The sequence below is a fragment of the Drosophila santomea genome, chromosome 2R (assembly GCF_016746245.2).
Source record: "Drosophila santomea strain STO CAGO 1482 chromosome 2R, Prin_Dsan_1.1, whole genome shotgun sequence".
Taxonomy (NCBI): Eukaryota; Metazoa; Arthropoda; class Insecta; order Diptera; family Drosophilidae; genus Drosophila; species Drosophila santomea.
The window spans coordinates 4,662,504-4,713,625 of record NC_053017.2 but is presented as its reverse complement, the minus strand read 5'-3'; the positions used below and the strand labels follow the sequence as shown (position 1 = coordinate 4,713,625).

The window sequence follows — 51,122 nt, the reverse complement described above, 5'->3', positions numbered from 1 at the left end:
AACCAACGAATATTTTTTAGCAAAATTTTGATTTTGCTCCGCGACTTAGAATTTTGTCTTTCGTTCGCGTTTATTCGCTGGTCCCTGTTCGGGCGCCAGTTAATAATTACAGTTATCGATTTGATTTTGAAGATCGCAAGCGACCGTTTATTGCAATTTATCATTTGAAACTAAATCTAGCGTACAAAATGTTTCCCTAAGTCCCTAGCAATCAAGTGAAGTCGTCGGCAGCGGCGCAGCAGGCGTCGGCCGCGGCGCAGCGCAGAAGTGTCGATGTCGCGCTTAACCGTTCGTTGGCGTTGATGGCAGCGGAGACTATGTGGAACCACAAGATGTTAGAGAATCAATTGCAGGGCAATAACTTATATTTGCGGCAAATTGACGGTTTCATTCTCGGGCAAGAGAGAAAACTTTCTGGCCAGGCACTCAAAATGGCTCGAAAGTCTCGACAACAATTCGCTGCGAGATGGGAGGTGGTAGATGGGAGAATGTGGTTTGCGGGGCGAGGATGAAAACACTTTATAGGAAGCACTCGTAACCTCAAAGCGCAGACGGCATAAAACAATTGAACGTGAATCGTTTGACGCTAAGTCGGGCTGGAGTATCATAAAAAATTAAGTGACACTCAAACAGAGACACTGGGCGGCAGTGATTAATTGGCCCTCAGCCGGCGAATTCAGCGGCATCATTAAAACTTGGCCCCGCAACCAACATGCTGTCAATGTTGTCATCTTCATTTGGCATTATGATAATAATTGGGCCACGAACCGGGCCATCAGGCCATCGGGCCATCGGGACAGCAGGTCCTGTCAAGTGTTCAGGTCGGGACCAAGAAATGCCAAAAGTTAGGCCCTCGTCTGTCACGCGGGGAATATTTTCGAGCTGCTGGGACTTTTCGCAAATTGATGGCGTTAGTTGGCGCTCATGAATACGTCAGAAAACAAATACGCATAAAATGCCCACTTGTTATTGGGGTTCCTCGAAAAGTTTAATGAAATTTATATACAAAGCGGGCAGCATGATGAATGAAGTTGTCTTTAAGGATGAAAAGGTACGGCTGCTTGAGTCCTTGCCCAAATTTGAAACACGTGCCGACGAAGAGGGTTAAGTAAACGTCTAAGCCGGATTGCGGGTTAAGAGGAGATAGTATTTGTGAAGAGGGTTTGAGAAATATATATAAAAACTTATTTGTCACTTACTTATTAAATATTAAATTAAATTATTTTAGTTCTCAATGGAGGGGGGATCTTGCCAATAAAAAGTTGTTCCAAGGATTATAAAATATATAGCTACGTAGTTAATTAATATTAGCTTTTACTGCATACATTAATAAAGAGATTAATGTTACTCACATTTAGAATCTTTGAAGTCAAAGGGTCATTGGCCAACTGAAATTAAAAAAATATTTTAAGCGTTAAAATTTGTTTATACCGTTTCTGCAACTGAGTTCAAAGTCAGTGAAAAATATATATATTTCAATTAATATTTCAGTTCTATATGAGAGACGCCTTACTTCTTGTTTTGACTTTCTGAAATTCAATCATTATTTAGCCATTTTTTATAAATCATACAATTTGCATAGGGCATCATTATTCAGCCACCCACTCGCTGTAATGAATACACGTCAAGAATCGAATAATAAATCACAGGGCGCCAGAATCCTACTTATTGCATAATTTATTTTCTAAGCTCGATGCTCTTTTGTTTTTCCCTTCCTATTAACATAATTTCATTCCCTATTCTCTTTTTCCTGAGCATATTGCGCAAATTTGAAGCTTATCATAAGTTGGCCACTTTTTTCGTCGAATGTTTCGATTTGCTTGTGCGCTTGATTAAATTTGCCCTCAAATTTTCAAAGCTTCATTAATCATTTGTTTGAGGGGGGATTTAGGGGGGTGTTAAATGGCTGATAGGGCGGGGAAAAAAACTAAAACTTTGGCCGGAAACTTTGTTGTAGTTGGTGGAGCCCGTGCAGTTGGCATTGCCAATAATAAAATTTACGCTGCCTTCACAGCAGGTCAGGAAAAAAATTATGAGTTTTCTCAGCGATTTGCCATTTTGCAGGTCAGCGGAAATATATCAATGGGAAGTGAAGAACCTGGATTCGATGAAAATTAAATTAAGAAGGAAATAAGGGAGAAGGATAAAAAGAGCACAGCTTCTGAAAACCTTTCACCAAATCAAGTGAATGAATACTAAACGTGAACTAGGCATTAATATTTTATTTATTAACTGGCGTACTAAGATTAAAGTACTGCTGGAGACGTTTATTATTACATTCAACTGGAGAAGTGCATGTCGAGTAAATGAAAGTGGTAAATTCTGCTTGGCCACGTCCAAAAACACAAAGGCCTTCATTTATTCATCATCAAAATGGCGGTCGCGATGGCTAAGACAAAAGCCTCTGTAGCGCCGCCCCCTTCAGTTATTCTTCCCCGAATTTTCCAATCCTTTTTCTCTCTTTATCTCAGAGTTATTTGTTTCGCTAAGTCGAAGAAGGGATTCGAGGAGGATACACTTGAAAAATCATAGCTTGGATTCCAAGTATATTTGCATGGGATGTCCAGAAGTATGCAGCAATACATTTAGAGACCTTGGAAAAGTCCGACGAATGACTGATTTAAAACTGATTAGCGTTATGTGAAACGATGTTTACTTTTCGAGATTCAAGAGATACAAATTTCGTGTTTGGTTAAGCAAAGCGATTTCTCGCAGTAGCGCCATAAAATATTACAGCAAGAACCACAGTGACCAGGAACCGCAATGCTCCGAGTGCCTCGAAGCTGTATGAAAGTGTAATCCGGGTGGGGAAATTGAGAGAAAGCGGAGAACGAGTTTCCCTTGTTCATTTAGCAGTCAAACGGAGTTTGCCAGTGTGGAGACATGCCTGTCTCCGCTGGGTTTCCGTTTCCTGTGCCATCTGCAAATTTCATGGCAATATATTTTTGCTGGTTGTGCGAAGAAAATATCCAGCGAGCGAGTGAGGGAGAAGGAGCGCCAACTTTACCATCATCAGTCATTTGGTCTAAAAGAATATATTGCAATTAAAAGCAGAAAATATGCTTTTACACTGGCCAACAGAGCTATAAGTTTGCCGCTCATCCAGCACCACATCCTCTGGCCGGGAATCTCCCCCCTTTTTATTTATGAAGCGCAACACTTTGGGATCCACCCACTGCATTTTGGACTGCAAAAACTTTGAGTGGGAGGCTCCGAGAGCCCCTTTCTTTCCGGTTTTCTTCTCCATCTTGTTGCCACTGCTGATGTTTTACTATCCAGCCAAGAGCAGCAAATTAAAATTGCTTCATTCTGGCCCTTCAAGTACGCTGTAAGTCACGCCTTGTTATGGCCGCAGCCGGACCTTCAATGGGTAAATGGACGGATTTGTTACTCGGTTTGTCGGTTGGATGGTCGGATACTGGGTTCCTAGATGGAATCTGCTGCTGAAGCTGCTCGGTGGGCAGTTTTCAGCTCGACACTTTATAAATTATGCGGATGGCGGTGGCGTGAACTTTAATGAAATTTCCATCTCTTAACTAGAACAAAATTAATTTTGAACTGAATCGGGCATACGATTTTAAAGAGGAGCCAATGTTTTAATGTAAATACATTTTATGTATATACTGATGAACATTTTCAGCAGTAGGACTAGTAATACAGCCAATTTACAGTGCCTTATTTGTATATTAAGCAATGTTCATAACCATAAAGAAAGTTGGAAAAGTCGAAACAACAAACTGCCGGAACTCAAATTAAATAAGTTGCAACAATTCTGTTCAGTAGTTCAAGTTTATTAGCTCTCCCGTACACCTTTATGGCAAAGCGTCACCTTCACGATTCTGAACTTGTTAGAGTTCAGTAAAAACTTGTCTCAACCTTTTCACGAGTCTGCAAACTAGTAACAAGAATTTGATTACTTTTCATTTCGCAATTCGAGGTGCAGTTTGTGCAGCTTAAGCCATCCGCATCCAATTTCGGGGAGTTATTCTGGAATGCTCCATTTCCAATTCCATCTCGCTGTTATATGGTCACTCCTCGGCTGGAAGCTGCATTTTCATAAGCAAAAACTTTAACTGAGCAGCTGAATTTTTCATTAGAAAACTTTTTTATGCACTGAGAGGCACTGGGGACACCTGGCAGGAGAAACGGAGCAAAATCCGGAGGAAATGACAGCTTGAAAGTCATTTGCCGCTCCAGCAAAATGTGTGTAGCAAATACTTAAAAAGCATTTCGGGGAATGCGGAACAAAAGACCGCGACTTTAGCATGTGTGGGTGCTCTGGCAATTTTATAAAAGCCAAAATTTTCAGGCCTCATCCACCCATTCTTCGCTTGTGTCATTTGCCACACTTTTTACTCAAGACAATGAGTGTCATCACGGAGGCATCAAGTTTTCATAAGACCACGCATCCTGAATTCCTGATGAGTTTTTTTCACCCACCAGCAACCCTTCTTCAGAAACGCTCCCTTCTCATAAAAATTGTATTTGTATGCTGGAGCTTTATGAAGAGTGCCAAATTTGGTCAGACAAGATGAAATCTTAATACGAAAATGTGCTGCTCAAAAAGCAAAGGCTTTAGCTTGTGTGTTCACCGAAAAATATAGTATAGTACAGTACCGGAAGATATCATAGTTTTATTAAAGATAGAACATCGGAAAGAATGTTTACGTACTAAATGTTTAGAGTCTAATATCCTAACATCATCCTCACACGTTAAAATGTCTATAGGCTAGAATAACCCAGGAATATTTATATATTGATATTGATATATTGATATATTGATATATTTAATGTAATGTTCCAATCACCGTGCTACTAAACAATTGTTGATGTGAAAATATCAATCAAGCCCAGCTGCTCGCTTAAAAGGAAAAAACAATTTGGACCAACAAGGAAAATTACTTTTAAAGCCCCGACTCAGAGACACATGTAGCACTTACTTTCGCATAATCCTCCAAACTGAAAGTCGGAGAGGGGAACTCTCAACGAGACTTTAAAGACAACCTGACATATGGGACTGCTGAGCTAAACAAATCACATCAGAACAAATAAAATCCAGCACAAAGGCAACCGCCAGCAAATAGACAGACGCAGACAATGTCTGCGCTCTGACATGGCCGTTAAGTAATTCCATATTTTATTTGCCGAAATAGAAAGGATTCAAAAAGGGGAAGGGGGAAGGATTCCGAGGAAGCACACAACTTCGAGTGTTTGCCGGAAAAGTCTTACACATTTGTTTGCCGCATTCGCACGTGAAAGAAAAAGGAAAGGATTTCGAAAAACTTGTTTAAAGGGATTGCAATAAAGTGCCTGGCATATTGGGATTTGTCCCTTTTCCGTCGTCTATTTTTTACCTGCAAATATTTGGCATCTCCCAAATGAAAAGATTTTTTCGCCACATGCCAATGATGGCCTTAACCCTTTTCCGTCCCCCTGTCATCCGTCAGTCGTTTTATGTGCAATTCCCTCAAGTGCTTTATTTGGCAACGAAAAATGCTCGGAGTCCGCTGTTACCACTGCTTACAAAGTTAACTCTTTTGCCTTTTTTTAAACTGTTGCATATAATTTATTGTAACTAAAAGTTGTGCCCTTTTTTGGCCTACCGAAAATAAGTAAGGGATTGTATTTCTTTGGGCCTTTGAATTTAGCTGGTCTCTTGTGGGCAATTTTATAGAGCCTATGTGTATGTTTATTTTTCAGGGAGCTTAAGATTTCGACCTGGCAAACATTTCACTGTCAGCAGTGACTGGTTGGGATTAAAACCGACATTAAGCTGTGATTAGTAGCTGACTTTGCTTTGAAGTTTTTATTTGCCATCCTCTCTCGACTTTGTTCGTTTTGTCTATCGAATTGACACTAGAAAAATCTACGATTATGGAGATATCAAATCCGTTGGTCTGCTGTCTCTGAATTAAATGTCATTTAAATGGTTTAAGTTTGTTGAATAAAATATGATGAGCTAACAAACAACGAAACACCTGATTTCAGGAAAAAACACCAGATTCACAATTCGTTTCATTCACAATAAATGATGTGAAAAGTATACATCTATTTGATAATATGTGTGATTGTTTTTATAATGTATCTGTAGCACATACATATATTTTTGAATCATTACATTGCATAAGTCGTTGGAGAAGAATTAAAAACTGGCTTTCGCAGCAAAAAAAACAAATTCTTTAATGAGCAAGAGCCCCTGAGAAGACTGTCAACGACTTACGCATAATTAAAATATCTAATTAGAAATAATTACATTAAAGCGCCAGACAGTAAAAAAATTTTGAAGCTGATGGTAGGAGAAAGTAAATTCTGAGGACATCATAATGAGAGCGTCGACTCGCCACAATGGCAAAATTGTTGACATTAATTAAAATGTCATTTAAATGAAATATATAACAGTGCGGAATTTCACTCTATTAAGGCGGTACTACAGCCTTCTTCATTCTTGCCCTTTCCCCTCCAACGAAATGGAACAAAAAGGACACGATGTTGGGGCAACGAACCGAAGGAGGACAAGATTTCGAGAAAAGGAGTCCTTGGCAAAGCAAAAAGGTCCAAAGGGATACCGAATGTGAAAGAAAAGGAATATTAAGAAGGAGAATGCATGGGAAAAACTCTCCATTAGGGTAATGAACAAGTTAACAGGCGCATTTTTCTCATTGCTATCTGTTTTTTTATTGCCGCCATGGGATGGGAAAAGCACAGAAGCAATTTTCATGTCCCCGTGCCTGAGTTTAAATTTTTAATTTGACTTGTGTTTTTAGGCCGGACGGTCAGACTGCCAGACGGCCGAACAAAAGACCGGTCAGAGTCAATATGAAAATGTCGGCAAATAATTATAAGTAAATTAATGAAAATTGAACAAGCCAACGAGGAAGGCCAAAGTCAATGGAGTGTGCAAAATTATTGGCAATTTGTTGTCGAGCAAATAGCTTCATGGTCATTATGCTGGCGACTCATTTGCAAATGGCCAAGACTCATACTGCCGCTGAACTCTGCCCAATGACTTGGCATCAAAATGGTTGCTTTGTTTATTCAGCCCGCTCGACTCGTCTCGCCAAAAGAGGCCAAAGCTCTTTGAGCTGATTCAGCGCAAAAAGATTAATGATTTGACTACGGATCCGCTGCTGGATGGTAAACATTCTCCACTTCCTTCCCGACGGCGGTACTTTCCCTCATCGTCTGTCTCTGCCTCTGTCTGAGACTTTCGACGCCTTTGACTTTTATCCAATAAAATGAAATTAAATAAATTTTTGAGCCAAATCTTATTTGCGTATTGTCAGCTTTGTCATCATCAATGGACCTGCGTCCTTCTTGCTGTTCGATACTTTATTTATGTGTCCCGAGTGACTTTTATTTATGGCAATTGTTGGTGAACATTTTCTAAGCCATTTACCCTTGGACTTTATTCTCGTTTCCATATTATCGAGTGGATGATTGGATAGTCCTCCACTTTTTGTCAGATTTAAGAGCAGACTTCAAAAATAGTTAAATAGGGCTTGTTAAATTTAGCATCTGATCAAATTATTTTGGAAAATAGGTTGAAGTTTTAGTATTTCCACAGTTACCACAGAATGTAGTTTTAGGACCGCGAAATTCGAAGCTCACTTTACATGCCATTACATGTTTAACAAATATTATATATTTATATTTAATATAAGAGTGCGTAAAAATGTTGAATACGGCTTTATATAGCAAGCTGAATGAAAAGCCTCAAACCAAATAATAAATTCCAAAAAAAAAGAAGAGTGGGCTCTCCTTGGTATGCAGTACATTGCAACTGACTATGCTTGAAATACATACTTCAAAAATCAACAGTGCTTTCCATATATTGCTGAAGGGAAATCTGCGTGCTTGGGGCGTTGTAGTTACCAAAATTTCATCATGTGTGAAGCATCGAAAATATTTATCAGGACCATGGAAACATGATTAATAGGAGTGAAGATTTAAATTGGGTTCCATTGAGACGGCGAATGAAAAATGTTTGGCTTACAGCCCAGGTATCTTAACAATACCTCTCCCCTTTTCCAATCTAAACTGAATGTAACTTCAAAAGGTTGGGTACACAATTACAATAGAATATATTTAAGAACAAGAGGAAAAACCAGTTTAAAAATGTGGATATTTTTTTATAATATTTTTTTAATTATGAATGGATAAGTGTCTTTTTAATGTGTCCTTAAACCAGTTTCATCATATACATATAATATAAGACATGCATTTAACATAAGTTTAAAAGAGAAGTTCACATAAAATGTTTTGTAATTTTTTAAGACCATTAAAGAATTTGGAATACAAATGTTTCTTTCATTCCCTGAAGAAAAGTCAATACCTCCCAACTGTAAGCGCTTTCGAGTGTAAAGCCCCCAAACCCTGCTACGTTAATGGAATTCAATTTTTTTTGCAACGATTTAGGGAAAACCACAAAGGGTAGATGGGGCTACAAGTGGAGCTGCATTTGATTGCTTGGTGAATAATCCAGAGTAGGAGGAAACCGCAATCACAACGCCTCAAGTCGTCGTTTGCTGGTAATACAAACGACAATTACAATGTGGCTTCAGACGAACGTACTAACGGATGGACCCCAATCGCAGGAGGGGATAAAGGATTCGACTGGGGACGACACGAGAGCGTACTAAAAGCAAATCTGTGCGGTTAAACGCAAGTGTCAGCTGTCATTTTTGTGGAAAGAATTCCGGCAAAAAATGCCAAAGAGTATGAAAAAAGCGCAGTCACACACACAGCACGGAGTGAATATGCAAAGGCAATAATTCTTGGAGCAAGTGTAACAAGAAAATAAGCGCAGTGCTTGTGGCAGTGGCAATGGAAATGGAAATGCTGAGCAGAATCGTCGTAATGAAAGCCGAGCTGCAGCCCAGGGATGTCAGCATCTGTACTGAAGAGCTATAAAAAAGTCCTGTTCCTTTGTAGTGGACCAAGGAAAAACGGTGGTGAAAAGATACACATAAAGGATTTGTATATTCCCACATTTAAACATTGCTGAAACCAAGCCCCACATATCTCAGTGTTTTAAATTAAGATCTTTATGTAGGTGCGCTTAGTTTGTTTATTTATCATTATTTTAGGATGTAAAAAAGATATTTTTTCAGGTGTAAAAGAAGAAATGGACGAACGATGTGCAAAGTAGTGCGTGTGCTTGAAGCCTGGCAAAGAAGGAATACGGATTTCCATAAGGCCCGAAGATAGATGGCCATTTACTCTCTTTTTTGGTCTACCTTAGATTACGATGCTCGATAAGAAAGTGTTCATAGTCGAAGGAGGTCGGTAAAAAGTTAAGGACAAAGCAGCAGTTAAGTAACAATCCAGCATAAGCGCATTTTCAGATTGTTTAAGCAAATTGAAGGCAACTTTTTATGCCAATCGAAAAATGGTTAGTCAACTCAGAACACTGAAAAAGACCTTTACACTGTTTATATGCGTAAAATACGTACAGAAAAGACTAAAAAAATACTTCGAAGGAATTTATATATAAACTTTTCTTACCGAGATTTTTTTTCATTCTTAGAGAAGTAGAGTAACCAATTTAGATTTGAAGAGGCGTCTTGTTTCTCGGCACGAGTAAGCCCACCTTAAGCAGCTCCACATGAGAATCTAGTGGGCAAGACTGTCGGGGACATTTTCAAGAGTATTAGGGGCTAAATCCACTGGCCAGCAAATGATCAACCATAGACAAAAGCTGACGTACGACAACAGGCTGCCTTGTGTCCTCGAAGAGCAGGATACACTGCCACCCCCGACGCCCCCGCCGCCTTCCATTCACCATCCCTAATGCCTGCAAATCGCCTGATTATGGGCTTTAAGCCGGGCAGCCACATATATCGCCATACAGCTGGACCAGCAGGACAAGCAAGTTGTTGACGGCAAATGGGAACTGGGCAGGGGACACCAGTGGCCGGCTGCTTGGCCATCATGTTGAGTTGTGTTGCTCAGCAGGATTTGCATGGCATTGCATGGCATTGCAGCGTTCTTTGGCTTTTTGTTTTTTAGCTTGGGTTTTCTTTTTTCTATTGCAAGGCTCCTTGCTGCGACTTGGCGCCAGCCCATGCACAAATCTCCGCCGACTATGTGTACACTGGGAAAATGTAACTTGTGCAATAGTTAAGGACATTAAGTAGTGATTCGATTGAGTTATTTGGGAAAGCGAATAAAAATAGTAAAAACCTTTGAAAAAATGCTGAAAGCAGAACAAGAAAGTCAAGTGAAATAAAGAGGTATACATTATGCACAGGGCCAATTGTTTCATCAACGAAACTTATATTCTTCTGTGTAGCATATATACAAGCCATTGTGTTTTTCTTACTATGTGTGTGTGCACTAAAATCATAGTCATGTCCATGAATATCCTTAACTGATTACATGCAAGAAAGCTTATAAAAACAAGGATACCGCCCGGCGACAATGACACAACAGCTGCTCGGAATGCAGGCTAATATCCTGCCCTGCATTCTCCTTCTGCTTCTGGGTCTTGACTTGACTTGTACTTGGGTCTAAAATGTTGTGCATTCCAAGGCAGCTGAAGGCAGCTGGCCATCTTGAGCCAGTAGAAAAATAAATAACTGGCTCGATAGCCAATATGCTAGACTGCAGGATGTAAACAAAAAACTAAAAGAAATGTGTCTTTTTGCAATCAATAAAATATATGGTGAGCACTAATGGAAGTTTAAGGAGCAAAAGTATGTCTTCACCCACATAATTGAACCGCATTATTATTTTATAATATTTAGTTTTATAATTAAACACGAAATTGACAAGTTCATTTAAGCATTATATTGTTTAGTATTAAACTACACAGAAATGTGCTATAATTATTTTAAAAGTTTATTTACCCTTACAACTATCATAATATGTGCCTCAATTGATTGAGGCATATCGAAGACCTCTCGAGAACGTCCTGTTGGCGATAAAGACCATCTCACATGTCACTGGGCCCTGAACCACTGAGTGCGGATAAAGTGGCGCTAACCAAACCACTGTGCCCACAATTACGCGCTCTTAATGAACGGCAATTGGGCGACCACAACAAGTTGAAAATTATGCCCCGGAATGGAATGGCCGATGACAGCAATGAATGACTGCCATTGACAGGTGGAAGTGGCATTGGAAGTGCGGCTCGGCTGCCGCTTGGACCGTCACTTTAAATGCCCCGGGCACTTTTGCCCACTTTCACCGAGGAGCCAGTCTTTGAGCGCCATAATGCAGCCAATTAATTATTTGGCCGGGCTTCTGCCGCAGGCGAATCGCCTGACAGCTGGCCATATTATTATTGTTCCCAGGCACACGGCATATGTCCTTCGCCCACCCAGTCCCCAGTCCCATCTTCCGCATCCTTGTCGCAGTGCGTGATTTATATTTTTTATATGGATTGCTTTCATTATGCATCCTTCACAATTTACCCATCTCCCGCCGTTGGCCGCTGGCCCATCGCATTTCCCTTTGCCGGTGGTCAGTAATTGTAATTTCTGTTGTTTAAAAATTTATGGCCATCAATGGGCCCCCGGAGCTGCAGTGCAGTAAGCGACATATATCCAGTTATTGCATTTTTGCATGCAGTGTGAAGTGGGTGCAAAAGTAACGCAAAAATAATTGCACTCCCTTCCCTTGGTAGTACGAGAAAATTGAAATTGTACTCGGGGTAGGTGCGTATACCCGTCCACAAGACGGCCAGCATAAGGTGAAGAAAACTATATATGTATATTAAGTGCACCGAAGAGACAGTTCATTGCGTCGAACGACCCCTCTCATACGAACAGTTTTTCGGCCAGAGAAAATTGTTGATTTCAGCACATGCCCGGTATTAATTAAGAGCGGAGCAGTGGATGAGACCGGAGCTGAAACCAGGCCACTCCGGTCTTAATCCTGTAACTTCATGTTCGAGGCAGCTATCTAAAGGGGACGACCTGTCAAAGTTATTCAGTCCTGGGCGATTCTCTCACCGGATAAGCCGTTAGCAGTTAACATCATTAGACGTTGGCCGGAAACTTTCATAGGAGAAAAATCAAAATAAATAAAATCGCATGATAAAAATGAAGTGCGCAAAGTTTGCGACGTGATAACTATGTGTGTCGGGGATTTCCAAGCAACTCCTACGAATTTCACAGGAAGGGCCAAAAGTATCGACACACTTGACTACGTGCGACAGGTGAGAATGGAAAAGGGAAAAACAAAATCTCAATAAATTGACAGTAAGCGCTAAGCAGACAATTACTTGGGGATTAGCGTCATTCTTGGGGCAAACTTGTTAGGGATCGGAAAACGAGTGAAAGTCCAAAGTGGTTACGCCCGCTGGGGGAATTACGAAGGTACTTTCCCACTGAACCAACAAAAAAATTATTGAGTACGCGGAAATTGATTTTTATTTATTTTTCTTAGTTGATATTCTTATGCGGTATAATATTCGCTTAAAGCCATTGACACATTGGGAAAGCTCCTGAAAATATAAATTATTTAACTTTTGAAAACCATTTTGCATTTGTAAGTCCAGTTCACATGAGGAGGGCAACCAACAATATTTTCCTTTGCTCAGTCATACTGAGGAATATTTCCTTTTACGTAAAAATCTTATCAAGCAAAATAAAGAAAAAACCCAAAAATAAGACAAATTTTAGAAAACATTCAAAAGGTTTATGGCCAAATAATGTTGAGTGCTCAATAACCTGCCGGTAAGCATGTGAGTTCAAACGAAAATATAAAATATACATTATATTTATGTGAAAGAACCGACCGATGTCTGAGAGAAAAATCACTAAAGGTAATTCAATTATATTTGCATACTCATTGCACTGGACCATTATAAATGCATTCTATTCCGAATAAAAAAAGTCCGCTCTTTTGAGAAACCCGGGTCAAGTCCTCACTTTTAAAACTATTCCTTATAAGTTTTCCCTCGGAAAAAGAATATTTTGGCCTTTATCTCGGCCGAGACATGATTTATATACAGCTATTTTATCTGGTATGCGCACAAGTAGAATATGCGAGTATCTGCTCAAAAACGGAGCTTGGGTTCTGCAGTCTATGACTAAGCCAAAAGACAAAGCTTGCCAGCGATTCACCTATTCGCAGACATACTATAAACTAGGATGCTCTGTGGTCGCATAAACTTTGCGTGTGCACAAAGTCCGTATTATTTAAAATATGCATAAATTGGACTTTAAAATTTACCCAGCCAGGTAACGCAAGCTTACTCCTGCGGCGAATGGGGGTTGTATGCATTTTCTGAAGACCTATACATATATGCAACAAGAACACTAGTCCTGGTATTCAAAACATCGATGAGGTTTACATCATTCCGCCCGAAGCAGCGAGTTTGTTGTCTTTTATAATGTGAGCCAGGTATAATGAGTTACTGATGATGTTAGATAAAACATGAACTCATTTGTAGTTGTTATATCTACCACAAACTACAAATTTTAGTTCAAGTTGGAGAAAAATAATTTAAAAAATAGTACAAAATATATAAAGCACAGAATATGCCAGTCAAAATCTAATCAAAAAAAAAGTCCAAAAGTGGTAAGCAAAATAAAATACAAGGTTTGTTTATACATTCCAGAATTCATTTAAGTAGCTCTTTTTTCAGTTCTTTTTATTCAGCTTCAATCCCGCAAGCCGAATCAGCTTAGAGCAGCTTACTCCGGCTGATCAAAAAAGCATCCTTCTTGTAATTACTGTTTGCATACCAAAGCTTTAACTACTTTTGGGTAATTAAACAATGTCGGTCAAGTTTATTAATACTTTTGTCATACCCTTTTTGCCCAACGTCAATTGGTGCACAGTCAAAGTTATGCTTCCCATTTTTTCTGCCCACTTGCCACCTGTCTTTGCAGTCACGTGTTTTTGGCTCTGGTGCGATAAAAAGCAAAAAAAAATTGCGAAAAGCACACATCTAGCCGAAGTGTAATGTGAGATTCAAGCACAACTTTTCGGAGGGCATCACCAACGCAAATACACAAACAAACTCGTAAAATACCCAAAGGGCTGCAGTTGTGTTATTTTTGTTTTCCTTTTGCTCAAAAGAGATTTTGGCATGTGGCATATGGCAAAATATATATAAAGGTATGTGACAACGCAAAACTTTATGGCAGGTGGGCTGGTTTTGGTGGGATATGTCGGGATTTTAACGAGAATAGCAAAAGTTCCATCTGCTCACTAATCCATTTGCTTGCCCCGCACGCGTTAAATGCATTAAGTTTTCCGCTGAAAGTTTTCTGTGAATGTGGCTGCTTTCGCTTCCGACGGAATTTTTTTATAATTGAATTGTATGGCAGCAGGCCCTTTGTTTGCACTTGAAACTACTCGTATTTGCACGCTACTTAGCTCGCCATCCCGCTCCTACGCTCTTCGCTCTCGCTCTCGCTCTCCCTTTGCCTATCTGCTTCATGTGGAAAAATCTAATTACTTGGCTGCTGTTTAACTAACTCGGGGTAGCAGCAGTCAGACAGCTTCCCTTCCGGGTTTATTCTGTTTGTTTTTATTGCCGGCGAACGTGGCGTATGCGTAATATATGCACGTTGGGCCTACGTGGCGTATGGATCCTCCCCGGTGCTACATTAAGTGCTTATAATTGGAACGAACGAACGAATGCGCCTTGTAACTTACGATGTTTACACATGACTTACAAATTGTTTACGTCGTTCGAATTTTAGCATTATACATAGGCATTAGGCCCCGATAAAGCTGCCAAACACACTCGGTTGGCTGAGCTGTGGCTTTAATAATGGCCATGGCTTGGAGTAACTCCTGCCACGTCTCCCTCTGTTGCTGCATTCCCCGGCTTACCTCACCGTATTTGTCATGCACTTGAGCACGTCGCAGTTTGTGGCAAGAAAAGGGTGGCAATGGGCTCGCGGCGGGCGAATGCAGCTGTGACTGTTAGTGCAACAAGCCATTGCTTAGTTAGATTTAAAATGATAATCTTAAGAGGGACTGTCTGTAATGGAATCTGCTTCAGAGAAGTGTGTTTTCATTTATATACCTTTTTAACAAAATATTTAATATCTTCTAAGTATCTGGGTAGTAGACTTATTTATGTAGACTTATAGTAGACTTATTTATGTTTAATACAACCAGGCAGCTAAAAACTAATTTCAAGTAAAATACCTTATGATAAATACTACTAAAGAAGTATCCAATTTAATAAACAAGTCTCTATATTAGGACTAATAGTTCGACTATTTTAAAAACCTTAAAATTAATCTTCTGTGCTTTATCATGAAAGAATATTCATAGTGGTCATTAGCGGAATTAAGTTTAAAATTTATAGCCTACAATTATAGCACAATGTGCATATTCATTGTGACCTTTGGCTTGTAAACCCCAAAACGCCATTGAAAATTTATGCTGGAGGGCGGGTACTAAATGTTTCGCAGTGTGTCAAATCATTTTAGGCTACATATAAATTAAATTTAGGATAGTTTCACCGGTTACTTTTCTGGTTGCCAGGGAAACTCGCGGCAGCTCTGAGCTGGAAAATTAATTACATGCAATAGCAACACAAAGTCCTCGACTGATGGAGACTTGCTTGCTATTTCGTCCCCAAAATCAACACTCAAAGTAAACTTTGACAACCAAGATTGGGGTAGGTAAGCATAGAAAAAGGAGGAAAAAACTCAACAAAAATACGCGGGGTGTAGGTGTTCAGTGGATGGGGCACAGAGGGGAGGTTGTGAAGTGTTCAGCTTACTTTACTTTTATCAACATTAGAAATCAATTAATTTTTCGTTAAATGTCAAAGGGAAATCAATGAAAATCACATTAAATGTGACCGACTTTCCTTCCGCTTGAAACTTTTATTTTGTTGTTCTTCCACATCAATTCAGCATCAATAAGTTTCGCCATCAATGAATAATTTATTAACCAGTGAACTAGGAGTTTACTCTTTGTCTTTTCGTAAAACTTTTCTATTGTATACACTTAAATTGGATTGCAATTGAATGTGTATATGTGGATAAGCTGGGAATTACGAATAACTCAATATCACAAATTGGTTCAATTGATAAAGTCCAATCAGTGGTCACCTGCGGGTTATTTATACCTGTTTCGTGGTTGAATAGTCAATTAATTTCAAATAAAAAATGTTGCTCAATTTTCCTCCTCTGAATCGGACGAGAAATCAATGCAATTTTTGCGAGTCTAAGCTTACCAGCTGAATCTTTTTTTCTGCGTACTCCCAATGGTAATCCGAGCTGGCCAATTGTTTATGCCGTGTATTTAATTAAAGAATTTTTTCATCAACACTGTCACAGTCACACACACGAAAGCGCAAATAGACAGATATGCGCTTTTTTACTTCGTGGCTTTAAATGTTTCAAAAGCCTAAATTATGTAAGCATTCGCTTATATTTATGACAAGATTATTTATAATGCCTATTATTTTAATGCATGCTCAATTAAGCGGCACCAACACAAAAACGCGACTGCACAGAGTTATAAAATTTTGTAGGAGCACTTTAATGCATTTATATATTGATATATTGATATATTGTAATTACGTTTGCCGTTTAAAACTATGCAATTTGATATTTATTTTATTTTATATGCATTCCGCCACTGCGTTGTCAATAAAATTTCCGCTGCTTCTTGCCATTTGCACTTTGGTCAAACTGCTATATTTCCCGATTAGCATGGATTTAGGTCAAACGAATCTCGATTAAATGAAGTTTTTATCAGTGATTTAATAAGCATATGTTATTCTTGTTTACTTTATCTAATTTCGATTAATTTGAATCAGTAGTTCTGCATTGCATTGAAAATGAATTATGAATTATGCACAATCCTATTATAAACTTTTTTGTCACCGTTTACTGTTCACTGATGGATTCTGATTTTTGTTGCGATACTGGTGTGTTTTTTGTTTTGTGTCATCCGATTTTTTCGTTTAATCGCTTAATATGGAATTAATTTTTACTTTTTGTATGACAATTTATTGGATAACATTGAAGTGCGATCCTCTACTGTGTTAAAAAATCTTCATATACTCTGGTATTTATGGTAGTGGTTTGATTTATACACTTTTACAGTGTTGTTAGTCGGTTTTGCTTCGTTTGACAGAAACAATATTTATTCTTCTTGTTTCACTCTGATACTTTGATTTTCAACTATTATATGTTTGATTTTGATTTCATTTAATATTGATGTAAATTTTGATTTTTGGGTAAAGTTTAAATTATAACTGAATTTTACCACGGGCTGCTGATATATTTCCTTAGCGACACCTTAGGTTAATGAGCTGCTCGTTCTGCCACCTTAAATATACGTATATAAATCTATATATATATATATGTATATATATGTGATAAGGACACCAAAACTATGGCAACAAGTCAAGCACTTAACACACACTTTGTTGGCCCTCTCTGCTCCCCTCGGCCGTTTCGACTCGATTTCGAGTGACAGGACTGTCAATTATGGACAATCGACCTGGCACAACTTGCAGAAAAATAAACAGACAATGTGCCGGTAAATCACGACGAATTCACGCGATTTTCTGCGAATGAAAGTGGACTCCCAACGAAAGTCGAGGATAATGTGTGTTGTGCTCGGTAACAACAACGCCGCTTGACTGAATTTTCTGGGATGCTGCCGTCGTTAGCCATTCCGAATAATTTCTTGGTCAATGTTAACAGTCAAAACACGAAGTTCGAATTGTTTGTGGATCGCATGCAGCACTGCGCATGTCCTGAAATCATTTCTCTCTCTCGAACTTTTTGTTCGGCTGACACACTTTTCGCATTCATATTGCTGTAGGTTAGTGCCTCGTCGTCGCCTTAAAGCCTGTGAATCGAAGGCACAAGCCCAGTGCGTTACTTAATATGCCTGGCACCTTTGCTTCAGTCTCATTTCATGCCCTGGCTCTGGACTTAGCGTGGCATAAATGATTTATTTCGCGCTGCCACAAGTTTTCATTCATCTTTAATTCGGACCCGAGCCCCTGAGCCCCTGAGAACCCCGTATGCACACACGCCTCGCCACATTAAACTGCAGGTCAGTGTGATTTGGCCATTTGTCTGGGCATTTCTCGCACTTTGAGGACAAGGGTTATGGTATGGGTTTCCCTTACGGACAGCTGCAAATTCATTTATGTTAATTTCGCCTGGTTAGACTTCTTGGCCGCAAAAACCTGGGTTGGTTTTGGGCCGGCAGACACATTAACCATGGCCTCTGGGCCTGCCTGTTTTATGTACTCCCCCGTCTGTCAACACACAACGTTGCCTATGCGTTATTTTAATGAGGTTTTTCCTCTGCGATGAGGATTAGTTTTATGATTGGGCATATTAGTCACCAGACTCTGAGTGTGCTTGTTTGCACCATGAAATGCTTAATTATGCGTACATCGTATTTCTCTCGGCATAAAATATTTAACAGTACCAATTGTGCGGACAAGTTAGGATAAAAAAGTCAAGGTGATTTCGTTTGAAATGCAAAAGTTCAGGTAATCATTTTCGCGACTCCTTGGCTGATAAACATAATATAATTCAGTTAATTAAATAGACAAAGACAAGAGAATGGCAATTAGAAATATAGTTAATACCATTATAAGTCTATTTAGTAAGTTTAGATTGCAAATGAGTTTATAAAGATTAATTCTGGTGCTATGCCAACAATGAAACCTTTCGGCATCTAAAACACTTTCGCAGTCCCAGATTGTCTTTCAACATTCATTACCTAGAAAAAGCTTAGTGGAAATTATTCCGATCCATTTCGGAGTACTCTTCCAAATGCGAAGCAGTCCGCTGAAATGCGCATTCATAACTCAAAATGGCTAACTAATTTACGTCAGGCTTATTATCTCTCCGTTGGCAACGTGTTGCCTAGCCCACCCAAGGACCTCTCACAATAGCGACGTCCTTTGGAATCGTTGCCGCTGGGCCCAGGCGCAAATACATTATATAGTGGGGAGATGGGATCCTCAAAATACGAGCAACTGGGGAGTTCGAGGTGGTAATGCCAGAAAAGCACGTGTGCGCCAAATGCATTCACCTCGCCATGAGCACAGACACTCACAAAGAGACAGACAGCCAGACACAACTGCAGATACAGGTACAGATACATATACAGATGCAGATACAGAAGTGCACAGACAGCGCCGCTATGCCATTCTGCATTTATACATGTCATGTGATTGTCTGAGTCTGCGAAAGGGGCGTGGCATGCGACAATAGTTGCCAGAAAGGCGAACAAGTCCCCAATACCGACGCCAACGCCAGAGATGAAGGTGGCACGATCTTACCTTTGCTTGCCGTTGGAAACACAATAATGAATATCCATACTCAGCCATTTTAGGGATGCACAATAGAAGAACTGTAAATAGAAAAATCTACATTCAACTAGCTTATTGTTTACCATGTATATGAATTTTTACTTAATATTCTTTGAGTGCTCCTAAGATATTCCTGTCATCCTTACTCGAGTTACTTTTCTATTTTGTTCTATTTTCTATTGTGTTCAAGTTTTAAGTTTTATTTTATTATTTAAGCACGCAAAACTTAATAGACTGCTCGTCTATTGCTTCATGAATAAAACCAAATAGTAATGATGTGTTTATATTTTATAATTAAAAGTATATATAGATAATTATATAAATATCAATTCCTGTGTCTATTTACATTATTTGAATTTTTTTTACGTGTGGGATTCAGGTGGGATAATCTTTGCTACCCATGTCTTCTTCTTTAAAATTAAATCTTTAAGAATATGCAAATGGTAAGCTTGACTAGGGATAACATCTCGAGGTTTTATTAACATTTTTAAGGCGGCTTTAAGCTAAAGCATTCGCGTTATTCCCGTTTTACTTATACGCTGTGAGGACTAGGAATCCTCCTCTTCCGTTAGGGCATCTTAGCATAAAAAGTAGCAGCAGCCGTGGAGGCAGAATAGCATTCACCTGCCCGTTGCCATGTGCAAGTGTTTTGTCAATGCCGCAGACGCCATTGGGACGAGCTCTGCCAAAAAGGATATGGTTCATCTTCGCCAGACTCGTTTCCCAATCGCGAGGCTCTTGGCTTTACTTACACTTGAGCGAATTGTTGCGCATTTGCAAGACAGCGATGTGGACTCGGTTAGTCGGGGACTAGTAGACTCGCAGACTTGGAGCCACGCAAATGAGTATTTTGGGCGCCAAGCTTCCATGAGAAACGCGTTGGCCCAAAACAATACCGACCAAAAATGACGGAGACAACGCCATCGCACCCGTTGTCTTGATGGAAAGGTGCGCAAATGAGTTGCCATTTGGTTTGCAATGGCATGTGTCTGCCGCCAAGTCCGCGACATGTCGCGTGATTTGAATTTGAATTGAAGATGCTATCGCAAATGTGCATTAATTTGTCAGGGCTTTGGCAAATGTGCATGCTAAACCCAAATTTGTCTGCGACAGCAGTCAAATGTGTGAGTAATGAGTGAGTGAGGGGATGGAGCCGCATTCGTTCGGTGATTGCGAAATGTCTTTGCACGAGTGATTAGTAGGCGAATCCACTTGACACATCAGAATCTTTTGGGATTTGACAAGAGATCAAAAAGGAGATTTTGACGAAATAGAGCTTTAAAGAAAGAGTGGTGTCGGTAACGTGTGGGAGTTTAAACTATTGCAAATGGTAATCTGATGTTTCTATTTAGAATCTTTTGGGATTTGACAAGATTTTCTTAATTCCTAATTCCACTTGTATTGTCCCCCATTATCGAACGAGCTTTCCATATCAAAGTACCATTGGTGTTTTTTAAAGCATTAAATTACTAGCAGCATTGCACACTAAAAACATGAGTTTATGACCCGTAAAAGTTCTATCATGTCTTCCCTTTTCGCCCATTATCTAATTTTTATTTTCAATTTTTGCCGTGCCCTTTAATTCAGCGAATTTTCCTTTTGCACTTCAGCAGGCAATAAAAATATTTTAATGCAACATTTTTCTCTTGTTCTCCGCCTCTCATTTTACGGCTGCCCATTAAAAGGGCTGCAGAGTACGTGAACCAAAAAGAGAAGAATCAGAACAAAAACCCACACAATATATCAAAAAGGTACAAAAACGGCGGTCGAAACATCTCTAATTTTTTGGAAATGTTCTGCTGCTGAAGTTTTTCAGTTTGACCAGGCCCAGAGCATCCGTGGAGCACACGTAAATGGCGAACGTGGCCATAAACTAATTGAATATTTTAGGGCATTATCTATGCCATTTATTGTTTGAGTTTCGCCTGGCTGGGTTTCATTTGCAGCAGGGGCCCGGAAATCGGACTTGGAGCAGGAGCAGTCCAAACGAAAAAGGACCCCTAACGAAATCAGGGCTGGCTCCTGATTTTATTTATTTATTTATTCGACTCCCTCTTTTACTACTTTTGGTCCGCTTTAGTTCCGTTCCATGTCGTTTCACGCTCCTGGTAATCTGTTTGAGTTTTGTTATTCCTCGTGAATAATTTTTCCAGCCACACATTTAGCCGGCCCCAGGTTAAAGTTAAGTAATACGATAGCACCCAATTTTCGCTTTTTCTTGTATAGGAAATCCGCTTTCATCTATTATGCTTTTATCATCTAGTAATAGGGTTTAGTCACCTTGTTTTCTTTTTTGGGGTTTGAGTTGTATAATTCTCTTTGATTCCATTATACTTATTGGCTACTGAAGGATTATTTTCGTTGAAAAATGTTTTTAGAACAAAATACTTGAGTGTTTCACAAGAAAAATAATATATATATTATAATTATAACATAATAGTTTATTGTTAGTTACATTGAGTATTGCTGGAATAGCAATAAAATGTAAACAATTCGATGCAATACAAAATAACAATTTTAAACATACTTTTAACTTATTTTTCAAAAAGTATAACAGATTCCTCAAAAATACCATGAAATCCCATGTGTAAACAAGAAGTCATTTAAAGCGATTGCCGTTAACTGGCTTTTATTTCCAAGCGCAAAATGTCGTCCAATGGAATTGCAAAAGGCTCAGAGCCTTTCGACTGGGGCAACTGGGAATGGCAAAGGACAAATGCTGCAGCAACTTTGCGCGGAATGATAAAAATGGCAAAGGCTGCTGTTTGGGCCAACGGCAGTCGCAGTGGAAGCGAAAAAATTGGCCCGCAAAAGGGCACAAAAATCAGTGGATAAGTTTTTTTCCCGTTCAGGCAAGTTACCAAAAAGCAGCGCCAAAAATTGTGCTACAAAAATTGCATTTAAGGTATGCAATAAAATGCCATGCATACTTGGTCTTGCTGGGCTTTTTGCACTCATCTGCGAACAAAGGGCCATGGCCCAGGGAGAAAGGAACGGAAAAGTCCATTGAGGCACAAAATAAGATTATTAACATTGTTAAAGCGAACGAGAGCCGGAAGCTTGGGGTCTGGGGCTTTCGACTAGGGCGCTCAAATAGGCAAGCCAGCTGATGATTGGCTTTGGCCAGGACAACAGGCGGATGCTTCTTTTTTGGCCATCAGCTTGTTATTCTGTTCGGCCGAGGCTCGTCTTCAACACCAAAATGCGGAAACTGTGAACTACAAAAAATTTATTTAAGGAAGCTTTCAACGGCCGCACTAAGAGTTACAATAACAACTGCACTGGGAGGACCAAAAATGGAAAATGGCAAACAATTTAAGAAAACCATTTGTTGGATAAGCCCTGAGGGTGGCCAAAAAGAAATGCTACACGGCTCAAGAGCAAGCACCGCAGCTCATATTCCCTTTATATTCCGATAAACCATATAGGATGCTTTTGAAATGCACAAACATATCTCATGTACAATCAGTGCATTTTAATACAATTCTGCGCAATTCTGCTGAAACTCTGTTTGTAAGTAGCTTTCCATGAAATTAAGTTTTTCAACGTTTTCTTTCGTCTGCAATATTGCTGAAGTTAATAAGCTTATATTATTTATATAAACATATAAATACATACAAATTGGAGCATCCGAAACTCAAATAGGGCTTGTTTGAAGCCACGGACAGTACGTTATTTTACAAGTTTTAACATAGGTTTTTAGCAGCTTAAATACCCCTTGTTAGAGTGGAACTTGCCAACCAGCCTGCAATAAAATGGCAGGGTGTGGGGCAAGAAAATGTCAAGCTAACAACATTTTAAGGCAACACCCAGAGTTGACTTTTGGTCGTGGATTTGGTATGGTCCTGGTCCGAAGACTGAGACTGTGGTCCTGGGCCGGAGCAACTGATAACTTCCGGGAAGCAAAAACATCATAAACAGCCACTTGGCACAATGAAATGGCTTTTCCTCGGCCTTTCCCCTTTAGCCCAGCTCCTGGATGCTTCTTTTCCTGCCGAAGGACTCGACTTGGTCTATGCAAAAGCTGCCAACATGATGGATGGAGAGCGAAAGGCTTGCACTGGTCGGTTTTGATGATGGTTCGCTGGCTGCCCTTCTTGCTACCATAAATTGTGAGCGAGCCGGGCGGGCGAAAGACATATGTCTAAGTAGTATCACTTCTGTGCATGTACCTTTAAGTCTCCTGGTTTTACGCTCAATATGCTTGAGCTTGCCACCATTCCCTCCATACTCTCCATTGTCATGGTCCCGAACAGGGTTCATTTGTTAGTGTCGCTACTGCACTTGGCTGCGGCTTCCCCGCACTTAGGGTAAGTCCGACATATCCTTTTAGCATGAGATCCTGGCCCCGCCCTCCCCACACTCACACACAAAGACACAAAGACACAAAGACACACACTCCATCTAACACGGTTGGCAGGGCCACATCATTCGTTCTACTAAGCCCACAATGACCCAGTGATTTAGCCAGTTTGCAGAGGCTGCCTAATTGTTTTAGACCATTACTTCTAATCTCGTCATTGAGTGGATAGTCCGAGTATTTGATTGATTTTTAAGTTTATCCACTGCACCACCAGTTCACACCGCTTTAATATATGTACGTTTAAAAATGCCAACTATATATTATTTATTAATCAATTCACTTGACTTATTTCTTATTGTACATATTAATGGCATTTTTAAATCAATTTAGTGCAATCTGAGTTCCGTGCGAATCTGAGCTTTGGCCAAAAGTTAACATTCTTTTTTCTCAGATTTGACCACTCTGCCGGCCTTTAAGTTCTCTTTGAGTCTTCCTTTGAGCCTTTGAGGACGCCTTTTCTCCGGCTCTGGTATCCAATTTATATCGGGTGTATCTGCTTGTTACACATTGAAATCCAATTAATGTAAATAAATACAAGAAACAAGCAACCAGCAAGAGGAAATAAAGCAAACAAGTGAGTGTGTGCGTGGCTTTCTTTATTTAAAGTTTTTTGTGGATGTCAAAGGAGGGCAATGCAGGGGCAGCTGGGACCACATATGTGTGCCCTCAATGCAATTAACGTTACTTTTGTGCGGCGTCCCCTTTTGGGGCAAAGGTTCGCCCATTTTTCTCCTCGACCCTCGGTTTGCTAATGCTTAAGCCAAGTAAAGCACGTTAATCTGTTGCAATGTGGCCAACACACTCCCGCACTAATACAATTTGCTTGGCCATTTCATTCGCTTCTTCCCGCTTCCTTGTTGTTATCCCTCGGTTTTTTTCCTTTGCACATTTGACAGGACGAATGGCAGCAGAAAACGGCAGCCGTTAAGCAGTTTCGCCTAGTTTTTCATTGCAGCGTAAGATTTGTTTGGTTCTCTAGCGTTAGACACCGGATGTTTGCTCTGTTTTCTCCGAAAAGTGAGTTTCTGTTCCAAGAACTCCACGCATACATATGTTCGTTTGCAGTTGATTTCCCGCAGAACCAAAAATTTGACTACAACATTGTGTTTGTTTGACTCAACTAACCCAATAAAACTATCAGAAAACTAAACTATAAAATTATCACATGGTATTCTTAACACATCAAATAGGTATTATTATTAAGAATCAATTCAGTTGAGCTCCTATTAAGCTTATTTTAATTTCAATTGTTAAAAAACAGAAAAATCGCAGAATAAAGTTTGCGTCGATAAAGCAACCTTACTTGGATCTAATAATGCAATGTATATAAAATTTACTACGAGTATGCCTATATTAGACCTAAATCATTTGCAAAAAAGTTTCCATTCGTTATGCAAAAACAGACTTTTAAAGAGCATTTCCAGAGCGACTCCCAGATAAATTTACATGATTTTTATTTTCGTGTTTTGCGCACTTTCCCGACTGGCAAGTGAAATTGCTAACGGAATTAGCGCACCATCAGCCATGCAATGTTGGCTCTGGTTCCTGTATCAGATTCTTCTCCGTATCCAGGCTGCCGTTTCTGTTGCTGATTCTACGTCGGAGTCTGAATCTGATTCGGATCCCGTCCCGATTCCTCTGCAGCTGGAGTGTCCTGTCCCAGCTTGGGCTTCCTTTTGGACTTTTTTCCTCCCTTTCTGCTTTGTTTATTTCACACTGGTCGTGCTGCTTTCCTTACAATTTCATTTGGCTGTATGGCTATATTTTATCTCTCTTTTCCCTCGCTGCATAGCTGATCCTTGGCGCGGAGCTTTAAAATCTTCATGTATATTTAATGTTATGTGGGCATTGGCCAATGTGCTCTTCTAAGAGCTAAAGCGGTATGTGCAGATGGCATAATTGATTAGATGTGAAGTGCTTATAACCACTGTGGTTGCTTTAGTCGGTTTTTGCGGCTGGTGGTGCGATGTGGTTGGAGCGGCTAAAAAAGCCATTGTTCAGCACCGTGTTGGATTAAAAGGCGCTTTAAGCAGCAGCTGAGTTTAAGGATATCTCACTGCCTGTCAAATGGAGTGGTCTTTACTGGAGACAGGCTTCTGCAAATGGAATTTTTTGGATGAGAATGTTCATTTTAATATGGATTATATGGAAATGAGGAAACACTTGCCTTCTCTGAACATTTAATAAAAATGCAAAGTGAGCATTAATTACATACACTTAAATTATCATATTATATTACAAAAAAATATTTAATTAAATTTCAAAAACATATTTGCCCAAAATAAAAAACAAACAACATTTGTTCAAGCCCGTGAACTTCTACCATGAAAAAAACATCAATAGGTATTTTATAGTCCAATCTCATTTTTTTCTTATCCTGTCTTATTTTTCGCGTTTGCTTTGGGTTTGCATCACATCCCGCGAACTGTTTGTCATTTTGCAGTGGCATGACACAAGGAAAGCGACGCCAAGGACATCCGAAATGGTTTTCCAAGCCCATCCCTATCGCTCACCATATGAGCCAAGTGAGCGACAGGACGTTGGTGGTCCTGGCCCATTTCTTTGCCATGGTTTTGGTCCATTCCCCATGACTGTCTGACTGTCCAGCTTTAGTTTGAGCCGAGCTGCTTGTTATGCACGCGCTGATGAAAGACGGGTTCCATTTTTTCCCACTAGCTCTCTCTTCCTCATGTTTTGTTTTGGGCCTGGCTTCAGCTTACAACAATGTTGGTTTGTAGTTTCCGGGTGTTGTTGGCAATCAAAAGCGTGTTTGGCCAACAGCTGGCATGCGCCATTCATTCATTCTACGTAGCAGGAGGACAGGCGACTGCAATCATTTTTATTAATTTTACCCAAAAGGGAATTTATGTTGCCGCCCGAGCTCGGGGTTGTCCTCTTGGTCATTAGTTATGTGGCCAACAGGAAACGGAGCTCATAAAAGTGCTGGCCACCAGGCCCATATACATATATGCAGATTGCCTCCTGCACTAATTGGATATTTTAATTACATTTGGCAATAAACGAAGCATCAGCCGAAATGGCCAAATAATAACTGCTCAACTACGCATAGAAACGTATGGGAGCTTTGGTTGTGGTCCATTTATGTCTTCAGACACTGGCGGAACAACAAGTTAAGAGATATATTCTCAAGAAAAATTTCTCCTTAAAAGATTTTTTAAATTTCGGGGAGTTACAAAATAAATTGCTGCTCATATTAATAGCCCTGCATTTACAAAGATTCATTTTGTACATTTTCAAAGGGAGAACTATATTTATTGATGTATTTTATCTTTTATTTCAATCTAGCCGCAGTCCAAATATAAAGCCCTATAAATAATATCTCAAATTTTTAATATAAATCCCATATTTTACTTAAAACCGCCAAACATTTTTCCTGTAATTCGATACGTTTATTTTCCACAGTGCAATATCCGCCATGTAATTTGTTTGCATAATAACAGTTTGCCATCATCGCATTGCCATTGTTGCTGTCGTGGGTGATGGTGATGGTTGTTGCCGGCTCATCTGTCTGCAGATTTCAAGAGCTGCTCAGCTGCTTGAATTCACAGGACACCGCCATCACCACACAGGGAACCGGGCCAGAAAAGGAGCCGAATTGGCTGACTGGCTAGGGATAGCCGAAGATTGATTGCCTTATGAATGCGAATGGATATGCATATTAAATGAAATCTATAAATATTACCCTAGAAAATGTCATATTTTTATATGTCTTCAGTGAAAAGCTTCAAATCTGTTTATATTTGGACTGAATCTGAAGTCAACATTTTGTATACTGACAGCAAAGTTGGCGTCTCGTTCTGTGATGTTTTGTAGTGCTAAAAAGTTCGAATGCCATCACAGCCCCCACAACACCACCGGCGACGACAAATGCACATTAAAAAGCAAAAAGCAACAATAACAGGCTGGCTGGATAAAAAAAAAAAAGAAAACAACCAGAGGAAAAAACTGCCATCACTGGAGCATACTCTTTGTTGCTACGAGAAAAAAATGCTGGGGAGCACAGTCGTTAAAACCAAATGTGCTGATTTCCTTAGTACTCCCCAGTACATCTGCTTCCCCTTCGCCTGTGTAGCATGGCTATAGCTCTGAATCTAGCCTGGGGTTCCCCCAAAAAAGATAGGAAGGATAAACTTTTTGTATGAGTATTCATTTGCGCTTTCGGCCCCTGTATTTTGTGACGCTCTTAGTCCTAATGGCCATAAGTGGGCATATTACAATATATATTATAAATACAATCTACAGTTGGTTCTGCATATATGAAAATTCGAAAGCTGTTTTCTGTACATTTTGGCAATTATTTGCAAGACGATACCACAGGATGCGAATATTACCTACATAAGTAACGCCCTAAGAGTTCTTCATAATTTCGGCATAACTAATACTTTTCAGAACTAAGCATAATGTATTAAATAAGAAATCAGAAAATAGGCGTTGTATTGAAAACTAAAACTCTGCTTGGCTGAAAATAATTTGAAAAGAAAATATTTACACATATATATATACACCTCTTACAGAATTTGTTTTCCTAAAATAATGATACCAAATGGCAGTTCCAATTCAAGCCCATGAATCACGCTGAATTATGTTCGCACTAAACTAGAACTCCCGGAACATATTTACGATTTCCAAACTTGCTGACTCTCCAGTTGCTTTCTTCTTCTGTAATTGCCAATAAGTTAATATATAGACTGGTCGTACTCTGGCAAAAAAAGGAATTACGCTTATCGCCGTAATCGACCCCAAGAAAACACTCGACACTGGCCAAATCTCACGCAACGAAACGGGCGGATTGTCATTTAAGTGCCACAAAAGCAAAGTAAATAAGTAAATCAACAGACCAAAAATTATCTGCAGCTTAAATAAATTTGGCAGAAGAGTATAAAGAGCGGAAAGCGTAAGGCCAAATAAAGAAGACAACACCTGAGAGAGAAATGGGAAAAGTTCCCTGGCAGCCCATCTTTCAAATTTAATGTCTAATTTAAATGTTGTAAATACCAACTGTGTGTGTGTGTTTGTGTGTGTGCTCGTCGGACTTTGTTATGCAAATGACTTGCGTTGGCCGGGAAATTCCGGGAAATTCACACAGCTAACACCATGGTCGAGGGGGCGGAAACGGAAGCGTCTCTGGTCAAAAGGCCGAAGTGAGTCTGCCGTTCCACTTGCAAAATTCGCAGCACCGCCCTTGTAAATATCATTAACGTGATTTTAAGGCCGTCTCATAAAGCTGCCAAACGGCTAGGAGAAGGCCCTCTGGAGTGTCGGAAATTTGCTTTTAATTTCTGCAGCTGGCTTGGCCACCGCTTCCAAATGCCCTTTTGGTTAATGCAGATTTCCGCATTTTCCTCTTATTTCGCACTGTTCGTAGAGCCGAACACCTGAACTTTATGTTCAAACACACCTTGATTTATGCCAAGACAATAAGATGCTGTTTGCTGCTGGAGACCTTTGTATTGCATTTTTGGAACTTACTTAATGGGGCTTTATTGCCCGACAATATAGGAAAATTTTAATGTGGAAAGCAAAAGAGAAAAAAGAACAATACATTGAGACAATTTAAAATTAATTTACTATGTTTAGCAAAATTCTTTGCTTGTTTTACCCAGTATACGAGTATATTTAAATTCGTTGGTTGCGCTGTTTTTTGTTACTTGAAAGATTACTTAAAACTTTATTAAGCTAAAAGTTTCGCACATTCTCATTCCCTCACATTCTCTTCCTTCTTTCAATTTCAAAACCATTGATTTAGAGCAACAGGGAAAATCGCTTCAAGAAGATTGTAAAAATAGCAAATATTCATACTCGACAGAGCAAATCAAATTATATATTAAGATCAAATGCGCACCAAAAATCAAAGTGGTCTGAATTTGGTCGTGACATTTCCCTAATGGCGCTGCGGAAATTAGCTTAATTTTTAATGCGGAATGTCTCAATCTAAGAGCTTAGGGTGACAAAAGAAAATAATCGAAATAACACAACAAAAATTTGTAAAGTGTCTTTGATAAACGGCTCTTTGGCGAAAACCGGCAACGTACTTGACACACTTGGAAAATTTAACTAATTGAATTTGGGAGCACGAACATTAATTAGCCAACCGAAACCAGAGCCAGCGGAAAATTACCCAACTTAAGTTCTTGGCAAATCGCGACATCAAAGTGTGCTTTAAACTGATATAAACCATTTGAAAAGCCATGGCAAATTACCTGCATAATTAACGAAGAACATTTAAATGACATTACATTAAGTGCTGCCGGTGTAAGAGTTCGCGAATCTTTCAACCGCCGCGTGTCTCCAAATTGTGGGCACAAACGAATTTCCCTATTAAAATTGCGCGCAGATGCTCCGCCCCGCCGTCCTGTTTTCCCAGGACACGGGCCAGGACCTGGCGGAAAACCAAAACACAGACCAGACATTGGCTAGCCCTTAATTCAACAATTTTACGCAATTGTCACAGCCAGCTTATTTACGGGGGGGAGAAGTTGTTGAAGTGTAAAACGTGACCCCCTGAAATTTAATGCCCAAATATGTATTTTGTTTCGGCAACAAGGACACGAACCTGGCAAGGGGGCACTTGGAGCATTTGAATGCTAACTTTTCCCATATTTCATTCGCTTCTAATTAACTTAATTTCGTTGCTGGCCAACGTAAACGAAGTTCTTGTTCCTATTCCATATGTGAGCAAAGACAAAGTAACAAGTTTCGTCCTTTCAATTATGAAATGAGCAAAACGAAGTTGTCGGAAAGTTAATTAGCCTAATACGAGCAAGGTGAATTATAAAATGTTTTATTGTCGACGGCAGGGAAAGGAAGCATCTGCTAAATGGGAATACGGAGTTCTTTAAACTTCAAAGTTAGTTAGCTCGAGGAAAATATTAGAATATGTAAGACGGGCACCCTAATATTAAAGGACTTTATAAGCAAAGTCTTTCGACATGAACTTTTTGTGGCGATTAATATAGGGCCGCTTAATGGAATCCTTTGCGTATTATATTGTATATTGTATATTATTTTCTTTCATTGCTTAAATATTTCCAATTAAACACGCCCAATCAAAGTGAAACGTTTGCGGGCTCTCTGTTTAAACATATGGTATTAAAAATAAATTGTGATACCTCAACGAGACGCTGATACTCAATTTGGTTAATGCGCTTTTCAGCTTAAGCGCATTTATATTCAATTTGCCAGGAATATTACTCGCAATCCGATAAGCCCAATGAAAAGTGACAAAGGCGCTACCGGGCAAACGAAAAAATTGAGGAAATCGTGACCTATGTATGCCGGGCCAACTTGTCAACCATCTCCGGTTTTCCTGGCACCCATTTTCCGGGTGCCCCTTTCCACACTATCTGTCCCTTTTGTCACTCCTTGCGCCGACTGCCACAATAAATAAACAATGCGAACAAAAGAAATCCAATAGCAAATTTTTAAACAAGTGTTAACGCTACCTGAGCCGCGTCATCGTCGCGGTGGAAATGGGAAAAACAAAAGCATTAACAATTTGCACAAACAGAAACCAAAGAGGGAAATGCGGCGTTTTAAATGTGGAAATGGAAAAATGCATGTACACAAACTCCCAGTCCAACTCGCCGAGAGCCAGAGAGCCAGCCATAGAGCTCGGGATAAGCCCCTGGCCGGGATCGGGAATACGGCGGGAATACGGCGGACTGTTCAGCCGCAGTTTGGTTGGTGGGATGGCATGTTGAACCTGGGCATTGTGGTCGGCTCTTCGCCTCTGCCACGGCGTTAAGTGCTAGCCAAAAAATATGCAAACAAAAGCCTCGCTTTCCAACCGATCCGGCCACCTCTGCTATGTCCCCTGCCCCCTGCCCCCTGTCCCTCTGCTCGTGCGTGAGTTCGAGTGCGTGGAACAATATTTGACTACAGCACCGGGCCATAAATACTGTGTGCCGAAGTGCTGGAGCACCAGGCAAATAAGCCGCTCGGATGCCCCACTGTTTTGGGGCTCTGTTTGTAAGCGAAAGTATTTTCAAGTAAATGGTGGCTGCGAGAAGACTCAATACAATTGAAGAATTCCACTGGAAATCACTATAGTAATTCAGAACTCAAGGCTAAGCTACCTTAATCTAAGAACTGTTCAAGAACAAAAGACATGCACGCAGTACTTAAAAAAAAATTTTTATTTATTTTCATAACACACCTTATATTTGAATTTAACAATACTCAAGCCATTGCAGAGCACTGTCGTGACTCGAAAGTGATGGTAAAACGTACATGTCTGCAACATTTACTCCTCTCGGTTCACACTTACGTGGGTCTATATTAATGAACAAATTTATGGCTTTCTCGCTTTGGACTCCCCTTGAATTTATTCACAGCGGAAATTTCCTCCGTTCTTCTCTGCAATCTTCCTGTCTGTAGTTTTATTTCGATGGTAAAAGCCTTTTCAGCTAATTAGCTGGTATCAGCTGCAAAAAGTCTTGAAAGTTTTTGCTCCTTACCAAAGCGCACAAAATGTAAAAACTGTCTGCAGCCATTTGCCACATCAGACATCGTAAAATTAATTTAGGTGACAAAACGAAATAGGAGCGAGCAATACCATTTTGATTTAGTGGTCAAGAGCTGCCAAAGTCATTAAATTTAGAAAAAGATCGCCACTCACACACACATACGCGTATATGGTGCACAAAAACTTTCAGCACCACAAATAATTGTGCCATTCTCTTTCTGTCATAAAAAATAACACTAAAAATAGCACGAGAAAAAAATTAAAAACAAAGCGCAAGGCGAAAAAATTGAAGGCGAAAACGCGCGAAATTTATGGGGCATCTTTGCGCAGTAACACGCACGCATATAACGAGCCATAACCAGTACACGTACACACACACAGACACAGACACAGACAGAGTGGCACACTGACACACACCAATACATTGACAGGGTGAGAAGGGAAAGTGCTTCTAACAGTACTTTGTTTTAGTTTAGGGCACAATGGCCGCCATTGCCATAGCAGGCCACACTTCAGTCAATAAAACGCAGGCAGCAACATAAAATGAATGGAACAATGGCGCCGGCAGGAGGAAAATCTGCTGGGAAGGGTGGGCGTTAGCGAAAAGGGATTTCCCGGGGTTAAGCCTAGGCTGTTCTTGGATAACCCCGAAACAAGCCGAACAGCCAAACCCCCTTAAAGTTTGACCAAGAAACTTTTGTTCACTTTTCTATCGGTATCTGCACTTAGTTGCAGCTAATGGCTTAGATGGCTTGGGTTGTCAGGGCGGGGAGTGGCACTTGCCCACACTTGCCCAGACCTGCCCAGAATCAATCATCAAGTTTAAACGCATTACACCGAGCGTTAAGCGATAAGCAGCTTTGTTGCATTAGCTGACCTCCTTCTTCCTGCTGCAAGCAGATACATACATACATATATCTATATACGAGTATCTCAGAGCGTTTCGCTGCTCATCATCAACTTGAGAAATTTTATTGCGCTGCACTGCAGAAAACATTAGAACCCAAAACAGCAACATAAACGAAAATACTGCAAGTGATAAGACTTCTGTGCTATAAATAAAATATATGTCAATATGTTTAATGTATCTTATTGTAACGTAACAGTGGAATTCTGATTATGAACCATATTTGAAGTTTTCCCAAAGTGTGCAACCCCCGGAAATAGATATAAATACTGCAAGCAAGACTGAAGCAATAATACGCTTGCCTTGGCTCGTCTTTCTCTGAGTCGTTTATGCAGTAAGGCCGGTGATATATATACCCGAACTATCCCTCCGGCAGGATTTACGATGCCAGCAGCAGGAAATCAGCAGACTTGTCTCTATTTTCCAGTTGCGGGGGAGCCCGAAAGTGCTCGATTGGAGCGGAACAATTGCCCAAGGGGCTGTGTTCAGAGGGCTGGCCTGGGAAATTGAGTTGGTGCAATACAGGTGCAATGCAATTACCAGCCGAAGAGGGCTGGATACACTGAAGAGTGGAAGAGTGTCAGCCAGGACTCTATTTTAATTTGGCGCTCTTCAATCACACCCATGCACCTTTGGTAAAACCATATATTCGCCTATATTCGCAGCAAATATTATAGCTGCAATCTAATTGGGCATTGGGAAGCCCCAGAAGCGAGTTCTAGTTTGGTGCCACACTTCTGTTTGCCGGTTCCGCCTGCCTCTGTGCGGTTCGAAAACTATTTATTTAGTTGGTCATTTTGTTGCTATTTGTACATGTAATAGACACACACACACACATAAAGTGTTATATATAGGGTATGCACCGGATATGGGGCCTGCTCTCCAACTATGTCTCCTATCTCGCTGTTTCTGTCACCAAAGAGACGCACATCCGGTTGGATCTATAAATTTCCTGTAACTGTATCGCTGTTCGTGTGTGAGCAAAAGTATCTGTGCGAGTCTATGGGAATGCCAGCGCATTTATTTATTGTTGGCGCTTACTCGCCAGGCCAAAAAAGTGTGGGTAGCAGAGGGAAAACAATGAAAAAGGAATACGAAAAATGATATAAAAATGTTAGTGGGCCACAACACTGACATCCGATAGGGCTTTCCCTGTGTAGACAGGCGCTGTATATGTGTGCTTATATGTGTGCACTGCACAAAAGAGAAACAAACTTTTAATCAAAAAACATTTTCCTTTAAGCGATCTAGTGGCTCAATTGGGTCGGTTTTAAGTGCAGCAAAAATATAGAAGAATAACAAAAAAATCGAATTTATTAAAACAACGAAATACTATAATACAAACACAAATTCTTTTTCTGTGTACCTTTATGAGTGTGGGTATAAGGATTATTGAAAAAATGGGAGGGAAGGGAACAAGAAGCCAAATGAACGAACGCAATGCGCTGCGGATATCAAAGTGCGATTTATTTTTATTAGTTCCGGATGTCAAAGTGCGGGAAATTGAGAAATTAGAAAATATTATACAAGTCCTTGGCTTGTTAACGCTCACCTAAATGCCGACACATGCACACACATACAGATGTGCACGTAGATTTATTATTGTATTGGCGCACCGCTTCCATTTTACGAGTGTGCTTTATTTAATGCACGACTTTTATGTGTCCACTCGATACTGCCCTAACCTTTGACCCGGTCACGCCAGTGCGATTAATACGTATAATTTGTGGAAGGAGTCAGCTAATTGTGGCTCAGTTAATTGGCGTACAAATACAAATATATATACGGTTGATTTTAATGGAAAAAACACAAACTTTTAATTGCGTTCTAAACGCTAATGAAATTATTAATTACAACAAATTTGTTATATTTGTAAAAGACCAAAGAGTGAATAATGGCGTAATAATATGTGTTAAATCTTTCTTGAGCGACATATTTGTATTAGGCTTGCCAATTTCTACCGATACGTAGAATTGGAGTATCCTTCAAATACATTGTAGAGTCTTTTGTCTTGGCAGTAATTAGTTTTTCAGTCAACATCTAGCAAAACGCCTTAAATTGTCCGCTTCTCTCCTCTGCTTTAGATGGTTTTTTAATAAATAAAATTTATGAGTACCTAATAGAAGAGGAACTCCAATTTATAAATTTATTATGTACTTAAGAAAAACTGTGTAAAATGGTGTTGAATACGCGTGTAGTTTAAAAAAATTATATAAATATGTACTTTTCTCGTATAAGTCAATAATTCAGTTGAATTTAAAGTACCATTCATCATCATTTACGTACAGGGTTAATTCACTTTACATTCATCGTCGGGTTTTTGCGATTGTCTAATTACAAAATTGCCTCCAGGGACAATTGAATGTCGTTTGCCCTGTGCTGAATATCCATTGCCCAGTTAACAATTGCATGGATTCGTTGTTATGTACTACTGCGTGTTCGGGGTGTGGTATTCAAATTTATTCAAAACCATTTTATTCAAATCGCAAAAAACTAATTCGAGGCACGTACGACTGGTACAACACGCGTTTGCTAATAAAAAGCAACGTTTGCCCTCTTATTTCTGGAAATCTGTGTTGGGACGCCAGTAAATTTTATATGTATGTATCGTATATGCTCTGTTTATATTTGTAGTTTAGTTTTTGCCAACGATTCACGATGGCCACTCGATTTCTGTGCAAAAGCTAACGAGAATATTTTCTTTACTGTGCGAAATTATATCGTTTCTGCCGCTACATTGGTGTTTGCCTATTTGTGTGCACTGCATCCATGTTTTTGCGTGTACACTTTATCCATTGATTGTATTGGCTGAGGGCGATGGTAATTATGTTTAATTTTATTGCCGCCCACTTGAATATATTTTGTGGTAATTAATTGGGCCGCTATCTTGGGATTTTGGTTATTCGTTAATTGCCAAGGGTATGATGAGGGCTATAACAGGCAACCCAACTGACGTTTGGCGTAAGCACTGTGTTAATAATATTTTTCAGTGCAAGAGAACTATAGCTTTGAAATTTAGTTATCAAATAATATTTTTTTTTGGAAAATTAAATTATTACCATATTTTCTTATGAACTGTATTATTATTGTATTATGTTCGAAATGAATTAAACGCCAACCTTTACTAATATCTATGTTGTTTTTTTTAAGAATTTTCTTGTAGCAATGGACATTCAGAACATCGATGGATGTTTGCCACGCTCACCCACGCCTATTGATTTTTAAGGGGTGGTGCAGAAAGGGGGAAAAATGGTAAAGGCATCGAAAAACCAACGTACCCATACTGGACCACAGACCATAGACCATAGTTGCCAAACAAGGCTTGCATTTCCCCACATTTTCCTTTTTTTGCCAGTAATTGAAGCAATAGAGGCCGCTTGGCCCTCGCATGGGAAACGCTATCAATATTGGCCTGCGAACACTTTTTAAATGAACGCCAACAGATGCAGATGGCAATGTTTGTGTTGGGCGGCATGGCGTTCTCCTGTTTATCAATTTTCCCTGGGAAAATGGTCGGCCTATCTAAACGACAGACCGCAGTCGGGAAATTCGCTGTCAAGTTGCCACTGCAGGCCACAATTCAATACTGCCAAATTGAAAATCGATTCGGACGCGATCCCCGCAGATCTGCTGCCAGTTTAGAAATACAACCAAAAACTTGTTTTCAGCAATTAGTGCACCAAGCATAAACAGAAACGCTGTCCAAAAAGTGTTCTTAATTAGCCTCCAACTGAGCGTGGGATTTGAAAACACTTGGAGGCCAAATATTGTTGGAGGTTTTCCTGACTGCTTTCAATAACAAAGAATAAATTTCCAATGCTCAAAATACATAAATAAGTAAGGCGTTAAAAAGCTTTTACATTAAATATGCATGAGAGTTGGCATAATTAAATTATGCAAAGGCTGCGGCCGCGTGCCAAAACTGGTAATATTCTAATTTAACAACTGGCAAATGTTCAATAGTGGTTTCCTTGCTCCTCTACTAGAAAATGTTTACGAGAAATAAAGAAAAACAGAAGGGAACGCTATATTTAAATCCGCGACTAGCAGATACTCTTCATTTTAGTGTGAGTGGGGAAAAGTTCAACAGGGGAAAACATCAAAAATAACCCAAAAATGTTTCAATATTGTGGGCGAGAAAGCTTTTTGCAGCTTGTGGGCGTGGAAATGTTCAAAACAACGTCGTCGAAAATGCATACTCTCAACTTTCTAGCTTTTACAGTCCCTGAGATCACCCCGTTCATACTGCCAGAAGACGGACATTTAAAAACCCCATTCTAAAAAAAGAGGCTTTTTCACTTTCATCACTTTAAGTGGAACAAGGAAAAAATGCCAAAAATGGCCGAAGGCAAGGAAGTAGTGGGCGAAAACAGGAATTATGAGTTTCATAAAGGCAATGCGCCAAAGAGCCCGCTGCGGACCGTCGTAAGTCAAAGAACCTGACATCAATTCCGAGCTGCATGAATGAATGCACTAATAGCACTCAGAAGGGCGATGGGAAATCCCCAACTTGGCAGGGCACTTAGGCGAAATTGAAGAAAGCTCAAATTATTCGCGACACTTCAAGAATTTATGCCAAAAACTTGGCTCAATAATTTTGCAGCTCCCACTGAGTCGGGAAATTAAATTTCCCCCTAGCGGAGACGAATCATTTTACAGAGATAGTCCTGCAAATCTATTGTACGTTCAACCCAGCACATTTGTCAGTTGGCCCACTGCCCCTGCAACTCCATGGAAAACTCCATGGATGTTGACCAGCATTTGACAACCAACCGAGGGAAAACAAACACAAGCTAACTAAATGCACTAGAAAAATTATTTTAAGTTTCCACTGCTATTTAAAAGTATTTTTTCTGAGAATTCTATTAAATTTTAATTTAATGTTGCACTTTGTTTTGACTTAGTATACTATAAATTTTGAATTTTATTTTAAAGTTGTCTTTGAAAATAATAAAAACAAACAATAGACCACAGACCACAAAACAATACAGTTTCTTCGCAGAAACATAACATTTAAAAGATTTATTAAATTTAAGTTCGGAATCATTTTATAAAAAAACGCATTTTTTTTCGTGTAAGTGAGATAGCAAAGGATTGAGCGACAGACAACAGTTGGCTTGGCGAAAATATTTCCAAATAAAACGGTCGCAATTCGCCGGAAGTAAGCCAACTCTGTTCAACTCACTTCGGGAGTGTCGAGTTATCCGGGGAAACGCATTAAACTAAGCACTAGTTTAAGATGTGACCTGCATCCCGCTGCATTTGTATGCAATTTTCGTACCTACATCGCCTTTTGTTTCGCTTTGCACTTTCAGCTTTCATCTCGGTCATCGCCAGGCGTCATTCTACACTTTGAATGCCTAATTCCCGTAATCCGGTTATATGATAAGCAGAAAATTCGAAAAGTCAGCACGGGAAAAACATTCTTTTCATGAAAAGATGAGATAATAATGAAAAGCTTTAGAGATGGATTATATAAGCAAATACAATTTAAAATTGCAAAAGACAAGCAAAACAGAAAATCTATAAGAAATTGATTCTTAAATATTGTAAGATAAGTTTTTAATCTTTTAGCTTAAAAATAAGAATTAAACTTGTTGTTAAGTCACACAAACATTTTTTGTTTATTTCCAAATACCTCCAGACCTATTCAGAAATAAGCCTTTTCCTATTCATACCCCAGACAACATTTAAAGCTACCTTGAATAGTCCTGTTAAAGCCATTAAAGCGAACTGCAAATGAAGCTAATTTAAAATCAATTGCGAACCATAGCCGGATCTTAACCACAAAACAGACGCTCAGACACCCGCTGCCCACACTTTCCACTAAATTGGTTAACCATTGTTTGGTCCATGTCCTGTTTTCTGGCCTGGGGCAACATCTCGGGCAAACATCTCCCCAATTCATTCATGCAAATGGGAGATGGGGAGGGCGATGTGAAGCAGAATGACTATGACTCTCATAACACGGGAAAAGCCAGAAAATTCCAGGACCTTTCTCGCTCCCCCGCACTCCGCTTATGTAAAAACAAAATCGGTTCCCGGACTCTGGGCCGCCTAAGTGACGAAATATCAGAGAACTCAAAAACGGGTTGTCAGCCAGAGAGGAGGACATCTCGTACCAATATCAATGGACAGATCTAATGAGTGTGGTGCAGGAACTCGGGGCAAGTTCATTGAGATGGGACCCATTCAACTGTCGGCACTCGGAGGATTGCACTTGAGAAAAATTGTGGTAAATAGCCATCAAGCATATACTCGTATTACTATTAGAAATTGTTTGCTTGTTGTTAACATAAAATGGAACGTGCACAGGTAGACTGCATTTTACGTTTTTCTAATATGAGACTAAGCCACTTAATATAACTGAGTACACTCTGGAGGCAACAAATTTTAAAGTCAGTTAAATGGCAATGGTTTCAAATAGGAATTTAAATTCATATTGGGAGCGGGCATATTGAAGTTAACAACTCTTTTCTGCGTGTGCCTGCTGTTGCTGATAGACAGCCGGGATGAGCTTCAAATCGAGCGTGAATTCTTTTTTGGCTCTTGATGTTGGCGGAGCTTCCCTCTTGAAACAAAGCGAGCGAAAATGTCAGATAAATTTTTCAAGGGGCGTATACTCGATTTCTCCCACAGCTCCGCTGGCAGTCATTCAAACTTCAGTAGCAGACTCATTGCGGTTGTGTGTACGAATACGAGTATGTACATACGTGTGTATAGCTGAGTTTTAATTAAGATGCCTGCACAAAACAAGTGTTGATGCTTCCAATTAGAAGTAGTTACAATTAAGCAAGCACAGAAGGCATTTGTCAGTTGCAAACAGTAGTTACAATAAAATATGCAATTATTTTTGGGGAAATGCTTCACTGACGCATTTCCACAATAGTCGTAACGATAATTGTGTTGAAAGCTAGGCTAAATATGTTGAGACAACACCGCAAAATATGCAAGAAATCTCCACAGTTACAAATGGTATTTTACACAAAAATCTGGCCGTCTTATGTCTCCGGTGAGTTGCCTTTAATTATATTTTATGGAAATGTGCAAACTATTCCAACTGCTCATGACAAGTCACCTACATACAAACAAACACACACGTGTACAAAAATGTTTGAGTTTACGAAAAAAAAAATATTTTTCCCATATACATACTTTTGCAATGCCAGGTGTTAGTTTGACCAACTCGTTGCCAAATGCAAATTTTCAACATAGAAGCTGACACATTTTTCAATACGACTCCCATTGGGCCTCTCACACAGCACACATTTCTCTCGATCTCTATGCGTTCAGCTCGAAATGTTTTTATTTTTTGTTAAATGCCAGTGGAACATAAGGCTTAGCCTTTTATTCAAGGCAAAAAGGTAAATATTATTATTATTAGCCAGAGAGAGAATACGCTTCCTGAAATTCGAGTTATGTACATTTCTTTTTTAGGTTTGTAATACTGTTTTCTTACTAGGGGTAAGCCAGAAAAATGTTAATAATATAAGTGAATATTTATCTACGGAGAAATGAACTTATTTTTTTAAAGACTAACAACCCTTTTGCTACTCCAACAGATTCCCCTGAAACATTGCTAGCCAAGTTTGGCTGTTGGCAACATTTTTTGGGCTAAAAGTTTTTCGATTTTCCGATTCGCACAGATTGCACATTTCATTTACCTTTTGCGGCTAGCTCGGGGGAGTTTCATCCGGAAAAGATTTTATTATTTAATCTGGGTGGGAAAACATTTTATTTGGTATGTTAAAGCCAAAAATGAAATTGCATAACATTTGCATACCACATGTCAAAGAAACCTGTGTTAAACTTTTTGTGTTTATTTAGATGGGTAAACTTTTGCCAATCAAACGCAAATATTGTTTAAAGACTTCAAGGTATTTCATTATTTCGGGGAGACGAATACATAATCATAAAGCGCATTTAATTTATGTTCAAATGTAAAGGCTTTTACAATTGTTAACATTGTCGTTCTGTATAGCGAGCAGATGTTACGAATTTAAATGTTGTAGATCTTACACAAACAACGATTAAGCTCTTTCATTTGTTTTTCAGCCAATAGTAAAAAGATGTTTCTTGGGTCTCGAGCATTCCATTTAAACAATCAATAGATCTGTTTTAAAGAATCGGCCATTTTTAGCGAAAAGTTAAGCTAAATATTTCCCGAAACTTTCGCGTGTCACTTAGGGTGCGTGACATGATGCAAAAAGTTGTGACAGTTGCCAGGGTTGCCACCGCCAAGTGAAAGGCAGCTGCAAGCTCCGTTAACGCCTCGACACTTTTGTCGAACGCAAACTGTCAGATAACGATGACGATGCCAATGATGTTGATGCCTTTTTCGGCGGCACGGTGCGTGGTTGTTTAAAACGCTGTTTACGATTCCTTTCAGACAGCCAACGTATGGCTGTGTTAAATTGGATTCGAGTGACAATTGACAAAGGGGGGGCAAAGTTTTGGGAACCTTTGAACCCACCGAAAGTTGTCAATCAGAGGGCAAACTTCACAGCCTCCTCGACGAAGACAGCAACAACATAATCAACAGATTCGGGGTAAGCAGCTTCTGTTGACAGTCGCGATAATGATGTCAAACGCCACTTGAACGCATCGCGACGTATCGTTGGATCGGAACTGGGGCACCACATGACACCAGCGATTAACGCAGGGTTCGATGGGAAAATGGGAAAGGCAACTTTTGCCGGCACCGACGCTGAAAATTGGAAATTAAACGACACTTTCCCAGTGCAGAGTCATCGGCAAAAAGTCAGCACTGATATATGCTTTTTGTTTAACCTGTTGACTATTTATGTTTGGTCATCAATGTTGTGGGAGGGATAATCTTAAAATGGGACTGAACAAGACTTGTTGCTTTGACCAATACATTTTATTGGCTTGCTGATTGATTAATTGTATTCTTTATTAAATTGATGTTCGGCGTTCCAAACTAGTCTAATCACCGTAGCATCGCCATGTATTCAACTTAGAAAACGTATTCATGACCTTTTGCCTTTAAATCTGAAAATGGGAAACTTTTATAGATCCTTCTCAGCCGCCAAACTTCAGAAAAATCTCGCTTTGTGCATTCATGAAGGGCATAAACAGAGCTGAATACAACAAGAATACGAACAGTGAAACAGTGATAAACATTTGGCAGACATTATCAAACAGATGTTGCCACCTCGAGACAAAAAAAATATAGAAAATAAGGAACTCACAACGAAGACGTGCCTGTCGAGATCCCCGATGATTACCTGAACCGAAATAAAACAGTCTGAGACTGGAGAGCATAAAAAGCAAAGTCAAAAGGTATTCAGAACCCCAGAATTGGCAGCATATGTGGCTGAAGCACCCGGCCATTTATTGACACAAGATTGTCAAAAGCTACCTTTCCAAGGAGGCTGGCACACGTTCTTGGCTCCTCGACCGACATCAATTCAATTAAAATGGAGCACTTAATTTTATGCCAAGTTCGCCAAGTTCAACCCTCAAGTTGCGGGTCGAAGGCAAATCAGAAACGAAGGTAGGGAACAGCTTGCTCGCACTGGCTTAAACGTTTATGCGGGCCACAAGAGAATATTCAAATATGTAAAGTGCTTCTAATTCATGATATTTTTTTTTTTATAAGTTCAATTAATTCAATAATTTCAAAAGATGACAGGAGTATTAATATTTATATTTATAATATATTTCTTTTGGAAAATGTTTGGCGTATAATCTATACAGTATACAGAGCTAGTGCCAGTATCTGAATCCGGTATCCTGGAGGACTCGTCGTGAGCTTGTGCCGTGCATGCGATATGAGTCAATAATATTGTAACAGCTGTCTCTTCCTCCGTAACCTCTGTTCGCCCCGCCCAACTGCTGCCCATTTCAAATGGAAATTTAAATGTACCCAAGGCAAACCAAGGTACGCGCACAAACACACGGCACACGCATTCCCGTGGGGAAAATTGAAAGGTGGCTGAGCGGGTAGGTGGCATGCAAAATGGCTGATAATCAAAAGTACCGTTCACTATTTGACAGTTGATTTGGCAGGAAACGAATGCATCACAATGAGGCGGTCGCGGCGAAAGTTCCTGATGAACTCTTCACCAGGGGCTCTTTCACCTGGGCCAACGCGTCGTATACTCAATGCTTTAACTGTTCAGTCGATTTGGAACGGAGAAATCGAAAATTATTTAAAGCAAAACGCACAAAATGTAAATAGCTTAAACATCAAAAACTAGGTGTAAACGTCAATTGGTTATGACTAGTTTAAATTTAAAAACGTACATATAGCACTAATATTTTGTCAAGTGACACTTTTACCTAGAAGAATTTTAAATCAAATACAATCCATGAAATTGCCTTCCGTATTCAATCACACATCCATGAAAAAGTTCATTATTTATAAGGCCTGTATTTATTTAACAATCAATGGAAAAATAAGCTCATCAGTTTATTAAATACTTCATTTATTTTCACATTTGCACCCAAACTCATTCGTACTTAGTTATCTGTGTCCGCTGGCAAAAACTGAAAACCAAATGCCGTTTGGCAGACACACAAGCACACACAAGCACGAAGGCAGAGAGAGATGGCGCTAGAGTAGGCGAACGAGACAGAGGCTCTCGGATAGTATATGAAAAAACCATTTAACTTTGTGCACTCGCAGGCAAAACACACCGCACACATAAAGCATAGACAAGCACAGACGCACACTCACACTCACGCAAACGCCTGACAAAATGTGAATTCGAGTCCTGGCCCGCAGCTCGATGATGCAAGGCAGGAAGGACTATGCCGCAGAGGAATCGAACCTGAAAATCTGATAAACTAGATTAATCGCATTGATATTCATATTGTTTGGTGAAGTGATACAAATAATTATAACTTTACAAATTTATTTAAGCCCAATTTATTATTTAAGCCCAATAGAGAAATTACTCAAAGTAATTTGATAATTAAATAATGTGATTAAACTATTTAAATTCTATGATCAAATACTATTACACAGTTCTTAGAGCATTTAAAATTCGTTTTTAACCCCACTCGTTAATTTTCTCTGCCAGCTTTTTTTGTGATGTATTACGCCTTTGTCGCTTTGCTAAGCTACCAAAACTACTTTTGTCTGTTTTTTTCGCTCGGCTTTGGTCTCACCGCAGCCGAGAGGCAGGAGGAAAACTCTGTGAAAAATTTGTAGTCTCGCACAGCAATTATACGTTAAAAGAATACCGCTTAAGATGCCAAGAGGCACCAGGAAACCCAGGACAATTTGTTTTGTGTGTGCGTGTGCACATTTTCGTTTAAAATAGGAGATAAATAGGGATAAAACTGGTCACTGGTTGGAAAGAAAACGGCAAGCAGCAAGCATTTCGTCTTAAGTGGCCCTAATTAAAATCAAAAGCTGCACAAAGTTGAATTGAATATGAAGGACGCTCCAGCTCTTCCAGGATGCGGGAACCAAACTATTATTGCTCTGCTGATGCGGCAGTTTTTCCTTCCTCAGCAAAAGTATGTTGTAATTATTGCTGCTGCCGTTTTACTTGTATTTTTAATTGCCCTGTGTTGCGGCGTCCGTAAAGTTTTGTCGCTAATTTGCTGAGCCATTTGCAGGCAAACTCCGGAACCGGAAATTAACTCACACACACAGACATTTTGTCGCGCTGAGTGCCAAGAAATTGAATCGAATTTACGGCGAGCATGTGCATAAAAGTTGACTTTAGCCAGCGCTTTCACGGCCACGCCCAAAAAAAAGTGGCGAGTACAAGTTTAATGACTTTTGTGTGGACTTATCGCCATCGCCAACGCCAACGGCGGCTTTCAACCGCAGTCGGGACATGCGATTGGTCCAATGACTTGAGCGAAAGTTGTCCGGATATCGGGACAACTGTGCTCAAAGGGAAACTGTGCCAGCGGATGCTCTGCAAAATGAAGAATTTCTTTCGAGTCGGTAGACAGAGCTGCCAGATACACATAGGAAAATCAAGATATGCACCGTTTACCTATGCATAATAAAGTCGAAAACAAAAATATACATAAAAGTTAATTTAACAAAACATACTTCATAATTTCATTTATTTTTACTAAATACATATACAAAAAGTCAGCTGCCCCACGTGTTTGTCTTTCATTTAGTTTTTAATATTGTCTGCATTTTATTCAGATGCCACTAGACGTCTGCAACCGGCGGCTGCTTGTCTAGTTTAAAAATACAGACAGATGAAAATACAAAAATATTTGCTCATACGCTTATTTGCGACGTAAGCCCCAAAGCAACTTTAAGCTTAAGCTGTGTATATTATTTTTAATTCCCGCATGCAAACGAGGGGTGAAGCAAAGTCGAAGCTCAAAACAATGGGAAGTAAGGCCAATGCCAATCAGAATGTCAAAGTGCAACGGCTAAATCAATGGCATGGAAGGATGCGCTAGACGGCTGTGAGCGAAATGAAAAACTAACCAAGCAGCAAATGCGGCAAATAGGATTAAATCCAATCTTATGCTGCCCCGCCAGGCGGGGGTATAGGTATTAACAAATATGTGGGCTTCGGCACGGAAAAAAGGTATGTCCCCGAACAAAAGGAGACAGACTGAAACGTATGCCACCACGACTGGCAGGAATTCCCAGTTAACGAAGCATGAAGTGGAGCTGGAGCTGGAGCTGTAGCCCAAAGTGGTATGGCGGATAAAGGAATTCAATCGAAGCTACCAAGTTGACAGCGTGGAGCGTGGCAAATATTTAGGAAGATACGAGTCGAGCGAGTCGACAGGAAACCGTAACCGAAACCGAAACCAAACCCAATCGCAGACCAAAGTGCAAATATTGCCCGGGAAACGCTTGGCTGTTTGATTTTCACAGTCATGAGATTATAATCAGAAAACCATTAGAATTTTTATTGAATTCCGCACGCATATAGCGCCAAGCGCCTAGCCGACACTCACGCAACAAGACGGTGTGGCACGGGCTGTCACCATTACGAATTAGCGATGGACCCCGGTTAAAAAAATAGATGAGTTATTGTTACTCAATAAGAGGATCAAGTTAATTGTCTAATTCCAAATTTTTGTGGGTTTTTAAAAACAATTTTAAGGAATATTATTACTACTATCTATTGCTTACTTATTTACTACTTTACTTTACCTATTTACTATTACTTACTATCAAAATGTTTTGATTTCAAATTTCAAACACCGCGGCGTGTAATAAAATACGCTGACATCGAACCCCAAATGCTGCATTAAGCCGCTTAAATTCTAAAGGGCAGGTATAAACTTGATCCTGATTATCCTTTATGAGGATTGTCAGCTTCCGCTCACGTCCTCATCGCTAGTACAAATATATACACTGTGAACGCTTTCCATTTCCCTTCGCCAATATTGACTCACACCAGACAACAACAGCCGGGCCTCAATGAATTATGTGCCTTGAGCTGTGTGTGTGTATACAGATGTACATAAGTGCTAGGGCATGGAGATGGGCAGTAAAGTTTTGTGGAAGAACAGGACATTCCAAGGATTCCGATTCCAACACTTTCGCGCGCATTTTCGTTAATCATTTGGGATTAGTTGCCGAAAACAAACTTCCGGCGGGCAACAGCATTGTTATTGGATTTGGATTGACTTTGTGCGGGGCATTTCAATTTATCCCCATGGCGAGCAACTGCGAGTTCATCTGTCAGACACCGGCTGGTTAATCTTTTATAATTAAACTGATTTAGCCGCACTGGAATCAGGGCTTGGGGTCAGAGATCGGACCTTTGACTTGTTAGCATAATTACGCATTAATACCGTACATTCTCATTCACAGACTAATGCAAATAGATTGCCCACGTGGACACTTGCGCAATTTACTGTGCTTACATTTAAACCTAATTGAAATTTAGTTGGCCTCTTGCTGCCGATGCTTCTGGATCCGGAAAATGGAAACTGGAAACAGGGTTCCAGTTACTTACTTGAACCCGCAAATGCACTTTCAGCGGCACGGAATGCAGAACCAAGTGAATTGTTTACGTCAATCGGGGCTCTTGTCATTGATTAATTGCATTATGTATGGAAGACAATCAGTGCGGTCGGCTCGTACTTGGTCACAAGTTAATTAAAACATGGTGCAAACGGCCGATAAGCAATCGTATTTGATAACCAAAATGGTAGAACAAAACATTTAGTAATTTTAGTTTACTGATTACTCATCAGCTAAAGAAAACAAATATAAATATTATGAGCCTTACAATAGCTGTCTATTAATTTATATGTCATTTACTACAACCTTCTCAGGTTTTATATCAAATAAATTTTTAGTTTGAATACATCCTTATTATTTCCAAGATGAATGCTTAAGTCTCTGTTGATGTCATGAGTGGCCTTTGAAATTTAAATTTATTAAAGGTCTAACTCAGCACGTCTATTCAAACTGCCATACTTTTCATGGGGCAAATGTTTCATCCAACTAATGCCACAAGCGACAAACAGACGACAGCATGGAATTTGATGTGCTTTAACTTTATGGAACATTTACCTCGCAAATGCGAAAACACTCTCCAAGTTCGTTGACACCCAAAAGCCAACCAAGATGCAAAAAACTGCAATAACTCTTTGAAATGCATGAGTTCACAGATGTAGTTATGTATGCTGGGATATAAATATATATAGATGAACAACAGACTCGAGGACTGCCTTCTCGAAGAGCTCTCGAATTGGCAACAAAATTACCCAGACTAATTCAAGGGGCTTACCCCAAAAAATAAAATAAAAGAATGAAAAGGAAATGGTAAAATTGCCAAAGTGTAAGCAAAATGTATGCATTAAATTTAATCTAGTTCGGGTGTAGAAAATACTTGAATGCTGTGGAAATGGCACGCTTCAATAGAGCTTTCACTTGAGCATCGCCAGCATTTTGCAGCTCTGTGTTGCCTTTTCTCTGGGCTGGAATATTTATTATCATACCGATATGCGTAATAACTGGGCAATAAAAATAAATCTCGTACCAATGCTATAAATATAAAAACATCAGCACAAATGCCTAATAAATAATAACGTGTATGAATGGAAATGTTTGGATTTCAAATTCATTTCCCGCCTCCCAGCCCCGAAATTAAAATAAACAAAAAGCCAGGAAAAATTGGGGGCAGAGCAATCGTCATGGACCAATGCCCAGGCATGTTTATTGAGCGAAAATCTCCAATCGAAGGCACAGAAATTTGCCGCTAATATGAATATTGTCGTGAAACGGAAATGAACAAATGTTTTGACTGCTCTCCCCGGAAATTTTTCCCCTTATGCTCCAGCAGTGAAGCATGAGAAATTTCATAAGGAAAAAAGGCTGGGAAAATGGTTGGCCAAATGCGGGGGTAAATGTATTTTCTGTTGATTGCCTCGCCTCGAATCGCACTCGCACTCGCACTCGCTTTTCTTCCGCTTTTACGCCAGGATATTGATAGCCTTGATCGGTGGGCGTGGCAAGGACTTTGGCAGGACTCAGGGCAGCGGAACTTCAATTTCATTTGATGCAGAAAAATTGCTGGCAATACGTAAGTGCCCAATGGAAAATGAAATAAATAAACGCTTCGATGCGTATTTTGGATCTCCAGAAATCGAGAAGTAGAAAGTAGAAAAGAATATTTCTCATTTTTGCTATCTCCTTATGACCGGCTTTATTTTCATTTGGACAAATTGGTAAAATGATTGAAAAATTAATTCGGCCCGAAATAATAAAATTATTACTTATTACTTGCCTTGCCTTTGAAGGTATTGAAAGAAAAAAAGTGTTTGCAGCAAGTTCTTTTTAGCAAAAACCGAACCTTCAAAGGATCCGATATGTTTGATAGTACTAATTAGCTAAAAAAGATATACTTCGGTTAAGGTAAGCCAACGCTTCCACTCCAACAACCAGATAATTCGGGTGAGTTTTTAATATATGTAATGCAAATTTCACCCATAACTAAGTTGTCGGGCTGATGCAAAAACAAGAACAAGGACCAAGGACCAAGGACTAGACGCAAACACATGTCATCGCACGCCCAGATTGAACAGATTTAACAAGCGACGACATAATGCCAGAGACTCTCAGCCGGTCGCATTTACAAAATATGTACAAGTAAATATACACGATATTGTTTGCCTAGCTAGTGTTTAGAAAAGGGAATATTCGTGTTTGTCTTCTCGTCACATGTGCTCTTGAGCTCTTGAGAAATTAATTTGCAGTGGCAACATTATTCGACAAAGAAGCAGGGGAGAACCCACAAATATTCTAAATACGGGCGCAGCAGACTTAAGTCCCTGGCCAACAGCCTGGGACCTTGATAAGCCTCCGACATGTAGATGACGTGACTGGCATTAGCACGATATGTAACCCAAAGCAAACAGCCAATCGCACGTATGTACGTATATAAGGAGGCCCATTGAAAGCCATAATTGAATTGTATTTTCAGCAGTTTAATGCCGCATTTCTCCATGCTTATTGCGCCAGAGATGAAATCACCTGGAATCACATTAATTAGGTGATGAAAACTTTTTTGGACCACAAAATTGCAGTCATTTGTCAAGCTATCAAGTATATACTTCCGCTCTTCATTTAATGCACATATTTGATAGGACCCCAAAGGTGTTTATTATTAGCAACAGGGGAATAACGGGCGAATGAGTAATATCGTGCGGCATTCCTCCTCATTACTCATACGCGGCGTGGGCTGCCAAACACTTTGGGCATCTTAAGAGGCCACTAAAAGGCAAAAGTCATAAATGCGAAAAAAAAAATTCACGAAAAATAAGAAGAAGGAAATGTAAGTCAAAGAAATAAGTGAAAATGCTGCCGAGTGGCAGACAAATGAAATAAACTACAGGCAAAAGCGTAAAAGGTGCAGCTTTCAAGGGTGACGGGTGGGTGGGTAGTGAGATGTGGGTGCTGGGTGTTGGGTGTTGGGGGCTTAAGTGGGCGGGCTAAGTAAAGCAACAATTATGCCTAAGAGGCAGACAGTCGTCAGTCGTCGGCTTTAATAACACTTGAGTGAGGAGCAGGCAGCACAACGAGCGGGGTTACGAAATGAAAAGGCAGGAGCGGAAAAAAGTCGTTGATGGATTGTTGCTAATTTATATATATATATTTTTTTACGCTTCCAGTTGTACACACGGCACATGTTGTGCCCCCGAAGTGTATCCTTTGTGCGGCAGCCACATTTTTTATACTTTGTCGCACTTTTTGAGGCGTGAAAAAGTGGGGAGGGGCGAAAATAAAACACTCGTTGGAGAAAATGAAACAATTGCAAAAAGTTCTTTAGGATTAAAAAGCACCAGAGAGAACTGGATTCACTTGCATTATATAGGGTGTTTTTTTTAGAGGTATAGAACTTTAAATTGCAATAAAACAACGATGGATTATTCGATTGACATGAATTTTATTGACATGAAAGATAATCTTGTGGCATTACATTTTAAATATGATTTCTGGCATATGACCGCCACGGCTGGCTCGGATGTAGTCCAATCTGGACGTCCAATTTGCAATGACTTTTTCCAACATTTGGCCGTATATCGGCAATAACACGGCGAATGTTGTCTTCCAAATGGTTTAGCGTTTGTGGCTTATCCGCATAGACCAATGACTTTACATAGCCCCACAAAAAGTAGTCTAGCGGTGTTAAATCACAAGATCTTGGAGGCTTATGAAAAATCGGAACAACAGCAATCTCGTTTTGGGCCCATTCGACGAATCTACGCCTTGCTTGATGATCGTTTGGTTTCAATTCTTGCACGAGTTGGATTTTGTAAGCACGCATGACGAATTGCCAAACCAAACTGAGAATAAATCACTTGACAGCTGTTAAATCGGTCGCCATCTTGAACAGTAATGCCAACTTAAAGTTCTATACCTCTAAAAAAAACACCCGTTATATATAAATATTGCAGCTAACTAACTAACATCAAACGTCATAATTTTTAAACAAATTTTCAGTTGCAAGTTTAGTTTAACCAAAGCTATATTAATTAAATTGAGTTCTAAATGGACTGACAAGAGTAATTATATAATAATAATAACATAATATTTGCTTATGGACTTCAAAATGGTACACAATTATAAACATTTTTTATAAATTATAATCTAATTTATTAAAGTGACACAGAG

The 51,122-nt window shown here is 39.7% G+C and overlaps 1 protein-coding gene across 1 annotated transcript; it reads right to left on the bottom strand.

Annotated features, from left to right (window-relative positions):
• Positions 1 to 211: 211 nt before the first annotated feature.
• On the bottom strand, positions 212 to 27,354 carry LOC122756432. Its single transcript, XM_044005885.1, has 3 exons — positions 27,340 to 27,354; positions 27,045 to 27,165; positions 212 to 315 (listed from the first exon to the last, which is right to left on the bottom strand). The coding sequence occupies exons 1-3, from the start codon at positions 27,352 to 27,354 to the stop codon at positions 212 to 214; spliced, it is 240 nt and encodes a 79-aa protein (XP_043861820.1).
• Between the last annotated feature and the right edge of the window lie 23,768 nt (positions 27,355 to 51,122).

Excerpts from the sequence above, each read along its gene's own strand:
- LOC122756432 (XM_044005885.1), bottom strand. Across the intron at positions 316-27,044 it reads TTGCACTGTGGAAAATAAAC|TCTCCGCTGCCATCAACGCC; the intron begins GTATCGAATTAC and ends GGTTCCACATAG.